This window comes from Bos indicus, chromosome 4 (assembly GCF_029378745.1).
Source record: "Bos indicus isolate NIAB-ARS_2022 breed Sahiwal x Tharparkar chromosome 4, NIAB-ARS_B.indTharparkar_mat_pri_1.0, whole genome shotgun sequence".
Lineage (NCBI taxonomy): Eukaryota > Metazoa > Chordata > Mammalia > Artiodactyla > Bovidae > Bos > Bos indicus.
The window spans coordinates 112,540,399-112,601,346 of NC_091763.1; the positions used below are offsets into that span (position 1 = coordinate 112,540,399).

At 48.7% G+C, this 60,948-nt stretch overlaps 2 protein-coding genes across 6 annotated transcripts; both read right to left on the reverse strand.

Moving 5' to 3' along the window:
* Window positions 1-13,222: 13,222 nt before the first annotated feature.
* On the reverse strand, window positions 13,223-30,830 carry PDIA4 (protein disulfide isomerase family A member 4). Its single transcript, XM_019959251.2, has 10 exons — window positions 30,484-30,830; window positions 25,048-25,225; window positions 23,907-24,112; window positions 21,765-21,903; window positions 21,130-21,335; window positions 20,867-21,025; window positions 18,100-18,251; window positions 15,606-15,759; window positions 15,179-15,412; window positions 13,223-14,469 (listed from the first exon to the last, which is right to left on the reverse strand). Exons 1-10 carry the CDS (start codon window positions 30,569-30,571, stop codon window positions 14,054-14,056), a joined length of 1,932 nt encoding a protein of 643 aa, XP_019814810.2. The 5' UTR covers window positions 30,572-30,830; the 3' UTR covers window positions 13,223-14,053.
* A 14,885-nt stretch (window positions 30,831-45,715) lies between these two features.
* ZNF786 (zinc finger protein 786) lies at window positions 45,716-58,456 on the reverse strand. 5 transcript variants are annotated; one of them, XM_070788327.1, is made up of 5 exons: window positions 58,307-58,456; window positions 54,627-56,905; window positions 53,849-53,975; window positions 50,102-50,254; window positions 45,716-47,977 (listed from the first exon to the last, which is right to left on the reverse strand). In XM_070788327.1, exons 3-5 carry the CDS (start codon window positions 53,880-53,882, stop codon window positions 46,143-46,145), a joined length of 2,022 nt encoding a protein of 673 aa, XP_070644428.1. In that variant the 5' UTR covers window positions 53,883-53,975; window positions 54,627-56,905; window positions 58,307-58,456; the 3' UTR covers window positions 45,716-46,142. The 5 variants fall into 5 exon arrangements, with proteins under 5 accessions (XP_070644428.1, XP_070644429.1, XP_070644427.1 ...); XM_070788328.1 differs by lacking the exon at window positions 58,307-58,456 and adding an exon at window positions 58,060-58,298; XM_070788326.1 differs by lacking the exon at window positions 54,627-56,905.
* Between the last annotated feature and the right edge of the window lie 2,492 nt (window positions 58,457-60,948).

A 60,948-nucleotide genomic window follows, 5' to 3' on the forward strand; every position in this document is an offset into this window, starting at 1 on the left:
AACACCCAAACATATTGGGTGCTTCTGAGGATTTCAGAATTTGAAAAGGTCAAAAGACAGAAGCCGAAGGTCAGAAGTGAGGATGACGAAGCGAAGGCAAGAGGGACAGATTTCTGTAAAAGCCTCAGAGAGGCAAAACTCAGAAGGACCTGAAAGTTCACCCCAATGCAAAGAACAGCACAAGGACTGCGGAAATGCGTCTGGGACAGCCAGGTCAGGAATATTCTGGGGCGGGAGGAAGAAGGCAGGAGCCAGAGGGCAAGCAGCTGCCCCTTTGGGAGTTCAAATCTCCAGACCCAGACCAAACACACCCCTTACCCCCTTGAGAAATCAGTATTGCTGGCTGCCCGCCTGACTCCCCTTGTTGCCTGGTGTATGGCAAATGCTCAATAAATGTGGTGAGGGAGTGAATGAGATATGGAAAATGGACAATCCCAGAAAACCAGATGCAGGCAAATGTCCCAATTTTCAAGAAGGGAAAAAGAGTAAGACTTTCATAAATCACAATCTCTAAATTGATATTGGTCTGGGGCAAAACTCCGGAATAGATTATTTAGGACCTCCTAAATAATTGGGAGCCAATTTGAAAGTAGTAAGAAAAAGTCAAGCATCAAAATAACTGAATTTCTTTTTGTTTATAAAGGCACTGTTTGACTTGACTAAATTGTTCCCATCTCTTCTGCTTTTTTGTGGGCTGGAAGTCCATTCAACAGCCAGAATCAGAGGCTGCTGATGGGGACTGAGGCCATTCTGGGTGTGCCGAGGGGCTGTCCCTTGGCCGGACCTTGTCTAACCTGTTTTCATCATTCACGTGAATGAGATACCTCATTCACATGTATTGAGGACACAGTAGGTAAGATGCTGTGAGAATCAGGAAGGCAGGAGAGATTAACAGCAGGGGCTTATTTCACATTATCTGGGCTTGAGTCCTAGTTTTCATCACCTACTAGCTCCGTGTCTTTGGACGAGTTGCTTACCTTGCTGGTGTCTCAGCCTCTCCACCTTTAAAATGGGCATAATCAGAATATCTATCTTGTAGGAGGTGTGGAGGATGGAGCGAGAAGCCTTGGAGAGAGTTTACTTCTGCACATAAAAATGTTTGGTAAGAATGTTAGGTCTCAAGGTTCAGAAGCATTTCCCCTGGCTGAACAGATACAATCTAATGAGAAACTAAGAGATACAAACTAACAAGATCAGATCAGATCAGATCAAGATAACAGACATAAATTAAATTTCTCTTTTCAGTTATAAAGGAAAGGAAATCTGAGCAGGTACAAGAGAATCTCACAAAAATGCAAAACCAAGTGGAGTTACACAGAGGCTTTCCCCAGAAAGTGTTCTCTGCTCAGGGTGAGCCCAGAGCTCTTTTTTTTTTTTTTTTTTTAATTCAATTTTTATTTTCAAATTGAAGTATATTTGATGTACAAATTACATTACAGGTTATATTATGCAATACTATATACAATATTATATTACAGGTTATGTTACAGGTGTACAGTATAGTGATGCGGAATTTTTAAAGGCTAGACTCTACTGTACAATATATCCTTGTAGCTAATCATTTGTACCTGTTAATCCCAGGGCTCAGTTTTTTAAAAGACACTGGCAAACTGGAGCACCCAGGGGAAAGTGACTGAGGTGGGAACTTACATTTCCTCACACTTTCTTGTCTTTGCAAACATGCTTTCAACCAAGTATTCCATTAGATTTGGCCCTCGTGACAATCCTGAGAATGGAGTAGGATTGACAATATTTTTGCTGGTTTTATGGCCGAGAAAAATGGGCTGGAAGTGGTTCCGGGGTTTGCCCTGTTAGTAAGCTCAGTGGTGGCAGACGGGTTTTGGAAGGGGTAGTACCCGATTCCAGGGACAGCTCAGTCCCCGATGTCCACCCCGATGTCCTCCCTTCTTCCAGTCAGCCAAGGGTCAAGGTGAGCCAGGCTTCCCTGACCCTGCTGGCTCAGAACCCTCCCCCTGGGGCTCAGGCCACCCTGGCGGACAGCCCTGCAGAAGGCGGAGGGGGGCTGTCTGCCAAGGTCCGTGCTCCCTTGACGCTTGGATTTGTGGGCCTGGTCAGCCCCCCAGGTTGTCCGCCCCCCAGGTGGGCGCAGTGCAGCCTGTGGTGCTTTCCCCAGGACGCCGTGTCTGTGGGCTGGACCAAAGAGGACCCACCGGCCGGGGCAGGTCTGCGTGGGTAATGCAGGGTTGCTTTGAATGTTATCATAAGCAGACAGTGAAAGTACTTCATTGAAAACCTTTTGACAATGTCTGCCTTGAAGTTCTAATCAATTAACTTATGGCAAAGAGAAGAGAGATCACCCTGATTTTATTAAAGATTACTCTCCAAATGGTCCCAAAGTGCTGTATGAGGGCAGGATTTTCCCTGTTTCCATCTCTGTGCTCTCCCAGGCCAGGTGGATTCTCTCAACCTTCCCTCCTTCCCTTCATTCTGAATCTATCTGGGAAAGGTCCCCTTTGGTCACATCTCCTCCCCCCCGCCTTTCCAAGATGGGGCCCAATGGCCAGCAAGATTATTTGTCCCCAAGGTCCAAGAGTCAGGAGCCCGTGGTCACCACCACACACTTACCCAGGTTCCTATTTTTTCAAAGCCCCAAATTTAGGCAGCCTGGGGCCGAGCAGGTGGGTGAGCAAGGCCCCTTAGACACTGAGGTCAGGCAGCCACCCTCAATGGGTCTCAGAATTCGGTGGGGGCACACCATCCACCCTCCTGTCTGAGCGTCCTTAGCTCCTCACGTGTTACAGCCCTGGGTCACAGGGAAACAGACAGGGAACCAGAACAAACAATCAAAACCTGGGGAAATGACACTTAAAATTGTATGAATACCAAAGACTGGGGCGGAGAGAAGTCATGTCGTTTTCTTATAACTCACTGATACCCACCTGGGGAATTGGCTGAAAATCAAACATCTGCCTTCTTTAGCCCCTTGTGCCTTTGAATTGTGAAAATAAAGCTAACAATATTTTAAAAATGGATTAGGGACATTCCTATTCATGGTTAAGAATGATTAAGAAATGCCATTCCTTAACCGCTGGTCCAGTGTTTAAGACTCCACACTTCTACTGCAGGGGACTCAGGTTTGATCCCTGGTTAGGGAGCTAAGATCTTGTATGCAGGGTGCAGGGTGCATGGGAGCGGGTCTGACCTTGGCATCCAGCAGATGCGAGCCCTGGGGTCTGAGTGGACCACTGCACGGGGATTGTGTGTGGTCAGACCAATAATACCAGTTGTCATAGTTGACTTGGGAGCTATAATGAAACAACAAACTGGGCTGGAGGTCCAAGTCCCAGCTGATTTGGATCTTGGTGAGGACCCCCTTCCTGGCTTGTAGACAGTCAACTTCTTGCTATGTCCTTACGTGGCCTTTCCTTGTTGAAGTGCCCGTGGAGACAGAGGAGGCGCTGGTCGTCTTTCTCTTCTTATGAGGACATTAATACCACCATGGAGGCCCCACCCTCAGAACCACATCTAAACCTAATGAGCCCCGAAGGCCCCACCCCCAAGTGCCATCACACTGGGGGTTAGGGTTTTAACATACGGATGTTGTAGGGGGGACAGAAACATTGGATCCATAACGCTGGTACCCACTTGGATGCTTTTTCTGTCCAGATGGTTGCAAAGCTGGAGTGGTCCCAGGAGTAAAGACAGACCAACTTGGGTGCTCCCTGCTCAGCGCCCTCCCTTTCACCCCCCCCCCGAGATCACAGCTCTCAGTCCCTTGGGTGCATGTAAATCCCAGGCTTGGGCATCTGGAGCACTGGGTCCCAACCAGAGGGCTTCTTCCCCAAGAATCTGTGTCCATGGCTTGACTTGTTCAGTCACTCAGACGTGTCTGACTCTTTGGGATCCCATGGACTACAGCACGCCAGGCTTCCCTGTCCTTCCCCATCTCCCAGAGCTTACTCAAACTCATGTCCATTGAGTCAGTGATGCCATCCAGTCATCTCATCCTCTGTCGTCCCCTTCTTCTCCTGCCTTCAATCTTTCCCAGCATCAGGGTCTTTTCCAATGAGTCAGCTCTTCACATCAGGTGGCCAAAGTATTGCAGCTTCAACTTCAGCATCAGTCCTTCCAGTGAACATTCAGGACTGATTTCCTTTAGGATTGCCTGGTTTGATCTCCTTTCTGTCCAAGGGACTCTTGAGAGTCTTCTCCAGCACCACAATAGAAAGAATCAATTCTTCGGCGCTCAGCCTTCTTGATGGTCCAACTCTCACATCTGTAAGATGACTACTGGCTGCTTTCTCATAATCTCTCAAAACACGAAGGCCTTGCCTTTCCCCACAGTCCTGTGCCAACCCAGTGACACCGGTGGGCACAGGGACAGGAAGCTGCAGTGGCTCCGGGTGACTCCTTGAGGGTCCCTGAGGTCCTGCACCCCCACCCCACCCCCAGGCAGCACTTCCACACTCACCCAGGAGGATGAAGACCCCAAGTAGCCCTCCTTAGGCATCTCTGGACTTTGGGTGGACGCGGTCTGGGCTTTTCACGACCTCAGCTGCTTGGTGTCCTCTCCCTCCCAGATTTCATCCGTTCCCCAGGGAGGGCCCGGTCCCCACATCCTCCTTATAAACAGATCTCCTAGGGCCGGAGGGAAGGGCCACGGGTGCCAGCCTGGATGAACGGCGGGCCCTGGAGAGGTCTTGGGAGGACACTACCCTCCTTCCAGCCTGGCCCTGCCTCTGCCATCGCGCCTCCCTCAGGAGAGTTTCCTCAAAGGCCTTCTGAAGAGTCAGGCCCACCTTTCTCTGACCGCCTATGGGAGGAGCGGGATTGTCAAAGCCGCTTTTTGAGAGCAACAGCTCCTTTTCCATGCCTTGGTCTCCAGACTCCGAAGAGGGGAACCAGAAGGGAAGGGATGAGAGGGAGGCAGAGACCTTTCAGTCTGATCAGACTCTTCAGTTGGGGGGCGGGGCATGAGAGGCGGAGCCTGGACATGAGGGGCGGGGCCTGGCACCCCCCAGGTCAGAGCATCCGGAACCTGGGCTGGTGGTAGCAGCCTGTTTTCACCTGAGATAATCCTGCAGTGACAGCCCAAGGCATTGAAACAAAACCGTGGATGGGAGCTCCTGACTCCTCGCAGGTCTAAACGGTTGGAAGTGCCCTGGGCCAGGCCCGCCTCTTCTCTGAGCCTCAGTTTCCTAAAAAGGGTCAAGTTAGAAGTGCTAAAGCTCTGGGAGGAACAGCAGATGTTGATGGGGGTGGGGGTGTTGCCTCCAGCGAGTCCCACCCCCAGGGACCTTCCCTGACCCCAGTTAGCCTCGGGGTGATCAAAAAGCAAAGGGGTGTGCTTCCAGGGTGGGGCGATCAGAGAAATAAGAGGAAGGACTCTGACAAGCACAGCTAGCTGCTCCGGACACCTGTCGAAGTGACCCATGAAAGGCAGTGCTTCTGCCCGGCCAAGTGGCCATTCTCATGTTCAAATGTGGTCGAAGCACAGACCATTCTGTGCACCCAGCAATCCATCTGAGCAACCCTGACAACTCAGCCCAGATTCCAACAGCAGACTCAACTCTTCAGCTTTTCTAAAAGAATTCCATTTTTAAGCTTTCGTTACACTCAGGGCATCCTCGGTGCTAGTTTCTTTCTTGTGATTATAAAACAATCAGGGGGGAAAAAAAGTGTTGGTTGCTCAGTTGTGTCCAGTTCTTTGAGACCCCATGGCCTGTGGCCTACCAGGCTCCTCTGTTCATGGGATTCTCCAGGCAAGAATACTGGACTGGATTGCCATTCCCTGCTCCCAACTCAGGGAATCAAACCCTGCTTTCCTTCATTGCAGGCAGATTCTTTACCATCTGAGCCACCAGGGAAGCCCCAAACTCTGGGCCAGTTTCTAACCAAACCCAGCTCTCAGATGCCTTTTTTTTTTTTTTTTGGCCTCCACACAGCATTGATACAATAATGTGAATTAGATCCAACACTTAAAAATTAGGGTATTTCCCCTTATATGTGGACTCTAAAAAGAAATGATACAAATGAACTTACTGACAAAACAGAAACAGACTCAGACTTTGAGAAGGGATAGTTAGGGAGTTTGGGATGGGCATGTACACACTGCTGTATTGAAAATGGATAACCAACAAGGACGTACTGTAGAGCGCGTGGAGCTCTGTCCAATGTCATGCGGCAGCCTGGATGGGAGCGGGTTTAGTGGGGGAGGGGTACATGTATCTGTATGGCTGAGTCCCTTCACTGTTCACCTGAAAGTATCACAACATTGTTAATCGCCTATATCTTAATACCAACTAATACATTTTTTAAAAATTTAGGGGATTTCACATGACAAGGTCGGACTTTTCTGGAAAAATCAGAATAGCAACGGTAGGACCTGAGTCCTACGGGCAGCAAGTGCCCCCTGCAGGTGGGACCCAGAATCGCAAGTGTGCCCTGGTCACCACCACTCCCTATCACACACCCACCCCCAGCCTGAGGTTCTTTGAACACTGGAGTTTTCAACCTCTGAACTTGAAGGCCTTGTAAGTCTCCAAAGGTATCACTTTTCAATCCAGCCTGAGCTAAGCTCACACTTCTTTATATGAGAAAAGCCAGAAAGAATAGACAAGAGCTCCTTCTCTTGCTAAAAGGCCCCCAATCGCAGTCTTTACCAATAAGTGGTCCTTTGTCCTCCTCTCTCTGCCCCGGTATCTCTGTAATCTAAGGTGGGAACACCATTAATTAGAGAACTGTGCTTTTTCTGTCCGGTGGGGCTGAGCCGAGTGAAAGGCAAGGAGAGGCAGCAGCTGAGGGGGACCGTGTTGGGTGAGGGGAGGGCAGCGGGCCCCTTTCTGCCTGACCCTCACGCCTGTGGACCCAAGGATCTGAGGTTCTCCACCGGTTCATTCAAATCGGATTCTGGTCTGTGCTTGGTCCTGGGGGCCTCCTGGATCTCACTTCAGCTTCCCGGAGTCCTGTGCTTTGTGCAGCTGGCCACGTGCCACGTGGGTAACCGGACAGACAGACAGTAGGACGGGTGCTTTGCCTTGGGAAAGACACCAGAGAATGTCCTTTCAACATCTCTGATTCATCCTAACAGGAAGCAAGAAAGCACAGTAACACGCCTTCTCAGGTTTCATACCTTTGCTCCAGCTGATGGGATCTTGAAAAGATGGGGTAAATACACCTGTGACATTGCCGCTGAAGTGCACGGAGATGGGCTCAGGGGTCAGGCTTGTCCTCAGGCTCCTGGAGCCCTTCCTGGCCCACATCTGTGAAGTGGGTGGAGACAGAAGAGAGGGAAGACACCAGTACTTGCTTGTGGCCTGGGGAAGGAGCCAAGGGCTTGTGTGTTGTCACAAAATGCACCTGTGATCACAAGGCTCAGCACCAGGAGCATGGGTCATTGTGGAGCCCCGAGGATCCATGCAGGGGACAAGCCAAGGCAAGTCCCACCTGCCCCAGGGACTCCAGCACACAGGTGCCTTCCAGGCTCTGACAGCTTTAGCAAGAACCGCACAGTTCAGTTCAGTCCCTCAGTCGTGTCTGACTCTTTGCGACCCCATGGACTGCAGCACACCAGGCCTCCCTGTCTATCACCAACTCCTGGAGTTTACTCAAACTCATGTCCACTGAGTCGGTGATGCCATCCATCCATCTCATCCTCTGTCATCCCCCTCTCCTCTTGCCTTCAATCTTTCCCGGCATCAGGGTCTTTTCAAATGAGTCAGTTCTTCACATCAGGTAGCCAAAGTATTGGAGTTTCAGCTTCAGCATCACTCCTTCCAATGAATATTCAGGACTGATTTCCTTTAGGACGGACTGGTTGGATCTCCTTGCAGTCCAAGGGACTCTCAAGAGTTTTCTACAACACCACAGTTCAAAAGCATCAATTCTTCAGCACTCAGCTTTCTTTATGGTCCAACTTTCACATCCATACATGACTACTGGAAAAACCATAGCCTTGACTAGATGGACCTTTGTTGACAAAGTAATGTCTCTGCTTTTCAATATGCTGTCTAGGTTGGTCATAACTTTTCTTCCAAGGAGTAAGCGTCTTTTAATTTCATGGCTGCAGTCACCATCTGTAGTGATTTTCAGTTCAGTTCAATTCAGTCGCTCAGTCGTGTCCGACTCTTTGCGACCCCATGAATCGCAGCACGCCAGGCCTCCCTGTCCATCACCAACTCCTGGAGTTCACTCAGACTCACGTCCATCGAGTCACTGATGCCATCCAGCCATCTCATCCTCTGTCGTCCCCTTCTCCTCCTGCCCCCAATCCCTCCCAGCATCAGTCTTTTCCAATGAGTCAACTCTTCGCATGAGGTGGCCAAAGTATTGGAGTTTCAGCTTCAGCATCATTCCTTCCAAAGAAATCCCAGGGCTGATCTTCAGAATGGACTGGTTGGATCTCCTTGCAATCCAAGGGACTCTCAAGAGTCTTCTCCAACACCACAGTTCAAAAGCATCAATTCTTCAGTGTTCAGCCTTCTTCACAGTCCAACTCTCACATCCATACATGACCACAGGAAAAACCATAGCCTTGACTAGACGAACCTTTGTTGGCAAAATAATGTCTCTGCTTTTGAATATACTATCTAGGTTGGTCATTACTTTCCTTCCAAGGAGCAAGCGTCTTTTAATTTCATGGCTGCAGTCACCATCTTCAGTGATTTTGGAGCCCAAAAAAATAAAGTCTGACACTGTTTCCACTGTTTCCCCATCTATTTCCCATGAAGTGATGGGTCCGGATGCCATGATCTTCGTTTTCTGAATGTTGAGCTTTAAGCCAACTTTTTCACTCTCCACTTTCACTTTCATCAAGAGGCTTTTGAGTTCCTCTTCACTTTCTGCCATAAGGGTGGTGTCATCTGCATATCTAAGGTGATTGATATTTCTCCCGGCAATCTTGATTCCAGCTTGTGCTTAGGAGCCCCCAAAATAAAGTCTATCACTGTTTCCACTGTTTCCCCATCTATTTGCCATGAAGGGATGGGACCAGATGCCATGATCTTAGTTTTCTGAATGTTGAACTTTAAGCCAACTTTTTCACTCTCCTCTTTCACTTTCATCAAGAGGCTCTTTAGTTCTTTTTCACTTTCTGCCATAAGGGTGGTGTCATATGCATATCTGAGGTTAAGAACCCCACAGAAGCATTTATTTTCATTCCAGTATTTCCAAAGCCAAATCACCAACAGGATCTAATGTTAACAGAGTTATCAGTCTCCTTCATGAGCATTCTGCCAACACATCTTGGGAGATGCTGGTGGAAAGAACACTGGGTCCAAGTTCCTGTTCTGGTTTCTCAGTTTACTGTGTGGCTCTGGGCAAATTATTTAGTCCTCTGATCTCTCTTTACTGCCTTTATTTTGTGACAGAGGTCATAAGACCTGTCCTGCCTACATTTCACATGAAATGTGCATATTTGGAAGCTTCTGAAATCAGATAGTACCCAGTAACCCTGCCGATCTGATTCCCCAGGCCAGAATTGAGGTCCAGAAATCTGTGTATTATACAAACACAGACACACGCCCTCCATCTCGGGTTTATCAGTGTCTGAACAATTGCCAGGTCAATGGCTCCATCCTGGCCCATCAGAACAGGTGGGAGAGGGACTTCTCTGGCAATCCAGTGGTTAAGACTCTGCACCTCCAAGGCAGTGGACACAGGTTTGATCCCTGCTCGGGAAACTAAGATCCAGCATGCCATGAGGCATGGCCACACACACAAAAATAGAATAGGCAGGAGAGACAAAAAGATAAGTGGTTCCCAAAAAAGGGGAGAGGAGAGGCCTTGGATTCAGCATTTCAGGGGCTGATGTTCTTTGTGTACCAATTTCCTCTTTCCGACCCAGGGGATCACATAGCAGGTCAGATGACAAACACTTAGGAGAAGGGCTGTGACTTCTTTAACCAGAACACCCACCCTCCCTGGAATTCCCACACTCCAGGAACAAAGCTAAACCCCGGGGAACACGTCATCGCATTGGAACCTTATGAATACTCTGCAAAGGAGGCTGTGTCTTTACCTTACAGATGGGAAAACAAACTCTGAGAAGAGATAAGTAAGTTGCACTATGTCACACAGCCCAAGAGCAGAGTCAGCTTGGATTGCTGCTTTAATAACTCGGAATGGAGGCTAGTCCCAGGCACCTGTCATCAGTCTTATACAATCTGGTACTATTTATTCCTTCTGTCTGGATCTCTTCAATTTCCACATCTCCTAGGTATACCACCGAGACAGTGACCGTTGAACGTTCCTTCCTCAAAACTCGTGCAAAACACAACTCAACTGACCCAAGTCATTGCGCCATTTTCTTCTGAAACTGGAGCAGTTGTGGGAAAAAGAAGAGGTGACAGAGATGCTCTAGCTGAGATGCGACAGCTGATGAACCAAACAGGCTAACTGTAAAAAGACGTTGTTTGAGAAAAGTGGGGAAGTCCGGACAGGTACTGGATGAAGTACTGCTTATTTTCGTGACTGTGATAAGGCACTGAGGTTCTGTAGGAAAATGCTTTCTCAAATGTGTCGGGATGAAATGACATATCCTGGCTGTGTCATTAAAAGAGGGGATATGAAAATGTAGCCCTTGGAGTTGCAAAGAGTTGGACACGACCTAGTGACTGAACAATGAAAATGTAGCAAGATTTTTGTAATTGTTTTAGGTGGATGATGAGTAAAGGGCATTGATTATATAATGCTCTTCCTTTCTGGTGTATGCTTGAGAAGTTTCCTAATTAAATAACAAAAAAGTTGATTCAGACCCTGGATGTGATACCCATCTTCTCAGGTCCACTCACTCACCCGCCCCAGCTCCTGCTGGCCCCCGACTGTTAGAGCCACTCGGTCCCAGAGCAGCCTCGCTCCTTGCAGCGGGCCCTGGCTCCCCTGCTGCGACTGCACTGGCTTTTCTGTAAGGGATATGCCCCATTTTGGGGTGGGGCACAAACCCCAGGTCTACCTTTGCAGACACGCACCCTCTTCCCTCCTTCAGCTGTAAAGTGAGCACAAGGGCGTCTCCCTCACAGATCACTGAAGTGGGATATCCAGCAAACTGCTAGACACAGGGCCTGGCTTTGCTAAATGTCCAATAAATATTACCTATGACTCCCGCGATTACTTGATCTGATCACATCACTTACCTACTTAAAACCATCAGTGCGTGCATGCTCGGTCATGTACGACTCTCTGGAGCCCCAGGGGCTGTAGCCCCACCAGGCTCCTCTGTCCTCCAGGGGCATCTTCCCGACCCAGGGATGGAACCCGAGTTTCTCCTTTGTCTCCTGCACTGGCAGGTGGATTCTTTACCACTGAGTCACTTGGAAAACCCCAAACTATCAGTTCAGTTCAGTCGCTCAGTCGCTCTTTGCGACCCCATGGACTGCAGCACGCCAGGCCTCCCTATCCATCGCCAACTCCCAGAATTTACTCAAACTCATGTCCACTGAGTGGGTGATGCCATCCAGCCATCTTATCCTCTGTCATCCCCATCTCCTCCCGCCTTCAAACTTCCCCAGCATCAGGGTCTTTTCCAATGAGTCAGTTCTTCGCATTAGGTGGCCAAAGTATTGGAGTTTCAGCTTCAGCATCAGTCCTTCCAATGAACACCCAGGACTGATCTCCTTTAGGATGGACTGGTTTGACTTCCTTGCAGTCCAAGGGACTCTCAAGACTTCTCCAGCACCACAGTTCAAAAGCATCAATTCTTCGGCGCTCAGCTTTCTTTATAGTCCAACTCTCACATCCATACATGACCACTGGAAAAACCATAGCTCTGACGATAGGGACCTTTGGTTCCCTACAAATTTCTGACAAGGTCAGAGTCCTGACTTCCTGCAAGAGGACCCCAGCACAGGGCCCCGTGCCTTCCAGCCTCAGCTCCTCTCGCATCCCTGCTTCCCTCGTTTGCCATGCGGCTCGGTGCCTCTTAGCCTCTGCACCTGCTGTCTCAACCTGGAAAGGTCTCACTCTCCCCTGGGCTCTCGGGGCAGCCTCTCTGAAGGGCTAGTGCAGGCTCCCAGCTTGGACTCCCCGGGCCAGCTTGTCTCCACCCTGGCTCTGATCACACTGGACTGTCGTCAGTTGCCTTGCCAGTCCCCTTCACCAGCCTGTCAGCTCCCTCACCAGCCTAGGCTCAGCTCTCCCAGGGGCCTGCTCTCTACAGTCAGTACAAGATGACCTCACCCAATCCTCCATCGGGCCACTTGGCTTCCAGACTGAATATCAGAAGTAGATAGATACTTTGACTTCTGCCTCTGGGTGTTTGCATTCACTGTGTTAAAGGCTGCTGGGCTCCTCTTAAAAGTGCAGATTCCGACTCGGCAGGTCCGGGGCCCAGCCCGAGACCATGTGTTTCTGACACACATCCGGCAAATGTTTCTAGTCCCAGGACACGCTGAACTGACTCCCTCCCACCCTCTGCTGGGCTCCAGCCAACTCATCCTCGGGTCTCAGCTCAAACTCCACTCTAAAGGCCATCTCGCCCCTCCCAGCGCCCGGGCCTCCTCTGCAGTCCCACGTGCGCTGTGTGAAGTCTCCCCGACCAGCACCGAAGTCCAGGTGAGCTGCATGAGTGCCTCTAGGCTGAAGGACAAGGTTCAAGCCCCACATCTACACTGCCTCATGTGAGCTTGTGGCCCAAACTCGGGGATGGGGTGGGGTGGGTGGGAGGAGCCCTACTCATCCACCTGTCACACTGGGGGACTCATCGGATACCCTCACCTGCCCAGTCCACCTTGGCCAGACTCAACTAGCAAGCGGATCATCTGGGAAGGCTCATCAGGACTGCCCCTTCCCGTGCGGGCTGCCCTCCACCCTGCCGCGCCCAGCTCCTGCAGCCAACACATCAGCCTCTGCTCAGAGCAGCCTCCAGCTCACCTGTTCTTCTATCAGCAAAATTAGGAGCAGGTGAGCGCAGACAGCACACCTGGGGAATGAACTCCCGAGTGAAGCTCTCATCACACAAATCGTGCAGAGCTCTGAGGGCCGGTCCAGCTTCCCATCCCGGCGGGTGCCCTCCGCCCGGCTCCAAGGCACACCCAGAGCCTTGTCCTCCACCACTGCCCACCCGCACACAGGAGCAGGGCCCACCGATGGCCTCGCCCAGGTCAGGAGCCCCCACCCCAGACGTTCACAACTGGGGTGAAGCCACACGCACGCTGCAGGGTGGGCGGGCTGGGAGCCTCCCCTCCAGGCCCAGACCAGGTTTCTCCGTGTCCAGGGCACCGAGACCCTGGGACAGGATTGTGTTCTCTAAGACAGCGACGGACGCTTGTCTTCAATCATTTTTTTATTCCACCACGTCAGCCTACCTACCCTGTCCTTCCTGCCACCCCGAAGTCTCCACTTGGGCCCTGGCTCATCTCGCCTCGGCCACGGCGGTTCTGAAGGGGGTGCTGCTAGCCTTGGCAGGGTGACCTCTCGGAGGCTGAGCCTCAGGACCTGGCTTCAGGGGCCTGGGGGCACCTGCAACAGGCTCCTGCCCGCGGTCCTCGGTCTGGGAGGAGAAGGCACGGTGATGTCCACGCCTGCAGAGATGCTGCTTCTCCCGGTCTGGCGGCGGCTCAGAGTCGGGCCGAAATCACGTCCTTGGCAGGGCGCCTGGTGACCATTCTCACTTCGTGCCCCGACGGGAAAAAAAACAAAAACCAGCAGTCCCATCTTCAGCTAACAATTCCTCAGAAGACGATCAAATAAAAGGCAAAAGGCAACACAATTTGGCAAAGGTTTCTTAATTTTAAATTAAAAAAGGAAAAAAAATGCACACAGAATTCAACTTGCCTGCTTTGAAGAAATATATTAAAGATGGTGAAAAGTTAAAAAAAAAAAATCAAACCCCAAATAACAATAAAAATAGATGTCTCCTCTGTAAAATTCTGGACTAATCTACTGAGTCATTCATATCTATTTAGTATTCAGAGCATGAAGGCAAAATACCAGAGTATAAAAAAATTAAAACACAAAACTAACCAAAACACTTTGAGATACTGCCTGTGAGCAAGCCCACCAGGCTCGCAGCTGGCGTGGGCCCCGCCAGTGACCACTGGAAGCTTCGCTGGGTCCGGTCCCTCCCGCACTCGCCCTCTGCAGACCCCCACGGCCTTCAAAGTTCTTCCTTGGTTCTGCTCAGTTTTGTGGCATGTTCTTCTATAAACTTGCTCAAATGCTCCAGGTCTCTGTTTCCGTCCTCAAATTTAATTGGGTTCTTTTTGTCCCCACTGGGGGCGAAGTAGATGGTGGGGAAGCCCTCGACTTTGTAGCGGTCGCTGGTGACGTCGTTGGCCGTGGCGTCCATCTTGGCGATGACCAGGTTCTTGTGGCCCTTGTACTTCTTGCCCAGGGAGGTGTACACCGGCTCCAGCTGCTTGCAGTGCCCGCACCAGGGTGCGTAGAACTCGATGAGGACGTCCTTCTTAGGGTCCATCACGATGGAGTCAAAGGTCTTCCCCACCACGACCTTGACCGGCCCCTTGTTGTTCTTGGGCACCGGCTGGGATTTGATGACTGGCTTCAGTTTTCCTGCCAGGGAAAGCAAGCAAGGGGGGGTGTGAGAGCCGAAAGGCCAGCCCCTGGTGGCCACGACTGGACCAGGCAGGGAGGCTGGCCCGACGTGCAGGAGGCTGGGGCAGACAGACATCGCCACGGCCAGGCTGGGCCTTGTCTCCAGAGCCCAGCCCCTGGTTCTGATTCCCCCAAATCCTGTACTTTCCAGTCCCTGCAAAGGCCAGAGGGGGTGCAGATGACCAGTCGCACCAGAGACCTAGCAGACACGATCCTCTTTCAGAGGGGCAGTCACAAGAGAGGCTGCCAGTACAGAGGGGTCACTAAGAGGGCAGTGTGCAGGCTGGAAGCCTTGGCGGGCAGCAGACTGAGCAGACAGGATGGGCAGGGAGGTCTGCCCACCTAGCGGGGGCAACAGCAACCCTGAGCCACGTGCCCAGTCAGATCAGAAAGACACTGCATTCAAGGCCAAAGCAAGTTTACCACATACAAGAAACTTATCTGTTGCACTTTAATTTTTAAAATAAGGTTTTTTGAGATTTCTAAGACACCTGTTTCTATTACAAAAACAGAGAAAATGGAGCAAAGAACAGGGATTCTCCCATTCCCATGCTGTGCACCCTTGGGTCCAAGAGGAAGCACAGGCCCGGGTCCCAAAGACAAGCTGGCAGGGGCTGCAGAAGCAGGGTGCGGGTGTGGGTGTGGGGGTGGCGGGGTGCGGGCCCACCTTTCTTGAAGGCGGTGACGAAGTCGCGCAGGGCGTCGGCGTCGAAGTCATCGGGCTCCATGGCAAACCTGCGGCCGCCCTCATCCAGGATGGCCGCGTTCACCTCCTCCCCGCTCTCGCTTAGCCCCAGGTCCTTCAACTCCGTGGCGAAGTCCTCCTCATCGGCCACGGCGAAGGTGTACTCGGGGAAGTCCTTGGCCACCTCCAGGACCTTGTTCCGCCAGAACTGAGTGGCTGAGAGGGGACCGAGGGCTTGGGCTCAGGGCTCCGGGGGCTGGTCCCGCCTGATCGTCTCTGCGGCTCGAGGAGGGCCGACGGGACTCCCAGCTGCCCCCCTGATCAAGCCGGGAGGGTAGACGGTGGCAACTCCCCTGGGAGGAGGACCCCCGAGGCCGTCCTAACCCGCACCCCCCAGCCTGGGGCTCACCCGCGCGGTAGTCGAAGCTGAAGTCCACGCTGTAGTAGACGACCACCAGGGGACGCCGCGTGTACCGCTTGGCATCAGCAGCCTTGCGGTGGCCAACCAGGGGCAGCGTGTGCTTCACCACGTGCTCCGTGATGGCTGCGGCCTCCGTGGAGTCCTGCGAGAGAGGGGCAGGTGAGGCGCAGCTGTCTGCCACCGGCCTGGGGAAAAGTCTGCCCCTAGGGACATCACGGGGCTTCCCTGGTGGCTCAGAGGGTACAGCATCTGCCTGCACTGCTGGGACCCGGGTTCAATCCCTGGGCCGGGAAGATCCCCTGGAGGAGGGCATGGCAACCCACTCCAGCACTCTTGCCTGGAAAATCTCATGAATGGAGGAGCCTGGCAGGCTACAGACTATGGGATCACAAGAGGCGGACACAACTGAGCGACTTCACTAGGGACATCACAGGGGCCCTACTCCCCCAGTGAACCCCAAGTGAGCCTCTCGGGTAGCCAGGGCGCCCTTCCCTCTGGGTCAGGGCTGGCTGACCAGGTCAGTTGGGATCTGCTGGGGGGAGGCCTGGCTCCCGGATGACAAAGGTGTGAAGGTGAGCTGAACTGGGCACAAGGTCTCACGTTCCTCTGGCTCAACCCCACAGTAGCCTGTCGGGGACACTACAGGATGAGATGATCAAAGTGGCCGTTGGGGCTCTGGGCTCTGCCTGCAGAAAGCCCACCCCTGACTACTGGTGACAGAAAACCCAGGGGCCTGGGGAAGAGCAAGGGGCCAGACACCTGCACCACAGATGCAGAACCTGAGGCCTAGGAGGGTGAGGCCATCTGCTCAGCAGGAGAAGTGGTGGATGACCCCCTCTTTCCCCTAGAGTCTGAGTCCCATCTGGATGGACGGTCAGGGAGGCAGCAGGGACAAGACACAGCGGGCAGTGGGGGCCTCTCTCATCAGGATGGCCCTGGACCGCCCGTCGCAGAGAAGACAAACTCCGGGGGCACCCAGGATGTATGTGCTCCACCGCGGAGCACTCAGCACCCACGGGCCCAAATGGGAACTCAATGCCTGAGCCCTCCTCACTCACGTCTGCAGCAGACTGTCTCCTCACCTCCAGGCTGTGTGTGCTGACTTTACATCTGGCTTCATCTTATCCGTCCTGCCCTTGTCTTCCCTTTGTCCTAACGCCTAGATCCATTTTTTAAAATTGCATGTTATGTTACGTAAATTTTTACAAAGCAGCCCTTAAATAATTCTGGGGACAAAATTGGTATATAAAAGATACCAATACATTAATAAAAAATGGTGAATGTAAGATCAGGCCGAAGCAAAAAGAGCAAAGTAGCAGTGATGTGTTTAACAGACTGTGGATCTCAACCTTTCAGGGTCAGGGGCCCCGTCGAGAATCTACTGAAAATTACAGACAGACCCCTTCCCTGGGAGCAGGCACACCACACAGAACTGTGTCTGGTTCCCATGGCCCCCAGATCTCAAGTTCATCAGGGCTCCTCTGTGGACCTCCTTCTGTTATCCTCTGGATAACAGAAAAGAAGCCGGAGGGGCAGGGGTGATGAAACCTCTCCCGTATGTCTTGGTTGGGGACAGAGCACACCTGCCCGTCACCTTAGTCTCCTCCTAAACGCCTGTGGGACCCTCTAGGCGTTAGTTCACTTCTCTGCATCCCAGTCTCTGCTTGTCAAGTACAACATCTGAATTCAAGATGTAAAGTCAAAGTTGCTTGGTCGTGTCCGACTCTTGTGCAATCCCATGGACTTTGGGAATTCTCCAGGCCAGAATACTGGAGTGGGTAGCCTTTCCCTTCTCCAGGGGATCTTCCCAACCCAGGGACCAAACCCAGGTCTCCTGCATTGCTGGCAGATTCTTTACCAGCTGAGCCACAAGAGAAGCCCAAGAATACTGGAATGAGTAGCCTATCCGGTCTCCAGCGGGTCTTCCTGACCCTGGAATTGAACTGGGGTCTCCTGCACTGCAGGCGGATTCTTTACCAACTGAGCTATCAGGGTAAGGTTTCCTCCAAATGAGAGTATCTGTTCCATGGAGCTCATGGCCCCTGGGAAGCACTTGGAACATGAAGTGGGACCCAAGCTCACCCACCCCTCTTGAGATGAGTGTGTCACCTCTTTAGGAAGACTGAGAGCGGGGGGGCCCCAAGGAAGAGGGAAAGGCCAGGTCCACAGGCCACACCCACAGCTCTACCCAGTGAACAGAGCAGCATGTCAGTGCTTCGTAGCCCTCAGCACCCAGGCCACCTGCCGGCGAGTGAGGCTTCTCTCCGAAGGAGCAGCACGGCCTGGCCAGGAGCTGGCCCATCACGAGGTATGGAGAGGGGGCCACCCTCCTGCAGAAGCAGGTGGAGCTGCGCCAGGGCCTCAGCCCCACGACCCACTGGGCATGTGAGGACCTCCCCCATCCCCGCCACCCCGTGACCCTGGCCTGACCGAGAGAACTTCAGGATGATCGGACGCCCCGGGGCTGGCACCCCTCACCCACCTTGATGTCCATCACGTAGCTCTTGGGCTCATATTTGGACTGGAATTTCTCAGGCTGCATGACGACCAACTTCCCCAGAGAGACCTTCAAGAACTTTGCTATTTCAGTGCTGAAAGTGTGGTGGAATTTGTAATCCTCTCTCAGGCTGTTAGCTGAGGAATTGAACGATAAATAACACACAATTTATTAAACTGCTTAAATGATTTAGATTCAACTCTACCCACATCAGCCAAACCAAATGCCCAGAAAATGGTGTAATTAACCATGAACGCTGTGTGGATAATATCCAGAGCTTAGACACTTGAAAGGAGTTTGGATTAAAAAACCTGGTATAGATGTAATACTTTAAAATCTATGTATATCTGAATTTATTTTTAAAATAAATCTGAAAAAAAAAATGAATAAAAATAAACAATCAGAACCTTCACAGAAAAACTTCATCTCTCGGATTGACTGTGGTCTCTGACGCTGAGAAGCACATTAACCCAGACCACCAGCCTGACCCTCCTGAGTCTGGCATGAAAACCCTCCGTCTGCTCAGGAGCTCACTTCTCAAGTGGCCCGTTTGGGCTGCAGTTTTTCTGCTCTACGGATATGTTGTGCTGTACTCAGTTGTGTCTGGCTATCTGTGACCCCACGGACTGTAGCCCGTCAGCCTCCTTGGTCCATGGAACTTTTGTGGCAAGAATACTGAAGTGGGTGGCCACGTCCTCCTCCAGGGGATCTTCTCGACTCAAGGATTGAACCTGCGTCTCTTGAGTCTCCTGTATTAGCAGGCACATTCTTTACCATTGTGCCACCTGGGAAGCCCTACGTATTTTAATTTAAATTTCGGGAAACTCTCAATGCAACCCCATGGAGATACTCCAGAATGGAGGCTGGCAAACTTTCTTAAGGACCGGACAGGAACTGTCTCAGCTTCGTGGACCCCATGGTCTTGACAACTCAGCTCTGTGCTGACTAGCGTGCTGTGTCCCCAGGGAACTTACAGAACCAGGTGAGGGCTGGGTTTGGCCCGTGGGCCAGCCTATCAACCCCTGCCCTGGACCCCGCAAGGGCACCACCTCGGGCCTCCTGCTCTGTCCTCACCAAGGCCTCCGATCCACCCTGAGCAGAGTCTGCGGTCCCAGGAAGGTGGGCCTGTGACTGGGTTACCGAACAGGCAGCTGAGGGCACGGCACGTCTCAGGGGAAGCAGGGAGCAGTCTGGACAAGCTCAGACAGACTTGGACTCAAATCACAATTCTGGAGCTACTAGCTATGACTTGAGGCCTGCCAGCTACTCACCACCCTGAGCCCCAGTCCCTCCTGTAGAAACAGGTCAGGGAGCTCTCAGACCACCGTTAAGAACAAAACAGCCACCCAGAGGAGTGTTGCAGGTCAGTCTCCCACCTGTTCTAAGCTACTAGACACGTGGGTATCTGTGATCAAGTGGCCATGGAGGAGACAGCATCACCTCCAGAGCTTCCTGCCCGGCCCCCTCGCTCACAGACCCCATCCTCCTGCCAGGACCCCCTCTGCTCCTGCCCTGTCAGCCCTGTGTCCCTGGGGCGGTCTCTAGTTCCTTCCCCAAAGTCCACGCACCAGGCCCCGTGACTGTCACCCCTACCTGAGCCTAACCTGCCCGGCCACAAGGGGCCACAGGCATCAGACTGGATATGCGGCGGCTAGACGGGCAGCACTCGGGCCCCCCCAGCCCTGAGCACCAGCACCCACGTATTGACACGATCCCTGGGGATCTACAGGCACCCAGATGTGAGGGCTGGGGCTCCGTGGCTGCCTGTGGCCCTGGGTGGACGAGGGGACCCCCTCTGCAAGTTTTTAGAACAGCTGGATGACCCGGTTCCTGAATCAGTGAAGACTGAGGAAGCACGAATGGACTTCAGCCCCACTGTAACTTTTACAACGTCAGTCTGCAACTGACACATGCACAGCTGGGACCGTGCGGCACAAACATTAACACTAAGTGGCAAGCAGGGCATTTAACAGATCACGATTACGACTTCCAAGTAGAAAACCAAGCCGTTGTGGCGTGTATGATGGGGTGAGGGGTCCAGGGGACTCAGGAGCTGCTGGGGAAGACCAGGAGGAGCCTGCCTGTCCCCCAAAGACCGTCTTTGGTTCATCACCCAGGGGCCATCCAGGGCGGCGAGGACCTGGCCCCCATGGGGCACTGCTGAGACAAGGTGGTGGTTAACTTTGCCTCCCAGACCAGCCTCACTGGGCACTTGGCATCACCGGGCACTTGGCTGAGCACTTCCACCACTTTATCTCCACTAATGTAACAACCTTCCATGCAAGACAGGTCTCCCTGTTGGCTGTGAGATCTGCGGGTTGACCGAGTCACTGACTGCCCACTTGGGGCGGCTAATCACCCACAGAACAGGGACTCCAACCCAGGTCTGACGCAGAAACCCTCCTTTCTGGTCAAGACCCTCCCCTGGCAGCAGGGCTGGCTCTGGGAAGGGGCCCCAGCAGAGGAGGGAAGGAGGTAATGACTTTGGATGAACTTGACAGGGCCCCTGCCCTCCTTTCAGACCCAGGAAGGAGAGAGCACAGCCCTCTCGTCTGCTTCCTGAGAGATCGCATCACTCACGTGCAGTTAAGGCAACCGAGAACCAATCCCCAACCCCAGAAAGGAAAGCCCGTTCCCACATATGCAATCTCGATCCTTCCTCAAGCCTAAATCGACGCCCAGGGGTCTTATACAACAGCAGCAGCCCCAGAAGGCCTGGGCGCGGGCACGCTGGCCTGAGACCCCTCCTCACCCGCATCCTGGTACAGCTGGTAGGCAGGGTCACTCTCCGACTTAAAGACTCCGATGATGATGACATCGTCCCCGTCCTTCAGGAACTCCTGGACCTGCTTGAGGGCCAGGATCTGCTTGGAGGGCGGCCCGGACTGCTCCATCATGTAGTCGACAATCCCTAGAAGCAGAGCGCACGCCTGAGCGGGGCTGGGGGCTCGGGGCTCCGGGGCGCCCGGAGGTACTGGGAGATCCCCGCACCGAGCCCAGAGGCGGCAGCCCTACCGTATTTTTCCCGTGGGCCGTTGTAACTGAAAGCCTTCCCCTTGCGGAAGATCTTCAGGGTGGGGTAGCTGGAGACGTCGAACCTCTTGGCGAGGTCTGTCTCCGCTATGGCGTCAACCTTCGCCAGGGGGATCGGGGGAGAGCTCTTACTCAGCTCTTTGGCGGCCTTTTCATACTCGGGGGCCAGTTTCTTGCAGTGTCCACACCTGCGAGAGTGAGCAGCTCTGTCAGGAGCCTGTTCCAGAGTGGACGCAGCCTCCCAGCTACAGGATGCGCAGACACCCAGCCTGAGTTCCCAGGTGACTTGCAGAGATCTGCCAAGCCAGAGAAGCCCCCAGGCAGTGTGGAAGCCTGACATGGGCTAAGAGATGGGAGAGGCCATGACAGTTCTGTTGGTTGGACAGCTGGAGGGGGGAGTTTCAACCTATCCTATCCCCCAGCAAAGACTCTAAAACCACCCCTCCCAGCCGTGCCCACTTCACCTGGTGCACGGTGGACACTTGGCACCTGCCAGCTCCTCGGCTGGCTCTGCCTCACGTGCAGGGGTCTGTCTCCTGCCACCCCTGCCCCGAGCTGCAGCGGGTACAGGATGGGCCTAACCAGTATCTGGTCACGGGAGACCGACACCATCTTACCAGGGAGCATAAAACTCTACCAGGATGATGTCGGCATCATTCACCACTTCATCGAAGTTGTCCTTGGTCAGCACAAGTGTGACTTCTGGTGGAGGCGTCCAGTTCGGCTGGGAGACCTCTTTGACCTTGGCCACAATTTCTGGAAGAAACCCCACAAGACCAAGCACGTGAAGGCCCCTGGCTCCAGGGGAAGGTGGAGAGGGTAGGGAAGAGAGAACATAGGGCCACAGGACAGGACACGCCTGATTTCCTGAAACCCAAGCCCATCTACTGCAAGGAGACCAAACCAGTCAATCCTAAAGGAAATCAACCCTGAAAAGTCACTGGAAGGATTGATACTGAGCTCCAATACTTTGGCCACCTGATGTGAAGAGCTGACTCACTGGGAAAGACCCTGATGCTTGGAAAGATCGAAGGCAGGAGGAGAAGGGGGCCATAGAGGATGAGATGGTTGGATGGCATCACCGACTGAATGGACCTAAGTTTGAGTAAGCTCCGGGAGATGGTGAAGGACAGGGAAGCCTGGCGTGCTGCAGTCCATGGGGATGCAAAGAGTCGGACATGACTGAGCTACTGAACAACAAAGCCCATCTATAGCCAGGGCCCCTCTGCAGTTTGGGGACCATGGTGAAGAGCCCGAAGGTCCAAGGTTTCCAACCACCACCCATCACATGTCCACACACACTGCTCAAGGCAGTCTAGCCCAGCCTGATGAATGAGACTGTTAAGCGCACCCCGAAAGGTCACCTCGCAGTGTTCAACCGCATATGCCTAGTAATAGTTTGGGGAGCATTCCTCTCAAGGCGTACAAATACATCTGTGTTTAGACACGCACACGGAGCACTGGCACGTTACACACAGCATAAAATTTAACTGAAGTTGAAAAAAATGGGAGCAGCAGTAGCTCCAAGGCCACCTAGGCTGCACCAGCATCGCCTGCGAAGCAGTTGCAAAAAGGCCCACTTGTGGCCTAGGTGCCCGGAGACTAAATATATGCTTACAAAGCACTTCCCAAGTGGTTCTCAGGAGCAGCGGCTGCCCACTGTTTCTCTCCCTTTGTGGCCCTGAAATCTGCCCAGGAGCCAGGTCTGAGAAGCACTGCGGCGAAGCGCCAGCTTTCAGACTGGAGCGCGAACAGCAGTGCCTCCTGGTGCAGGCAGATTGAGGCCCGGGGGCGGGGGGGGCCCTCAACTTGGGGGAGCCCCTTCTGAAGACACATGGGAGGTCTGGTGCCCAGGGAGCCCGCTGCGCCAAACACTGCCCTCAAGATGCCAAACCGGACCACGTTCCTAGCTGTGAGGTGTCAAGGGCAGACCAACCCCCCCACACACACATGCCTGCCTGCAAAGGTCAGACTCTTGAATGGCTCGAAGCGAACCTTGAGATCAAGTCCACGTGACTCACGCTCGGATGAGGAGCCCAAGGCCCAGCCAGGGGGGCCCTTGTGGGGGACACAGGGCTGTGCGATGGCAAGAAAGACCCCAAACCTACTCGGTGTCATGCCCACTGTGCCACACTGGGAGTGAAAAATGCAGCAGAAAGCAATCTATTTTTTTTAAGCCTTCAAAATGCTGAAGGCTACCATGGTGTTATCTGTCCATTCATTTAATGAAACTGATGTAGTGCCTGATGCAAGCCAGGTAGAGCTCCAACAGGCCTGGTTTTAGAAATGCCACCTGGCCCCATGCACCTGATTTTAGAAACACCAGTGGTTCTGTGAGCTCTGGACCCAGGGGCTTGGCCAGCCCTGGGTGCTCATAAGAAAGAGACTATTGAGATGGACCTGACGCTCACTGAATCAGAAGCTCTGGGCGAGGGCTTGGCAGTCTGTCTCAGAGAGTCCCCCACCCTGGGTGTCAGGCCCAGCTAGACGCTGGTCCACAACACTAGCGAGGCCCGTGGCCTTTAACACAGCGGCTCCAGATCTTGAATTTCACGGCTGTCAAGTGTACCCCCTTCTTGTCCAGGACAAGCTTATTCTGATCAGAGTCACTGCGGACGTTCCAGCAGGTATTGCTGCCAGTCCACTGGGCTGGGCTTCCTCTCTGTTATCCAAGTTGCCCTCCCCTCAACCCCTCCCCTCTCCCTTCATGGGGAAGGGAGCCCCGGCCCCCACTTCCTCTGGCGGCTCCGGGCCCTCACCTTCCTGGGTCCTGGAGCCCTCGTAGTCAACCTCCTGGCCCTTCTTCAGGATCTTGATGGTGGGGTAGCCACTCACGTCAAACCTGCTAGCCAGCGCCGACTCTGAGGTCGCGTCGATCTTGGCGACAGGGATGGGAGGGTCGTTCTCCTTCAAGGTGGCGGCGATTTTTTCGTATTCTGGAGCAAACTGTTTGCAGTGCCCGCACCTGAGAATGAGATTTCAGGGCGGAGAAGCAGGTTAACTGTACCCAAGGAGGCTTAAATCCAGCTGTATGCACAAAAACTGGGGCACTGGAACCAGAAACGTTTGCGGTTAGCGAGAAACGCGAAACGGGGGAGGCTGAGACGGCTCGAAGTCGAACAATCCCAGGGTGAATCCCAGCTCCACCGAGGGCAGGTACTTTCAAGATCTCCACACCCCCACGTGAAGAGAAAACTCTGCCTGAAAGACGCTGTCTTTTCCGCTCGTCTCAGACGTGGATGGCGCTACAGGACCAAGAGCGATGTCAGCGTTCTGATGCTGACGAGTAAGGGTGTTACTGCCACTTAGAAATGAGTTTTTCCCATTTTCAGTTTTAAGTTCCAATGTGGTAACTACTGATAAACGTGACCCACAGAACAAGCTAGCTGAGGTCCTCAGTATTTAAGGGGTTAAGGTGTCCTGAGACCAAAATGCTTGAGAACACATGATCTATAAACCAGGAATGAGGTAACTTCACAGGTTTGCCCTGAGGACTGTTTAGAGACTTTATACGAAGCATCTCATACTATGCTGGTCAGACAACATTATGTATATCTTGACTATTTTGTTCTCCCCAGTGGACTGAGGAGGGCAGGAGAAAGCAAAGACAGGATTATGAGATGGAAAAACAGCAGAAGAAAGGTGAGAGAAGGAGCCCAAGAGTCACCACGAGCTGCCCGATGAGGGTGAAAGATGGGAAAGTGGGGCCGGTCCCCACAGGGTCCAGTCTGCGTGCAGCTGGGCGGAGGAGGGGCTGAACCTGCACCAGGGGACGCATCTGTCACCCCTGCAGGGCTGTGTCATCACAGCTCATGAGCCACCCGCAGCTGCAACTAGCAGAGGACGTGTTCACGTTTTTAACCAACTAGACCTAAAACGAGGCAGGGCGCGTGTCCTCACCACGGAGCGTAGAACTCCAGCAGCACCGTGTCTTTGTCGGCCACAAAGTTATCGAAGTTCGCGTCGTTTAGGATCAAGACGCCATTTTCCTCCTTAACTTCCAAGTCATCGTCGTCGTCATCGTCATCCTCGTCCTCCTCCTCGTCCTCCTCGATGGCATCCTCTTTGTCAGAAGAATCTGTGCAGAAAACACCCAGGCAGGTTAGGAAACTGATGACCTTCCTCCTTAAGTCTTCCCAGGACCCCACACCTTCAAAATGGTCATGAGTCCTGAGTGGTCCCTGAGGGTCACCACGAGAAGAGGCAGTGACCGCGGGCCTCCCGGAGCCCATACATCTGCATGTGGGGTGGGCGCCTCAGATTTCACTTAAAGGGAGGTGATGGCTAAAAGATGGTGAAAACTAACTACAGGTCTAGAATTTAGTCTAAACACTGCAGCAGGACTTGGGGGTGAGGTGGGACTGGCCCCCACTCAGATGGAGCCCCCCGGCCCAGCACAGAGAACCCTCCTTCCCGGCACACAGGTCTGATCCGCCCTGTAGCAAAGCCCCTCACCCACATCCAAGCTGTGTGTTCGGGCTCCTCCCTTTGTAGGTCCCCCCACGTCCGTGCTCAAGGTCCAGGCTAACTTCTACAGACATGTTCCCCTTCCTCACCCTCTCTGCTTTCCACAGGAAAGAAGGACTTGCCTCCAAGATCCCATCCTCGCCCCTGCGGATGACTGCCTGGCCCCCCAAATCAGTACAAACAGGAAACAAATCTTGGTTCTCAACTCTTTCTCCCTGGAGGTTACTCGGGCTGACTTTGTAAGTAAAACATGATTCCCCACCTCCCTCCTCCACACACCAACCTTTCCCTGAAGGATCAGAACACCCATGGGGTATTTTTTATGCATATCTCCTAATCCGAGATGGATTAGCAGTCCATCATTCATAACGAAAAGCTGAGAACCGCACTTATTTCCTGTTAATACTTTTGTGGGACACCTGGTGGCAAAGTTCTCTTCCCCAGAACACAAGAATATAAGCACATCTTATCACCAACAAGGCTCGACTGGATTTGCTGCTGAACTACAGGTATGGAAACCCTGAACGGCAGCTCTCGTTACCCAGGTTCCCAGCTGCTTCCACATCAGCAAACAGAAATGCAGGTAGCACGATTTCGTCAACTCCAAAGGCAGAACGTTTCAAGGGGCCCATTACTTCTCTTTGGAGATGCTTCCCGGGAGAGAAGCCAACACTGACAGCGGGGCTGACGTTAGGGCTTGAGAACCCGCCTGGGGACCCGGGAGCCCCCTGGGACTTGCCCTATCTCAGCACCCACGTCCCCAAACCAGACCCACTGCTGCCTCTGCAGCTGCTCAGACACGCCAGGGGCTGCTCTGGGCAGGGCGGCAGCTTTGCTTGTTATCATCAAGATCTACCGACCTGTACACTTATTACCAAAAACAAGCTGAAAACCCACCCCGCCCCCCTGAGCCCCACTTCCCTCCACACTTGTCCCTTCGAACACCCACAGCTTTTTCCTTTCACAAGCCCCTGTCCTCCACTGTGGGGGCTGGAGTAAACAGCTCTAAAATCCAAACAGAAACGCCACCAACTTGAGAAGGTGCCTGTGTACCCTGGGCCAGGCTGCTTCCCCGGCCCCCCATTTTCTTCCTACCCTCCCCGAGCCTGTCAGCACGCCCACTTCTCCAGCCACCTCGCCACCTCCCTCCTCCACAGCGGGGGCCCTGCGGGCTGGACAGGCCTGCAGAAGCCCCAGACCCCCAGCGCTGTCAGCGGGAGGCTTGGGGAGAGCGATGAGAACCAGGTTCCCTGGATGCGGAAGGGGCAGGACCCAGAGGAAGACAACCGGGCTCAACCCCATCTCCACCTCCCAGGCTGGTGGCCTAAGCTCATTTCTTTTTTCCTTTAAATTTATTTATATATATTTTTTGGCCACGCGGTGAGCATTTGGGATCTTAGTTCCCCCGCCAGGGATAGAACCTGCAGCCTCTGCATCAGAGGCTCAGAGTCTTAACGACTGGCCCGCCAGTGAAGTCCCAGGGAGATCTAAGGACCTGATGCTCTTGAGAACCTCTGGGTTTATACCCGCTGCCTCCGGGCTCCTGGTACTTCTAGGAACACTACCCACAGCAACTGGGCAGGGCAAGTACCAGCTGGCCTCTGTTGGCCTGTGGAACCCTAATACCGGCTTTCCAAAAGGCTGGGCCGACGGCCCCTCACCTGAAAGTCCCACCTGAAACGGCCTGCATGGGGACCGCAAACCCAGAGGCTCAATGCGGGGGGCTGTGCAAGGTTCTCTGCTCCGGCCGGGGTCCAGGAGGCAATGTACGCCTTGCCCCAGATCTGGGAGCTGCTGCGGGCAATGAGGAAGGCCCCAGGGCAGCGCAGCTGCCAGGGTGCTCAGCTCAGCCTGAGAATCAAGCTTATCTGCAGGCAGATGGAAAGACTGGAGGAAGGCTGGAAAGAAAGCTCAGAACTTAATCCTCTCTTCAAGCGAGGAAACAGCTTGGGGAGGAAGAGGGACTCGGCTGCCAGTTCAGTGCACAGAGATAAGGCGAATTTTATAAAAAGGAAAAGCAAAGAGGTTTCCGACCTAGCCCCAGCCCACAGTGGTCTGCAGCACTACAGCGATGGGGTGCTCACGATTAAATGGGGACCATGAGTTATGCTGTGACAGAGCTCCTAATAGGGAACTCCTTTATCGAAACTTTTTTAAGAATGGATTTTCATTCTGCATTTTTAAGGACAAATAAAATGACAGAACGTTCCCTACATAATGAAGGATCCTCAAGCACATTAAGGCACAGCCCCCACCTTCCGCCGCTCCCCAAATTGCCAACAACTCCCAGGGTTGACTCCTCTGCATCTGGAGAGGGTGCTGGCTCCGTATTCCCCCGGACTAAACGCCCCCACCCCCTGCATCCCAACAAGGAAGATATCTCACAGTTTAATGGGGAAACCACCTCTTACAGGGCTCCACTTTTAAAGCTGGACACTCTAGGACAGAAGTATATGCCCAAAGCCTCCCAGCCCCTTCTGGAAGGGTGCCATCCTCCTCCGAGCACCCCTCCTCAACAGGCCTCCAGCATCATCTCTGCACGCTGCTGGGCCCATCCGCCAAGGCCACTCCTGAAATGCGGGCCCCTCCTAACCAGGTCACTGCAACCCCAGTCCACTCCCAGCAGGACACCTGACAACGCCGGATCCCACCCAGCCTGGACGCACGCCACTTCTTCCAGCATCTCCTCACCTGCATCCTCAGCTGGCGTAACAACAGACTCAGGAATAACATCATCTAACTGATCATGTTTCATGGGCCACGCACTGTGCTGAGCTCTTACACAATGCTCTGAGCCCCTCTGGGGAAACATACTACATGCCCTTCACCAAAGAAGAAACAGAACTTCAGTCACCTGCTCAGGAGCACAAGGCTACTGAGGGGAGGGTCTTGACCACTCAACTGCTATGCCTTGCTGGCCCATCAGACTTTCTTCCCAGGATGCCCTAAGTTTTTTTAACCTTGTTTGATAATTACTTCCCAGAAGTGAAAAGCAGGCAACGACCCACATCAAAATATCTCCTTTATACTTTTCTGGTTGGCAAGATGTGAGAACAAGTGAGAGGCCTGACAACCCGAGGCTCACCCATCAGGGCTTAAGTTCTATTTAGTAACCGTTCTTGGGGGCACTGATGGGCCCAGACACCACTATGCTGTTTGAGTCTGACATGCACAAGAGGCGGGAAATTCCCAGGTGGTCCAGTGGGTAGGACTCCACTCATTGCAGGGGGCACTGGCTGCATCCCTGGCTGGAGAACTAAGATCCCGCAAGGGGTGCAGTGCAGCAAAAATAAATAAAATGCACAGGAAGCAAAAAAGAAGGGGGGAACCCCTTAAGACTGGGACCATCTGGGGTAAAGGGAAGTGTGGTCCCAAAATAAAATCCACAGGAGGAGTTACCTGTGACAGAAGCTAAATGTGAAGGGAGAGGGATGGGAAAGAGTCAAGGTAACCACTAGAAGCCCCACTCCAACCAATTGACCACAACGATCCCTAGGCTCACCCTAGAGGCAACTGCCTCCCAGGGTCTCCAGTGCATCAGTGGCCTGTGACAAATGACAGACTCAGTCATCCTAATACCCGTGATGTCCATCCACGTCTGCCACTCTTCCAGGCCCCTTGAGGCTCCCCGCAAGACAGAATCATCTGATCGGAACCAAGACAAAGCTACTCTGCTATGTTCCAAAACTACCATCCACCTCCACTGGTCCTCAAACATTAACGAGTCAATGAAATGTGTTTAAAATGCTGACTTGAGGGCCCACCCTTGCGTTCTTCCGGTTGGATATATTCTGGGACTCCGTATTTAAATAAGCACCGGGCAATTTGGATAAAGGTCCCAAGACACACTTATAGGTGACACTGCTCTCTGGTTCTTGTGGGCAGGTGTTCTTTTCACCAAGCGCTGGTTTTCAACTTCCTTTTCTGTGTGGGTAAAGACTCTTGAATAAAACTTGTATAAGAGTTACTCAATCTGAAAGAGTATAAAGTTCGCACTTCCCTTACACACTATCTGAAAAGGGGGGTTATTTATATTGGAACAAACTCAAGAGGAAAAAACACTCTAGTTATGCAGAGAAACGCCAGAGGAAGGAGTTAAGGCCAGTAATGTGCCGTCCTGTTCTCTAGCAATAGCAGTCTTTTCTTAGGTTTTCTAATTCTCAAAGTTCTCACACACCACTTATTTTTAGCTAGCCGATTCCAAAGAAAAATGCAGGACCGATGGCTGGTAGGAGCGAACGTTCCTCCCAGAGCCGGCGCTTTATGGGCAGAGGCCACACTGAGCCCTAACTCCCGGACCTGGCGCAGTGACTAGCACATACAGTCGGTGCCGAATACATGCTTGCCGAAGTGCTACCTACCTCCAGTTTCCAAAAGCCATCCCTTTCCCCCTCAAACCAGAACCCTCGAGTTAACTTCTATCCAAACCTACAGACCACATTTTTCAGGCGTAAAACGCTTGCTGCCCGCGGCTGTCCCCAGGGCTCCCATTCGGGACGTCACGCCCTCGCCCTGTTTTGAAACCAGCGGCCCCCTCTCCCTTCCCACTCCTTGGGCATGTGAACCTCAAATGCTTAACCAGTTCCCAAGCTCCCCTTCCCAGGAGTGGGCAGTCAGCCTGGACCCGAGGAAAATCGGAGCAGAATCAGGGCGAAGGAGCCAGCGTGCAAAGAAGGCACTTTACACCCTCTCCGCGGTCCAAGCCTCGGTGGCAGCCCCGGCCTCCTCGCCGCCCTCCTCTCCCGGAACTCCCAAGCGATCCTGTCGCCCCGCTACAACCTTCCAACTCCAGCAAGTTGCTGGTCCGCGCGGCGCCCCCACCCCGTAACGCGCGGCCCGCAGGCCGGGCCAGACGCCGCCGCCGCTCACCTTCGTCCGGGGCCCCGGCGCTCGCCACGGCCAGCAGCTGCGCCAGGGCCAGGAGCAGGACGAGCATCCAGGCTTTCCGGGGCCTCATCGCGGTGGTGCTGAGCGTGGCCTCCTTGCACGAGCGGCCACTGGGCGCTCCCGAACCTCGGGCTCCGGTCTCGCGGAGCCAAGCGAGAGAGAAAAACCGCCCCGCCCCCGCCGAAGACCTCCCTGGCAATTAACTGGAGGGCGGGGAAAGACGCGGGCCGGCCAATCCCAGTCCGATCTGGGGCGCGGGCCCCGAGCGCCGCGGTGCGCGTCCAAGCTCGGCGGCACCACCCTCCGCGTGGAACCTCCTCCCCGGCCTCCTCCGCGCGCCCCGCGGCTCGCGCGTTTAAAGCTCAGAGCGCTATCGTGAGGTGCCCCCTTCTGATTGGCTGCTCCGCGGCCTCCAATCAGCGGCTGCCACTCGGTTTACCCGGAGCGCACAGGCTGAGAGAGGGAGCTGGGGAGAACAAAGGCGGCGGGCCGGGACCCGAGGGGCGGGGCCGGGCTACGCCTCGGGCAGCGATTGGCAGGCAACGCGGCGGGCGGGGCCTGGGAAGCGCGAGGTGGGCGGGGCTCCAGGCGGCTGAACAGGGCTGGAAGAACACGTGTCCTTAGCGGAGCTAGGGGCAGAGGGGACGTCTGAGCTTACCTAGGGGACCCCGCGAGGCTCAAGGGCTAAGCGGAGGAGGGGCCTGAACTAGTCGGTTGGTGGGAGAGAGAACGGGACTCCCCAGTCGGCTCCCTGTTCGTGATCTTTTTGATTTCTGCTTGAGCGACTGAAAGTTTGCGTTTCTTTCCTGGATTAAAACACAGATTGGCTTTGAGGGCGGGGTAGCTTGCAGTAAAAGTGAATCCAGAACTAGGGTTTGGGAGAAACCTTCTTTCTAGGGTTTTATCTAGGAAAAAGCTATCAGGTGCGTGTCTAAACTTGGCTTCATGTCATCAATTTCTCTCCTGATTTTCTGCAAAACTGACATATCGGATAGGCAGTATAGTGGTTTATAGAATTCTAACTATAGACTTCAGGTTTTCCCTCCTGACAATTTAAGAGGAAAAAAGCTAGGTTAAGATAATGACTTTTGTATATAGAGCCGTGATGTGTCTCGGGGTTTGAGGTTTCTTTAACACCTGGAAATTCATATACCTAGAGTTACAGAAGACAGGTCAAAAAACAAAACTGGAGAGTCTAGAAGTATTTTTCTGTGTATATAGATTGTCAGGAAGAAAGAAAGCTAACTACTCAACAGGCTTTAACAGTTAGAAAGTTTTATTAAATTTAACGAATTTCTGTCCAACTACTGAATCTGATAGTACCCCTCTCATTTTTTGTAAGGCAGGAAGACATTACTTAATTAACTTCAAGGACAGGGTGAGTATGCACTAAGTGATTTGTCAGAATGCTATGCATGTAGAATATCAAACAGTTCAGTATCATTTTAAGAAACTCTTCAAAAAGATAGTGTCCCAAGCCAGAATTTTTATCTTTCTTGGTAGTTTCCTCTGAATCCTTATGAAACTGAGGATTTTGAAACCCATTTGTCCAGATGTGGCACAAATACTACCAATTTCATTAAGACCCTTTGTTGATGCAAGGTATGAGACGAAACCTCTTAAAATGCCATATATATATATATATTTATTTATTTATTTATGTATACACACATACATGAAATCAGTATCATATTACTTGTGAGATTAAAGTAATATTTACTTTTAAAAAAAACATTTAGTGTATGACAGAAGCTTACTCAACAGCAAAACATTAGTTTATCAAGTTGAAAAGCTCCTAGGTTTTTTCTTTATCCCCAAATCTCATCCAATTTGGTTATGGGAACAAGTAAGCTGGGAGAATCTGTGTTCAGGGAGAGAGATTTTCCTGATTATCTCCAAGATCCTCATAGCTAGTTGTGAATAAAGGAAGGCTTCCACAAAGAGCTGGCTCCTGGCTTGTCCCCAGGGCTGCCATTTAACAGTTAGCTTATGTTTACAGTTAAATTTGAACATGTGCTTCAAATGCACTCTCTAGAGAAGTGGCCTCTGGGAAAATAATCTTCGCCATCTAGATAGTCTCCAGGTGGATCTGTGACAGTGTCATCACCAGCTTGGCACTTTTGTCAGTTTTCACAGGCCAAGAATATATAGTCAGAAACCTGTAAATTGAACCTAGGCAGCTGCACATCTGCATGCCCTGAAAGCACAAGGCCAATGATCCATCTCTTGGGGACTTAACCCCTGTAGGATGAATCTGTTTCTTCTCTGTGCTGGAGAAATCAGGAATGGTCCTGACTACCCTCCCGTGGTTCTGATACAGTTCTCTTTCAGGAGAGAGGGGAAAAGCTGAAGTTTTTGAAAATAAAGGGATTCATTTGCAGGAAACTCTGCCTCTTCAGGCAAACACCACTGTAGCCAGAGATACAATTAGCATGGACTTTTCTACATTTTTAACTTAATATCACATCATACTCATTTCCCTCACGTTATCTTTTTTTTTTTTTTTTTAAGGAACTGAGCTCTTTCTAGAAGGGTCCACCCTGACTCATGAAGATGAGACACTGAAATGAGGTCATGCCCACACTCAGACTTCCTTTAGCTGCTCAGGCAGTTACCTGAGTATGCCTACCATATTCCTTAACTCCATTTCTTGCATAGCTGAGACCTGGTACCAGACTCTGTCATTCTCTTTTAGGGTATAATGTTATTCAGCTGCTGCCAACTTTTATTGCATCTTCCAATGATTTGTGTATTTATTGCCCTTAATGTGATTCAAAATAGCAAAATGTTCACACATACAGGAGTGGCCAACCATTGAGAATAAGACTAAGCTGACATTTTTGCAGGAGATTGTGACAAGACATTCTTTCCAAGTTTGCAGATACGGTAACTTCCACGGCCATTTTTTTGTTAAGCCAGTAGTCTTGGCCACCATTTCTCACTGCTCTGCACTGTAAGAATTCTTAAGATGATGTTTTAAGACCCAAACTCAGAATATTTTGAGGATTTTTTGATATGGACCAATTTTAAAGTATTTATTGAATTTGTTACAGTATTGCTTCTGTTTTAATGTTTTGGCTTTTTGGCCTCAAGGCATGTGGAATTTTAATTCCCCAATCAGAGTTCGAACCCTCACCCCCTGCATTTGAGGCTGAAGTCTTAACAACTGGACCACCAGGGAAGGCCCAAACTGAGATTATTTTAGTATTCAAGTTTTATTGTCACTAAATGTTAGAAGTTCCAGACATTTGGGAGCTATAACTAAAAAGACCTATGCCCTTGTGGAAATTAAATAGTAAAACTTAAACACAGAATACTTTTATATTAGAAGCAAAAAATATTCACTGTGTTTGCTGTGAAAGGTTAGAAGTAGAGGTTCTGGGGTCAGACTAGATGGTCTTGAGTTTAGACCCTACCAACTTTATTTACTCATTCCATATGTATTGAGTGACAAGTGATTTTCAGTGTGCAGACTTACACATATATTGTCATCAGTTTAGTTCAGTCGCTCAGTTGTGTCTGACTCTTTGTGACCCCATTGAGCGCAGCACACGAGGCTTCCCTGTCCATCACTCCCGGAGTTCACTCAAACTCATGTCTGTCATGTTGGTGATGCCAGCCAACCGTCTCATCTTCTGTCATCCCCTTCTCCCCCCGCCTTCAATCTTTCCCAGCATCAGGGTCTTTTCCAGTGAATTAGTTCTTCACATCCAGGTGGCCAAAGTATTGGAGCTTCAGCTTCAGCATCAGTCCTTCCAATAAATATTCAGGACTGATTTCCTTTAGGATGACTGGCTGGATCTCCCTGCAGTCCAAGGGACTATCAAGAGTCTTCTCCTATACCACAGTTCAAAAGCATCAATTCTTCGGCGCTCAGCTTTCTTCACAGTCCAACTCTCACATTCATACATGACCACTGGAAAAAACACAGCTCTGACTAGACAGACCTTTGTTGGTAAAGTATTGTCTCTGCTTTTTAATATGCTGTCTAGGTTGGCCATAGCTTTTCTTCCAAGGAGCAAGCATCTTTTAATTTCATGGCTGCAGTCACCACTGCAGTGATTTTGGAGCCCCCAAAATAAAGTCTCTTACTGTTTCCATTGTTTCCCCATCTATTTGCCATGAAGTGATGGGACTGGATGCCATGATCTTAGTTTTATGAATGTTGAGCTTTAAGCCAACTTTTTCACTCTCCTCTTTCACTTTCATCAAGAGGCTCTTTAGTTCTTCGCTTTCTGCCATAAGGGTGGTATCATCTGCATGTCTGAGGTTATTGATATTTCTCCCAGCAATCTTGATTCCCGCTTGTGCTTCATCCAGCCCTGCATTTCGCATGATGTACTCTGCATAGATGTTAAATAAGCAGGGTGACAATATACAGACTTGACATACTCCTTTCCCAATTTGGAACCAGTCCGTTGTTCCATGTCCGGTACTGTTACTTCTTAACCTGCATACAGATTTCTCAGGAGGCAGTTAAGGTGGTCTGGTATTCCCATCTCTTGAAGAATTTTCCACAGTTTGTTGTGATCCACACAGTCAAAGGCTTTGGTGTAGTCAATGAAACAGAAGTAGATGTTTTTCTGGAATTCTCTTGCTTTTTCGATGATCCAACGGATGTTGGCAATTTGATCTCTTGTTCCTCTGCCTTTTCTAAATCCAGCTTGAACATGCGGAAGTTCTCGATTCATGTACTGTTGAAGCCTAGCAATTGGAGAATTTTGAGTACTGCTTTACTAGTGTGTGAGATGAGTGCGATTGTGCAGCAGTTTGAACATTCTTTGGCATACCATTGAGATCCCACATGCCAGGGAGCAACTAAGCCCATGTGCCCACCATTACTAAGCCTGTGGTATAGAGTCCAGTAACTGCAACTACTCGGAGAAGACAATGGCACCCCACTCCAGTACTCTTGCCTGGAAAATCCCATGGACGGAGGAGCCTGGTAGGCTGCAGTCCATGGGGTCGCTAAGAGTCGGTCACAAGTGAGCGACTTCACTATCACTTTTCACTTTCATGCATTGGAGAAGGAAATGGCAACCCACTCCAGTGTTCTTGTCTGGAGAATCCCAGGGACGGGGGAGCCTGGTGGGCTGCCGTCTATGGGGTCGCACAGAGTCGGACACGACTAAAGCGACTTAGCAGTAGCAGCAGCAACTGCAACTACTAAGCCCTCACACCACAACTGCTGAAGCCTGTGCACCCTAGAGCCTGTGAAATTACAAAAATACAAAACAGACAAAAAGGATTCAATGAAGAATTTGGGACTTTCCTGGTGGTCCAGTGGCCAAGACTCCCCACTCCCAATGCAGGGGGCCCAGGTTTGCCACAACTAAGAGCTGATATGCTGCCACCAAAGAAGATCTCACAGTGCCGCAAGGAAGACCCTGTGCAGCCAAATAAGTTGGTATTTCTAACTTAAAAAAGAATTCAGTGAAGAATTTTAAGAGGGAGAATGCCATGGAGTTGTATTCATTTTATAAAGATCACTCTGGTGGGCACGTGGCAGTGGAAACCGACTGGAGTCAGGAACACCAGGTAGGAGGCGGTCTCCTGCTAACCCAGGTGAGAGATGGTGGTGGTAGCTGGGATGAAGAAAAATAGTAATATTAAAGTGATAACAAAGATGTGTAAAAATTGGTGATTGACCAAGATGTAAAGGGGAGGGGAATGAAGAGACACTAGCGCAGCTGGTGGTGCCTTTCAATGACATGAGGAACAAACAGGAGGAACGTGTGACTGGCAGGCAGGGACAAGCGGAGGGGTGAAACCAGCAATGACTTCAGTCTGGGGTGTGTTGAGTTTATGATGCTTGAGGCATCCAAGAAGAGATATACAGTGAGTGTATATGTGGGTTTGGAGCTTAGGAGAAATAGGAGTATATGATGGGCAAGTGAAGTGTGAATGGACGAAATCAGCCATGGAGAGGGTGTTGAGGGAGAAGAAAGTGGAACATGCAAGTCTGGGAAGCAACATTCCAGGGATTGTCCGAGGACACAAGGAGGTAAGAGTGATCATTTTGCTATGAAGGAAAAATTTCATGAGAGAACAAAAAGACAAGGAACAACAACAATGTATATTAGTTTTTCAACAGAGAAAAATACCTTTTTCAACAGAGAAAAGTACCTCACTTTTCATGAAGTATTTAAAAATAGTAATACATGTTATTTGTGGAATATTTGGAAAGTACAGGAAGGAATAAAGAAATATCAGAAGGAAAAAAATTCCAAAGATTACTTCTGTGAATTTTGTGGTTTATCACCAATCTTTTTCTGTCAGTGTGCATATATAATAAACACACCCACATTTTCTTTTACAAACTGAGATACTATGAATCCAGTCTTGGATGCTGTTTGTTTTCTTTTTCCATTAACATTATATTTGAAGCATTTCCCCACTTTCATTGGTGCTTTAAATAACTGGATAGAAAGAAAAATAGGTATGATTTTTTTTTTGAAAAGGAAAACCATTTTAGAGAAAAATAGGAGAAAAAAATCTTCCTTTTAAAGGTAAAGCCTACTCTGACTTAAGGTATACCACCTTGTCCTTGATACTATGCTGAATATCCATCTGAGCTAACGTGTCAGTAACAGAACAGAAAACCCAGATGAGTAGTTTTTTCTTACTTTTTAAAAAATTTGGCTGCACTGGGTCTTAGTTGCAGCAGGCGGGACCTTTTAGCTGTGGCACTTGGGATCTTCAGTCAAGGCAAGTGAACTTGTTGAGGCATGTGGGATATAGTTTCCTGAGCTGGGCTCCCTGTGTTGGAAGCACAGAGTCTTAGCCACTGGACTACCAGAGAAGTCCCAGAAAACCCAAATGAGATGATCATTTTTAGTGAGGGGAAGGCTTTGGACTGTGGCAAAGCTAGATTTGCACCCTGTAACTGGATGCATAAGTGTAATACCTATTGGGGACTTTCCAGGTGGCTCTAGTGGTACCTAGGCTTCCCTGGTAGCTTGGACTGTAAAGCGTCTGCCTACAATGCAGGAGACCCAGGTTCGATCCCTGGGTCAGGAAGATCCCCTGGAGAAGGAAATGGCAACCCACTCCAGTATTCATGCCTGGAAAATCCCATGGACCAAGGAGCCTGGTGGGCTACGGTCCATGGGGTCGAAAAGAGTCGGACATGACTGAGCGACTTTTCTTCTTCTTCTTCTAGTGGTAAAGAACCTGCCTGCCAACACAGAAGACATGAGCGTTGCAGGTTCAGTCCCTGGGTAGGGAAGATCTCCTAGAGAAGGGGATGGCAACCCACTCCGGTACTCTTGCCTGGAGAATCCCATAGACAGAGGAGCCTGGTGGGCTACAGTCAATAGGATCGCAAAGAGTTGGACACGACTGAAGCAATTTAGCACACATGTGCACACACCACCAGATAAGATGCAATGAGATAAACACAGCATCACATCTTGGCTAACTCTCAGAAGGCAAATAAACTGAACATAATCATGAAGATACATCAGGTACACCCAGATTGAGGGACAGTCTACAAAATAACTGCCCTGTAACCTTGAGAAGTATCAAGGCCTTTATAGCCTAAGTTTGTCTTTTTTTCTAGAAACTTACTGAGGGCTGAAAACAAGCAAGTTACAACATCTGAATTTTTTTTCTTCCTGACAACTCCCTAATGCTCCATATTAGTATGCACATGGTCTAAGTCCCAAGGCACTAGAGATGACAGCTACTACCTAACAAAGACTGTCACCTTCTCAGACCAGGACAGTCATTACTCCTTTTACTCTACTTTTTCTATGCAGCCAAATCCAAATTTTAGGATCAGTTACACACAAACCCCCATCCTGTTAACAATTTCTATGTCTTTTAGGACTCTCCATTTTGTAAGAGAAAATGCAATTCCAAGACGTTTTAAATGATAAGGAGATGTTACTGGTTCAAACCTGTGAAGAATCAGGGACAGAATAAGCTTAGGAACTGCCTAATACAGAGCTCAAACAATGTTACCAGGATGAAGTTTCCTGATCTCTCAGTTCTGCTTCCATGTGTTGGTTCAGCATTTCTTAGGGCTGCCTCCTTCCTCATTCATATCCATCAGGAAGGAGAGTGTTTTTTCCCCATGTAAATCATTCTCAAAGGATGAGGTAGTTATAACACAATTCTCAAACAGCAAAAGTATGGGTAGTTTTCTCCTCTCAAAGATGGCATATTCTACCTTTAACATCAGCACCATCAGCATGAAAACTCTAAGTGGATGATTTTCAGTCCAGTTACACTCTTTCACCACTATGTGGATGACTCAATCACTGCTGAATCTTCAACTGCAAAAGTGACTTGACTAAAAATATATGTGACTTTAAAAGACACTGGATGGGTAGGTCAAGTTTGTTGTCTTTTTAAAGGCTGACCAAGTAGCAAACAGAAAGTACGGATGACTTGCTGAGACTTGCTTATCCTTTGATTTCATGAATTACTCTCAAATTTTCAACAAAACACCTTATGTCTACAGAGATCAGTCTCCTTCATACCTCTCATCACACACATGTGAAATTCATTTTGCTGCTTATCCAGATTCTCTTACTCCTGTGCTCAGAAATAGATTAACATGTCATCAAAGGGCACTGCCACCTGGACCCCCAAACACATTTCTTTCTGTCTCAGTAATGTTTAAAAGCCTTCTACCTTTGTTTTTATCAGGCAGGAAGTTATGACATACATCTTGAGAAGCCAGACATGCAAAATGGGCAAGGCTTGCATGACCAGAAAGAGCTTGTGATGGTTTTTCTGGTCGTCTTTCCAAAATTTAATGTTTGTTGCAAACAAAGCAGATTTATACCCTGACAGAGGTGGAACATTCAACATATAGGCCCTTGTTTTACAGGAACAGTTATGGGGGGCAGGGGATTCATAAAGAAGTCAGTCACTGGAACTGCCAGAGACACTCATTTCTGACTGGAGAAATACAACTGAAACAACGAGTTTGATTCAATAAAAAGGACATTTGAGTGCGTCGCCTAAGACACGTCACGTAAGTACCTATAGTATGGCAGAGTTGTGTAAATGTGTTTAAAAAAAAAAAGTGTGATAAAGGACACATAGAACTGTCTTCAACATCTCCTGTGAGAAATCTGAAACACATTTATGTTTCTAAGAAAGTTACATTTACAGAAACTTCTACAATTGGTAGTCTGACTCCACTAAAATGAAATTTAAACTGAAAACTGACCATTTGCCCCGAGAGCACGTTAGGAATGTCAGAAAGAAATGATAAATCATCCACAATCTTTTCAAGACCATTTGCATAATAAAATCAAAACCCCAATTTCCCCAGAAGATGACAAAGGGGAATAAGGAAAATGCCCTCTAGCTTCCTGACAACTTGAAATATGTGAAACAGAAGCTTAATTAAGCAGCCCCAGCCCAAGAGAAACAATACTGTCGGTATTAATATTTACTAAAGGAAAGAAGCCCCAATAAATATTAAATATGTATTGAAGGGAAGGGAGGAGAGCACAGAACTGGAACTCTACAAACAGGCTATATTCTCAATCATGAGCTATGTGACCTGGGGCAAGTTACTTCAACCTCTCTGTAACTCCCTTTACTCATCTCTAAAATGAGGGAGTTGGGTTATGATCTCTAAAGGTTCTATTCTAAATATCATTTTTTTGTGTGTGTTAGTGTAAAAGACAGTAAGAAATTGTCCTGTTCCTTGAGAAATATTAGTTTCGATTTAAACTAAGTGTCTGGAACCTGAGTTACTGTCACCCCTGGGGATCTTTGAAAGATTTGAAACTAAAATAAGAGTTGCAACCATCATTATCGTTTTCTAAAGAACTGCACTCCCTACAATTGCAATTTATTAATAGTATTATACTACATGCCCCCCATGGGATCTCTTTCCCTTTCTCAGCCGTAATTCCTTCAGCTCTCTCTCCCACGCTGTATCTTTACCAACAGTACTCCAGCACACAAACTGAGCTTCAGAGAAACAGGAACATTCAGAAAGCCCTGGACTGACTGTAAAGTCAGTGACTATGAATAGGCCTCTTCCATTCATTGATTCAACAAGTATTTCCAGCTGGGGTCACACATCACATGGGTAACAAAGATTTTTAAAAATTACTTCTCTGCTGCAAGGAACTTAAGTGTACACGGCTGAGAGCATGGATTTCCCTGCACAGCCCCCTCTGGGCAACACACAATCTCGGCTAAAGCTGCAGATTTCAGTCAGTTCGAGCATCCAGGACCGCGCCTCCTCCTGGCCGGCTCCCGCCGGAGCAGACTTTTACTCCAGCGACTGCGCACTGACCCCTCTGCCAGGCCGAGCGGTTACTGCTCCCAACTGACACCTGCAGTCTGGGTAGCCCGAGATCCGAAATATGGCCGCTGAGCCAACCACCGGCGTGGTGCCGGGCGGTATTCCAGATCTCTGCGGGACGCAGGGTTCCCTTTCCCAAGGCACCGCCGCTACTGCCGCTGAGAACCAGGCTCTAGCGGCCGCTGGGCGGAGGAGAGGGCGGGGCCTGCGCCCCTCCGCCTTTCTGGTCTGGCTTAGGGCCTGGGATCCCACAGCGCCGCCTACAGGCAGGAGGAGCCAAGAATCTCCAGAGACATCCTGGTAGCAAGGCGCCTTCAGCTAGCTGTTCAGTCGCTAAATGCTGTCCAGCTCTTTGCGACCCCAGAGACTGCAGCACGCCAAGCTTCCCTGTCCTTCATTATCTTCCGAGTTTGCTCAAATTCATGTCCATTGAGTCGGTGATGCTATCTAACCATCCCATCCTCTGCTGCCCCTTCCCCTTTGGCCTTCAGTCTTTCCCAGTATCTGAGTCTTTTCCATTGAGTGGCTCATTGAATCAGGTGGCCAAAGTACTGGAGTTTCAGCTTTAGCATCAGTCCTTCCAGTGAATATCCAGGGTTGATTTCCTTTAGGATTAACTGGCTTGATCTCCTTGTAGTCCAAGGGACTCTCAAGAGTCTTCTCCAGCACCACGATTCCAAAGCATCAATTCTTTGGCAGGGTTCAGCCTTCTTTATGGTCCAACTCTCACGTATCTACGTGACTACTGGAAAAACCATAGCTTTGGACCTTTGTTGGTTAAGTGATGTCTGCTTTTTAATAACACCATCTAGGTTTGTCATAGTTTTCTAAGGAGCAAGCATCTTCTAATTTCATGGCCTGCAGTCACCATCTGCAGTGATTCTGGAGCCCAAGAAAATAAGATTTATCCCTGCTTCCGCTTTTCCCCCTTCTGTTTGCCGCAAAGTGATGTTAACAGATGTCATGATCTTAGTTTTTTTCATCCTGATGTTCATCCAGTAGGTGTCCATGACTCCCAGGATGTCTTGACTGGGAGTGCTAAAATTTAATTAAACTCTGGCCTCTTTCTCCTTTGATAATTACACAAGGTTGGACCTAAAATGGACAGGCATATAAATCAGGGAGGTGCATCATGTGTAAGGTTGTCCTTTTTCTGCCTCAACTTTTGGTACTCCAAACTACTCCTTCTTGTCTGTGAAAAAAACTAATCAGTAGTTGACCTCATAGAAGACACAGACATTTTTATTTGAACCAACCTGAGGATTATGACAATGGAGACAGTCCTTCAGAGAGCTCTGAAGACTGTTTCACCTGTCAGAAGTCAAAACACAGTTATACAGGTTTTTGAAACAAAGGGTTATACGTCAAAGTACTGTAATGAGAGTTTATATATAGTCCAACAAGGCAACTAGTGGGTTACTGTGACCCCTTTGAGGACAGAGAAAAGAATATTAACTCCTGGGGCGTTACACTGCTGGTGCCAGGAGGAAACTGGCCAGTAGGCACTCCTGTGTCCTCTAAGGGGATCTAGTTAGTGTGTAACGCAGGTGCACAATGCACACTAGAGGGGGGAGAAATCGCAGAGGGAGACTTTTCTCTTTCGGCTACGCTGCATGGCATGTGGGACCTTAGTTCCCTCACCAGATCATCCTGAGCAGTGGAAGCTCAGAGATCTAACCAATGGATGGCTAGGAAGTCCCCAGGGCAGAGAGACAATTTTATGTTTAAAAACTTTCTTGCCCTGTCTTAAAAATAACTATTTCATCACCCTCTTTAGGGCTTTCCAGGTGGGTCAGTGATAAAGAGTTTGCCTGTCAATACAGGAGATGCAGGATCAATCCCCCTGGAGTAGGAAATGGCAACCATCCCCAGTACTCTTGCCTGGAAAATTCCATGGATGGAGGAGCCTGCTGGGCTACAGTCCATGGGGCCTTAAAGAGTCAGACACGACTTAGTGACTAACCACCACCACCACCACCAACTGGTTATCTAGCTGATTCTCTCAGATGTTTCAGGTATATAATCATACAATGCATTCCATAATGTTAATAGCTCAGCAGTGATCTTGATTTTAATGGGAAAAAATGTTTAAACCACTCTGTCACTTTAATATGATCATTGTTGGGCAGTCATATTTATTATTCCTTTGTGTGCTGTGTGTGCTTAGTTGCTGTCATGTCCGACTCTTTGGGACCCTATGTTCTGTAGCCCGCCAGGCTCCTCTGTCCATGGGGATTCTCCAGGCAAGAGTACTAGAGTGGGTTGTCATGCCCTCCTCCAGGTGATCTTACCAACCCAGGGATCAAACCCAGGTCTCCCACATTGCAGGTGGATTCTTAACTGTCTGAGTTACCAGAGAAGCTCAAGAATACTAGAGTGGGCAGCCTATCCCTTCTCCAAGGGAACTTCCCACCCAGGGATTGAACCAGGGTCTCCTGCATTGCAGGCAGAGTCTTTATCAGCTGAGCTACCCAGGAAGCCCATTCCTTTGTAGAAGACAGAACTTTTCTTTTTTGGAAGTCACAGATTCCACCAGATTGTGGTAGCATTGATTTTTTAAGAAATTTTGGGTAAGAAAGGAAGAGAAGTTTTAGAAACTTGTGCTTAAAATACCACCTTCGTTCCCAGAAATCCCTCAATTCTTTAGACACCACTCTGGTATCTTTTTCATTTGTAATGTGGGCAACCTGGAGTACTTGGGTTTAGCTGGGTGGTGCCCTTTTTTCTCAACTTCCTCCACAACACTTCCAGTTTCTAATAAGATTCAAACACTGGATCTTTTACTGCCTCTGAGACCCTCCAATTCTGTACATATTTAAGATCTACTTAGTCGTGCCAGGTCTTAGTTGTGGCACACAGATCTTTGATGCTCACTGTGGCATGCAGGAGCTTTGGCTGTGGCATGCAACTTCTTAGCTGCAGCATGTGGGATCTAGTTCCCTGACCAGGGGTCGAACTGAGGCCCCCTGCATTGGGATTGTGGAGTCTCAGCCACTGGACCACCAGGGAAGTCCCAGGTCAAACCAGTTGTAACAGGCAGTATGTGAGAACACCAAATCGGAGGCCCTGGCCTTCAGTCTCCCTCAAAGCCTCTACCTTATCACATCCTCCTCCTTCCCTTTCCCCACTGGGACCCTCCTCCTCCTGTTCCTCCTGCTCCCTCATCATGGGCCCTCATCTGTATCAGGGCCCCTGACCCTTCTTTCCTCATGCTTGTGAGGCTGGCTGCCCCGTGATCACCACTGAGATAACCATGTATCTCTAGTGATTATGTGTGTGCTCAGTTGAGACTAAGTCTAACTCTTTTCCAATCCCATGGACAGGCTCCTGTCCATGGGATTTTCCAGGCAGGAAGACTGGAGTGGGTTGCCATTTACTCCTCCAGGGGATCTTCCTGACCCAGGTACCGAACTGGCGTCTTCTGCACTGGCAGGCAGATTCTTTACCACTGATCCATCTGAGAATCCCATAAATCTGGGTAAATCATATCACTTCTTAATATTATCTAATATTATGTAATATCTAACAAATTTGTTAGTGTCTGTCACATAGGAGAGTGAGCTAAAATCAAAGATTTATTCTGATTTGAAGTTCTATTTTGTCACTTAAAACTGAAGGCCTTCATCCTCTGATACTCTCATTATTAACAGACTAAGGGCTACTTGGCTGGAGCCAGGGCTATCCTTCAGTAACGTTTTCCAAAGTTGAGTCCTGCAGAACTCTTATGTCTACAGATCACAGTGTTGGGGTAGGGGGGAGATGGGGGAGAAAGGAATCCCATGATCAAACAAATTCAGAATATTATAATACATAATGTCTTCCTCTTGAGAGTCATAGATTGTGTGTGTGTAGGAGGCAACTGTTTAACTTATTTAAAGTAATCAGCCATGTAATTCTTTTTTCCCAGAATATCTTTGGATGCAGTGTTTCAGAGAAAAAAATCAACTACGAACCATTGCTTTTTTTTTTTTTTTTTCCTTCTTTTTCTTGGCAGCGCCTCAAAGCTTGTGGGATTTGAGGCTAGTTCCCCCACCAGGGATTGATTTGGGGCCACGGCAGCGAGAGCGCATGGAATCCTACTGAACCACCAAGAGATTCTCAACCTCTCAATCATTGCTTTATAGTAATGTCTATTACAGTCTAAAGATGTTTCATTTTCTGTCATCCTGCAGAATTGCAGGTCAGCCATTCTCTTACGTGAAACATGAACCCTCTAAAGTCAGGAATTCTTTGGATGGAGTACAACTCTCTCCCTGAGGTATAAACATTCTGTTCTCATGCAACCTGCACTGAATGTGACAAATGGGGTGTTTTCCTGTATTTCTATTTGTATTATGTTACTTTGAACGTTTGCTTGAAAACTCTCTACACAGAACTGTTGTTGCCTGTCATGCTTCCTGCTTAGCTTTACTACTTTGTCTTAACTCAAGACTTTAGTCATCTGCCTAGAAAGTCACTCCTGGAAATCTTGTTCACTCTCAGTTGCAAACAACATCTGTGTTCTGGAACTCCCAAACCTACCCCCTGTCTCTATCTCTTATACAAGTTCTAATCTGGGGGAGGGGGAGGTAAATGAGGAGTTTGAGATTAATATATACAGCAAAAAGAACCTAACAGCACAGGAACTATACTCAATATTTTGTAGTAACTAATAAGGGAAAAGAATCTAAAAAAAAATAGACACACACACACATATATGTCTATGTCTAACTGAACCACTTTGCTGTACACCTGAAACTAACACATTGTAAATCAACTACACTCCATCTGAAAACAAAAAACAAACTCTAGTCCCATATAACTTATCACCTTCAGTTTTTTCTTCAACCCAGCTTAACCAAAATTTTCTTAAATCATCTTTTCCTTAAGGGTAACTATGCATAATCACTGTGGAACCTGCTATGACACTTCAGCATTCACATCGACACACCCCAATTCAGAGAACTCATTTTATTGCTATTAGCTTCAAATAAATGAATCAAACCAAACTCAGTATCATTTCAGACCTGCAACAGAATTCACTGGATTGAAGCCCCTGCTTATGTTCATACTATGAAGAGAAGAGCTGACATTTAACAGTCACCCCATGCTTTTGAGAACAGTACTGGAGGGCTTTCCCGCTGCCTAATTCAAGTCAGGATTTCAGAGTTAGCTTATTAGCATGTGGTGGGAAAATGACCCCATAAGATGGTGGGAAGAATAGATAAAAAAAAATATTAATAGCTGGTGATGTTTTAAATGAGAGAATCTTCGTGGTTTCTCCTATTCCTAACTCGCATTCCATTCTTGCTCTCTTACCAGATGTGGGGTTCAGCTGTGGCTTCCCAGGCAACACCGATTCTGCTGACTGCTTTGGGTGCCCTCAACTCCAGTCGGCCTCGATCATCTCAAACAGCTGGCTGAGCCTTTTCTTAACGTCAGGCTCTCTGCGGACACGGCAGGATTTCGTGTGCACTCGCACGTGTTCGGCCAGTTTCGACTTGTAAATGAAGCCCTTGCCGCAGTCCGCACAGGCGAACGGACGGTCGGGCCGGTGGATGCGCTGGTGCCGGAGCATGTGGCCCCTTTCCCGGAAGTTTTTGTCGCACTCAGGGCAGCGGAAAGGCCTCTCCCCGGTGTGCAGGCCTTGGTGGCTGAGCAGCTGCGCCTTCAAGCGGAAGCGCTTGTCACACTGTGGACACTGGAAGGGCTTCTCGCCTGTGTGCGTCCGGACGTGCTCCACGAGCTTGGACTGCTTGGCGAAGCCCTTGCCGCATTCACAGGAGAAGGGCATCGGGCCTCCGTGCAGCAGCTGGTGCGCCTTCAGGTCGGCCTTCACGCGGTAGCTTTTACCGCAGTCGGGGCACGGGAAGGGCCTCTCACCCGTGTGCAGGCGCCGGTGGCTCCGCAGCTGCCCCTGGAGGCGGAAGCGGCGGCCGCAGTCCACACAGCTGAAGGGCCGCTCGCCGCTGTGCACGCGGAAGTGCTCAGCCAGCTTGGACGGCCGCGTGAAGCCCCGGCCGCACTCCGCGCACTGGAAGGGCCGCTCGCGGCTGTGCGTGCGCTCGTGTGCCTTCAGGATGCCCTTGAGGCGGAAGCTCTTGCCGCATTCGGCACAGCAGAAGGGCCGCTCGCCGCTGTGCACCCGCAGGTGCTCGCGCAGCTTGCACGGATGGGCGAAGCCGCGGCCGCACTCGTCACACGCCAGCGGCCTCTCACCTCCGTGCCGCAGGCCGTGGGCCTGCAGCGCGCTCCTCAGGCGAAAGCCTAGGCCGCACTCCGGGCCTGTGCAGGGCGGCTCATGCGAGGGCGGCTGCCGGTGGAGCCGCAGCCGCCCACGTTGGCGGAAGGCCCGACCACACTCAGCGCACCGGCAGGGCCGCTCCGCGCGGTGCACGTGAGTGTGGTCGGAGAGCCTGCACCGCTGGGAGGGTCGCCGGCTGCACGCACCATAGGAGGACGGTCTCTCCCCTCCGGGGCCAGGCTTGAGGGCCTCCGGCCCCCCAGCCCAGCGGCCACACTTCTGACCAGCTAGGTTCGAGCTCGGAGGGAGCTCGTCCTGCTCAGAGGCCGCCCCGGCGCCCTCTCTCGGGGAGACTGGCCTCTCCATGCCCGGGGGGCCCCGGGAGGCACCCTCGTCGCAACCGGGGTATAGAGACGGCCTTGGCGGTGTCACACGGTGGCCACACGTTTCTTCACTTTCGAGGCCCAGCGGGCGGCTCTCCTCAGCCCGGACCGCCAGGGGGCTAAGCAAGTGCGGTTTCTGGCGGAAGCCCCGCCCACATCCCGGGCAGCGGAAGTGAGTCTGGCTCCGAAGCTGCTGTGCCTCGGGTTGTTTGCTGAGTTGCTTCCAGGCCTTCGAGTGGCTCCCCTGGTGCCACTCTAAGAGGTCCTCATTCCAAAAGCTTTCCCCACAGAAGGCACAGGACTGCTGGAGGCCCTCCCCTGAGGCGGTTTTCTGGAAGCCTGGGATACCCAGGGCCCTGGGGCTGGCGATTTTATCTCTTTGGGTGGGTTCCCTGGAGCTGTGGACCGCTGGGAGTAGAGCCCAAGTGTTAGGTCTCTGTGGGTTCACGAGGGCGACGGCTTGGTCAGGCCTGAAAGAAACATCTTCACTTTTTTCTGATAAGGGTTTACAGGAACGGTGGCTCTGAAGAGGATCTACTTGGAAATAGTAATGAGCTTCTTCTGAACTCACAGCTTGTTGGTTTTCTAAAACTGAAAACAAGATTCAGTCAGTGTCCCAGCCTATGTCATGGCTAAGGCTTTTGTGGCCAGAAGGGGTAATCTGAGGTGGCCCAGGAGCCCAACTTTCACTGAACTAAACCAGCAGCTCCTTTCAGTGGCAGTCAGTTTCATGACCAGGAGAATCATGAGCCCTAGTTTAGGACTAAACTGAACAGACCTATCTTAGAATACTAAAAAAAGGACACTTAGGTCACAAGCGTAGGGCCTAGTCTCTGGCATCAGACTGGGTTCAAATCCAGTCTTTTCACTGTGCTGCCTTTGTCAAGCTAACCTCCAGCTTCAGTTCCTTTTCCTGTTAGAAATGGAAACAGCAATACATAACTGTTATGAGGACTGTATGAGTTAATGTGTGTAAAGTGCTTAATGTGGGCTTGGGATGCTGCAGGTACTCTGTAAATGTTCACCATTATTATGACCTGGGGACCACCAGTCTTGTCCCATTTGGATGTGCAGACATTCCTGGTTCAAAAAATAATGACGGTACTGTTCCTGGCAGCATTAAGCCCTGACTAACACTATGGTTGGGATTCCCGAGTGGCTCAGTGGTGAAGAACCCGCTTACCAACACGGGAGATGTAGGTTTGATCCCTGGGTAGGGATCTCCTTCCTGGAGAAGGAAATGACAACCCATTCCATGGTTCTTGCTTGGAAAATCTCATGGACAGAGGTGCACTACAGTCCTCAGGGTCACAAAAAAGTCAGACACAGCGTAGAGACTACACACCACCACTATGGTCACGTGTAACCCGTGAGCTGCCCTAAGACCAGCTGCTTCTCCCTCCTCACCTCTATTCCTATCAATCTTGTAAAAAGGTTTCTTAGAAGAACTGATAACAGATGGTAAAAAGTGAAATAATTTGTGAGTAAAACTCTTTACTCTCCTGAAAAAGGCAGCTAAAAAGTAAACTATTGACAAGATTTCTTGGAATGATATTCTCATTTGACTTTCCCTTTCCTTACTCTGTTAAAGAATCTGCCTGCAATGCAGAAGACCCCAGTTTAATTCCTTGGTCAGGAAGACCCACTGGCAAAGGGATAGGCTACCCACTCCAGTATTCTTGGGCTTCCTGCATGGCTCAGCTGGTAAAGAATCTGCTTGCAATGCAAGAGACCTGGGTTCAGTCCCTGGGTTGGAAAGATCCCTTGCAGAAGGGAAAGGCTACCCATTCCAGTATTCTGGCCTGGAGAATTCCATGGACTATATAGTCCATGGGGTTGCAAAGAGTCGGACATGACTAAGTGACTCACTTTTTCCTTGCTCTAATACTGACTGTTAAGAATCCAAAAATCTTAGACTTTCTTATCATGACAAGAAACAAAGGAGTTGCTGATTCCCCCTGCCTGAAGAATAGCGCGTATTTGCTGAACTCTTTACTGTGTTGCCAGATATCATTTTAACAATCTACATATATGCTGCTACTGCTAAGTCACTTCAGTCGTGTCCGACTCTGTGCGACCCCATAGACGGTACCCCACCAGGTTCCCCCGTCCCTGGGATTCTCCAGGCCAAAACACTGGAGTGGGTTGCCATTTCCTTTTCCAATGCATGAAAGTGAAAAGTGAAAGTGAAGTCGCTCAGTTGGGCCCGACCCTCAGTGACCCCATGGACTGCAGCCTACCAGGCTCCTCCATCCATGGGATTTTCCAGGCAAGAGTACTGGAGTGGGGTGCCATTGCCTTCTCCATCTACATATATAAACTTATTTAATCCGACTCTTTGTGACCCCATGTACTATACAGTCCGTGGAATTCTCCAGGCCAGAATACTGGAGTGGGTAGCCATTCCCTTCTCCAGGGTATCTTCCCAACCCAGGGATCAAACCCTGGTCTCCCACATTGCAGGTGATTCTTTACCATCTGAGCCACCAGAAGAGGATGAATAACTGGCCCAGGTTACCTGGAAAAGGCAGGACCCAGACTCAGGATGCAGAACCCATAATCCTAGCTACTGTGCTTTACTGCCTTTCTCTGGAATATACCAGATGTTAAGCCTCAGTTCAGTCAAACAGGAAGGCACCACCAAAGAAATGGAACTAAGAAACATGAATGTGATGTCTTAAGGACAGAGCCTTAAGAAATCATCTTAAAACTCACCTGAAAATGGCTGTCCCTCAATAAGTGGATCAAAATGCAAATCAGCAGCAGAGCAAATTATGTTTCTTGATTCCTGTGATTCTCCCCATTTCTTAAAGAGTTCTCTCCCCTGCTCAATCCAGGATATTAGTTCTGGTTTGGGAAGTCCATTATCTGTACAGAAAAGTCAGAAAAAGTAGTTTGGTTTCCTTAAGCACTAAATTTAGAAGCACAGTAAGTTGTTTTTAAATTTCCTAAATCTACTCCTGGTAAAATATATGAGAAGAGATGTTTGAAAAATAGAGTATAGGTTTACACAAAGAGAAGCAAAACTGCCCACATTTTGTAACACTGCTTCCTGACTGACTGGGACCTTCAGATGAGTTGTATGTTTAATTTTGTTTTGGTCCTTGTAGAGCTAGCAATGCTGCATTCTGTCATGGGTTTATTAAAACTTACCAGTAGTGTGCTTTGAGAATGCTGGAACAACACCTGAGACAACTGGCAATATCTTGGGAATACAGCGTAAACAAAAATAAGAGCAAGAAGGACTATTCTAGGAAATTTCAATGTACCTAGCTTCAGCCAAAACATTCTCTGAGGAGTACTTTCGGTAACATTACAATCACAACCTAAAACACAGTAGACTTCTGCTAGAATAGAAGGGGTTGCAATGAATGAACAGATGAAAATAGTTACAAAATTCTCTAATATATGACCCTAGTCCCCTGGAAGAAAAGTTTACTCTATTTTCAAGTAAAACTTTCTTTCAATTATATTTAAAAGAACCAAAAGTATGCTTCATGGGTTGCTAAAGAGAGATTAACAGAAGGTCCAGATCAGAGAAAGAGGATAAGCTGGGTAATGCCTTAGGGATAAAATGTCAGAGAGTAATCATGTACATGTGGAAACTGAGCACACTGTGCCAGAGTCCTCACTAGCCCTCTGAAATCTGACTTCAACCCCAAATTAATTCCAAGGCTCCTTTCATGATAAAAGGAATCACTATCTTTTATTCAAATCCAAATACCTATTCTCAGTCTTCATCTGGGTTGAACTCTCTGCATCTTTTAAAATAAAACCATCTTCCTAAAAAAAAATAAGAAAACAAGTCCATGTATAACCATGTCAAAAAGAATAAAATACTACGAATAAATTTAATAAAAAAATAAGATACAATAAAAATCATAAAATGTTGAAAGTAATTCTAAAAAGTCCTAAATAAATGAAACGGTATGAATTGGAAGACTTAGTATTGTTAAGATGACAATATTCTCCAAACCCCATCTGCTTTTTCTTTTTTGGTAGAAACTGACAAACTGATGGTAAAGCAATGGTTAATTCAAACAGTGTGGTATTGGCATAAGGCTAGACATAAAGATCGAAGAAGCAGAATTCAGAATCCAGAAATAAACTGCCATTTTTATGGTGAACTAGTTTTCCAAAAGGCTGTCAAGATAATTCAATGGGGGGAAAGAAGGCTTTCCAAAAAACGGTGTTGGGACAACTGGATATTTATATGCAGAAGAAGTTGGATTCCTACCTCACACTGTGTAAAAAAAATTAACTCAAAATGGATCAAAGAAGGGGAATAAAAAGGATCAAAGACCTAAATATAAGCACTAAAACTATAAAATTCTTAGAAGAAAACATAGGAGTGAATCTTTATGACTTTGGATTTGGCAATGGTTTCTTAGATATGACACCAAAAGCTCAAGAAACAAAAGAAAAAAATAAACTGGACTTCATCAAAACTTAAAACTTCTGTGCTTCAAGGACACAATCAAAAACAGACAACCCAAGAACCAGAGGAAATAGGCGCAAATCACATATATGATGTGGGTCTAGTATTCAGAAGAAATAGAGAGCTCTCATATCTCAACAGTAAAAAAAAAAAAAAAATTTAAAAATGGGCCAACTATTAATATTTTAATAAACATTTCTCCAAAGAAGATATACAATGAAAAGATGCTCAACATGATTAACCATTTAGGAAATGCAAACCAAACACACAATGATACACCACTTCACATCATTTGATCTTGATGCTTGAACATTTCTTTTTGGGTGGCACAGTAATCATGACTGGATTATTTTTCTTTCTCTATAGATTCAATTAACTGGTAACAATGAAAATAATGTAATATCTTGGATTAATGTTTTAGAAATACTCCATAGAAACTAGAAAGCTTGATTATGGTAATAAGACAGAATGTAAGTATCAGAAATGCTGCAATATAAAAGAAGTGGTCTGGCTGGCAGGTGTTGGCAGGAGAAGCAGAGGGAATATAGGAGAACTAATTACCTTATCTTTATAGACTGAAGGGATCAAGAGATATCAAGTTGATGAAACATGATCTAGAAGTTTATCATTTAAATTATAAAGGTAGCAAATAGAGGCACTAAAAAACTATCAAAATTTGAGAAGATGATAGAAGGATAGTACACAGTAAGGAGTTAAGGCTGTCTAGATGACACCACCCTTATGGCAGAAAGTGAAGAGGAACTAAAAAGCCTCTTGATGAAAGTGAAAGAGGAGAGTGAAAAAGTTGGCTTAAAGCTCAACATTCAGAAAACAAAGATCATAGCATCTGGTCCCATCACTTCATGGGAAATAGATGGAGAAACAGTGGAAACAGTGTCAGATTTTATTTTTTGGGGCTCCAAAATCACTGCAGATGGTGACTGCAGCCATGAAATTAAAAGACGCTTACTCCTTGGAAGAAAAGTTATGACCAACCTAGATAGCATATTCAAAAGCAGAGACATTACTTTGCCAACAAAGGTCCGTCTAGTCAAGGCTATGGTTTTTCCTGTGGTCATGTATGGATGTGAGAGTTGGACTGTGAAGAAAGCTGAGCGCCAAAGAATTGATGCTTTTGAACTGTGGTATTGGAGAAGACTCTTGAGAGTCCCATGGACTGCAAGGAGATCCAACCAGTCCATTCTGAAGGAGATCAGTCCTGGGTGTCCTCTGGAAGGAGTGATGCTAAAGCTGAAACTCCAGTACTTTGGCCACCTCATGCGAAGAGTTGACTCATTGGAAAAGACTCTGATGCTGGGAGGGATTGGGGGCAGGAGGAGAAGGGGACGACAGAGGATGACATGGCTGGATGGCATCACCGATTTGATGGACGTAAGTTTGAGTGAACTCCGGGAGTTGGTGATGGACAGGGAGGCCTGGCGTGCTGCAATTCATGGGGTCGCAAAGAGTCGGACACGACTGAGCGACTGAACTGAACTGAGGCATATGGACACCACTGTAAAAGCTGACAGGAACATCATCCTGGAGGAGGAACTGGCAACCCACTCCAGTATTCTTGCCTGGAAAATCCCATGAACAGAGGAGTCTAGCTACAGTCCATGGGGTCGCAGAGCTGGACACAACTGACCACAGCACACACACACACAGAGGAACATCATAGGTTAAAGATACACAGGGTAGTTTATGGATATGCATAAGGCATGTGTCCATGTGGAAAATCATGGCAACCTCTGAGCACACAGTGATTAAAAGTCCTGACGTGTATTTAGTCATCTCTGACCATGTTATATTACACACTGTCGTAAGTATTCTCATGCAGCAACATCTACCCTTGAGTAAGGGTTAGCAATACTTACAGATATTAATGAAAGTCTCTGGGTAAAAGTGCCTTTTTGAGTTAATTTCTGAGAAACCTGGTGAACTGAGAAACAGGAGTTATCGAGTGATTGAGACCCCTAACAGGAGCCAGTTCCATGCATTAGCCAGAGTTAAAGACTTCTTACCTAGAGAAAGGAGAATCTCATAATTGGCTCTCATTACTTGCTTGTAAAGCTCCTTCTGCCATGCCTCTAGATTCTGCCATTCTTGCTCTGAGAAATAAATGGCCACATCCTCAAAAGTCAGAGGTAACTGAAATTATAGACATGATACATATACAGTCATCAGTTCAGTCGCTCAGTCGTGTCCGACTCTTTGCGACCCCATGGACTACAGCACACCAGGCTTATACAGTCATTATTGCTTCAAAACCCCACTGCCTTGTCATCAATTTAAGAATTTCATAGTGTAGTGTTTTTGTCTGTTAGGCAGCTTCTCCCTTGGGAACAGCTCCTCCCCTACTCCCGTCGTGTGGTTCTGTTTGGTGACCACAACCACCCCTTCCACTTTTTTCTCTATGCTTCGCCCAGCTATGAATGCATATGTATAGAATGGAATTCTTTCATTTTTCCTTTAAACAAAAATGGGAACAAATCACTGTGTAACTTCTTTCAATGTCATCTTCCTGAAAAGTGAAAGTGAAGTCGCCCAGCCGTGTCCGACTCTTTGTGACCCCATGGGCTGTAGCCTACCAAGCTCCTCTGTCCATGGGATTTTCCAGGCAATAGTACTGGAGTGGATTGTCATTTCCTTTTCAGGGGATCTTCCCGACCCAGGGATCGAACCCGGTCTCCCGAATTGTAGACAGACGCTTTACCGTCTGAGCCACCAGGGAAGTACTAGGTCAATTTATATAGGCAAAATCGGGTTTTTCTAAATTGCATTATTCATGGGTATACATACCCCACTGATGATACGTATTTTCCATTTCCTTTATAAATTACCAACAATGCTGATATGCTTCTTTATATATGAGTGGTTTTACTTCTGCAGGAAAAGGCTAAAAATGAGAACTACTAAATCAAAGGATAGAAACACCTTCTATTTACGAGATATCACTAGATTGCCTTCCCAAAAGAATGCAGCACTTAACCCTTGCCAATAAAGAGAGATATTTTTTTTAAAGAGCCCCTTTAGAATGCCTTGTAGGGCCCACTTTAAAAATAAAATTTAGTTATCTGTTTGTGGCTGTGCTGGGTCTTGGTTGCCGAGTGGGCTTTTTCTCTCGCTGCGGTGAACGGGAGCTATTCTCTAGTTGTGGTGCTTGGCCCTCTCATCGTGGTTGCTTCTTCACTGTGGCGCACAGGCTCTAGGGTGCAGACTTCAGTAGTTGTGGTTCCTGAGATCTACAGTGAAGGCTCAACAGCTGTGGCGCACTGGCTTAGTTGCTCCGTGGCATGTGGGATCTTCCTGGACCAGGGATTGAACCTGTGTCTCCTGCATTGTCAGGTGGATTCTCTACCACTGAGTCACCAGGCAAGTCCAAAGGTGTAAAGGTTCTTCACACCTTTGCCAGCACAGATGTTCTTAAACTTTGCTTGTTTATTTATTGGCGTATGTGACAGGTAAAAAATTTTATTTCATTGTTTTAATTTGCATTCGTGAGACTTTGCAACCTCATTTCATATTTGGGGGGGTTCCCCACATATCTTTGCACATGCTTGCTCTCATCCTTGGCTCAACATTTTAGTGGGCTTTTATAATCTGAATTAACTTTCTTACATTAGGGTTAACGGATGACTTAAAAGACTTTCCCTATTCTAAAATTATAAAAGATATTCTGAAATCTTCATAATGTTTTTTATGACTTTATTACAATGAAATCTTTTTCCATCTGGGACTTATTTTTATATGTATCGTAACAAGAAGGGACAGAATTCTTTTTCCAAAGAGATATTCAGCTGTCACAAAACATACTGACTAGTCTGTTTACCACGGATTTGGGATCATTTTTTCATAAACTAGTTTTCCATTTATACTTGGTTATATTTTTGTTCCACTGGTGATTCTGTGTATTCTTGCTGCGATACTGCACTGTTTAGTTCTTACATTTTTATCAAATTATTTGCCATTTAAAGGGATATGGCCATCTACCACCACCTAGATCCTGATCTTTTAATTGGAGGATACTTGCTTTACAATGTTGTGTTGATTTCTGCTGTACAACATTACAAGTCAGTCATATATATATATGTGTGTGTGTGTGTATACATATATGTGTGTATGTATGTACACACTCCCATTCCATTGAGCCTCACTCTCATTACCTCCTTTTTTTAAAAGGAAATTGTCATGACTTTTCTTGTCTGTTTTCTCTTTTAAATAAACAGAGAAAATATTTTGTCAAAGTTATACAAATACTATTGGGATTCTGATGGGAATATACTAAATACGTGAATTTTTATTGAACTGGATCTCTAAATTATGAGATCTTCCCATCCAGAAACATATCTTTCATTTACCTAGATTTTTTATGTTAGTAAAATTTAATGTTTTCTTTGTACAGATCTTATATAAGTCTTGCCAGATTCATTCCTAGGAATTTGAGAGTTCTGGTTGCTACTGTGAGAACTGAACCGAGTAGGAATATACAAAGTGCACACATGCATCCCCTTAACACCGTCTAGCTGCCTTAGATTACCCTGTGGTGAGCCCTACCTATTCCCACTTGGTGTGACAACCTTCCCTCTGAGTCCAGATAATGCTCCTTCACTACTTTACACTAATTCTAAAGCTACACCCCTTCTAATACCCACTTTTACAAGCAAACTTCAGATCAAGGAGTAATTTCGACTTGCAAGTCTTATTATTTAAGGAATACATTTCATCAGGCTAAAGTACTTCCTCTGATGTGTCTGGGCAAAGTAAATAGAAAATCTAGAAAAAATTTATCCTTCGAGGTGCCACAAAGAACATTCATGATTCATGAAAAGAAGTCAAAATATCGACATTAACAGGAGTTTGGAAGAAGTTGACTCCAACCATCATGGATAACATTGAGGGGTTTGAGATTTCAGCAGAGGCAGTAACTGCAGATGTGATGGACGTAGCAAGAGAACTAGGATTCAGAGTGGAGGCGAAGGTGTGACTGAACTGCTGCAAACTCGTGATAAAAGTTTAACAAATGAGGAGAGGCTTCTTATGGATGAGCAGACAGTGGTTTCTCCAGATGGAATCTACTCCTGCAGAAGATGCCATTTAGATTGTTAAAATGACAAGAAAGGATTTAGAATATCATAAACTTAGCTGATAAAGCAGTGGCAAGGTTCAAGAGGACTGACTCTAATTTTGAAAGTGCTACTTCAGGTGAAATGCTATTAAACAGCATTACATGCTACAGAGAACTCATACCTGGGAGGAAGAGTCAATCCATCCCCCAAACTGCACTGCTATCTTATTTTAAGAAATTGCCAGTCATGCCAACCTTCAGTAACTACCACCCTGATCAGTCAGCATCCATCAACATGGAGCAAGACCCTCCAACAGCAGTAAGATTACAACTTCCTAGAGGCTCAGATGATGGTGGGGACTTTTAGCCATAGAGTATTTTTAATTAAGGGTTGTACGTTGCTTTTTAAGACATAATGCTGCTGGAAACTCAACAGACTATAGTGTAAACATAATTTTTATACATCGTGGGAAACAAAAAAAAGAAAAAGACTTCTTTTATTGTGATATTTGCTTTATTGCAGTAGTTCTAAAACCAAACCCAAAATATCCCTGAGGTATGCCTGCATCTGTAATTTTCACTATAAATGTGTTGCATATCTTTTGCATATTTAGGAATTACAGTTTTTGCTGAGATTATTTATTATATTTTTCGGTCTTTTTTGTTGTTGCTATGTTTTGTTTTGCTAAGGTCTTTAACAATACCTTAAAAGTAATCATCTTATGAGTTCATTTAGTAATCAGCTATAGCCTTATGAAATGTATTTCTTAAGCAGTAAGACTTGAAAGACGAAATTACTCCTCCATCTGAAACTTGCTTGTGGAACTCGGTGTAAAAACGCTCAATACGTAAGCTTATAAAACACAGGAAGACATAAAACCTCAATTTCAACGAAACACTAAATAAAATAATGTATATCCTACTTAGGTCTTTATATTCGACTTCTATTCTTTCCAACGTGTCCTCCTTCCTTCTTAACACACTTCAACACATTAGGGTTTAATTTTGACCTTGCCAGCTATCATTTCAACCATTCATAATCTAAACTTTAAAAAATATTTATTCTAAATTCGGTAACTTATAATGTAAAAACCGACTTAACTTTAACACCCAGCGCTCGCCCCACACGAATTTTTATCCCTTCCCTCATCTGGCCCCATCACTCACGGGCTCCCATGGCCCAGACTCTGCAGTTTCTCGGTCGGCTTTGTTCAGGGTTGGCCACGGGGGAGCGGAGGTCACCGGCTCGGTCCAGGGTCCAGTCCCCACACCATGCGCCTAGCGCGAGCCTCACCCCGCCCACCAGTCCGCGTCCGCCGCGCGAGGACCCCAGGACGCTGACCCACTGAGCCGGAACCCGCGGACCCTCCCCGAGCCTGGGTCTGGGCGTCCGCGCGGGGGGAGCCCGTCTTACCGGAGCCGGCTCGGCCATGGGCTCTGGCGGTCCCACCAGGTGCCCGGTTGCACCGGGCTACCGCCAAGCCAAGCTCCAGGCGACCCCGCGGCACCTCCCCCGCGGCGGCCTCGCGCCCCGCTCCGACCCGCAGGCCCGGCCCGGGCGCGGTGCACGCTGGAACTCGCGGGCACCTCCGCCCCACAGCGCCCCCTGCGGCCGGGAGGAACGGGCGCCGCCCATTCTGTGCGGACCTGGCATCTGGTGCAAGCTGGATGACCAGTCCTGGCAGTGTGTTGGGAGAGTCAGGGGAGGGACACCGAGACGAAAAGGGTGTGCGGTGGGGGAAATGCAACGTCAACTGCAAATGGAAGGAGAGGAGACTTGCTCTTTAATGAGACGGAGACAATGAGAATTAGTGCAGGGGTTTGATTCCTCGCCAAAGCCTTCCTTAGTCAAGGATTAGTTTCAGGGGGTCATCTGTGAAGTGGTCCCAGGAATCAAGTGAAGGAGGTGAGAAATCAAGGGGTATTAACAAGCAGGTCTCCCCTGCGGGCAACTGGGAGTCCATCTTGCTGGGGACTCAGGGTGCAGGCCACTCCTGAGAACAGTTCTCCCAAGGGAAAGGAGGCTCAGTATTCATCCTCAGGATGTCAGGCCGGGGCAAGGCATCACTGACCCCATGAACTTAAAGTAGGAACACGACTCATAGTCTGTAAAATCCAGGAAAAGGTCTATAACCTAAATATGAAATGGATCTTAAATTTACTCTGCCTTTCACTTTTAAATGGAGTATAATCTATAAAAATATTGAATCACAGTGCTGTGCACCTGAAGCTAATATAATATTGTAAATCAACCGTGCACGCGTCTGTGTGTGTGTGTGCTCAGTCACTAAGATGTGCCCGACTCTTTGCGACCCCATGGACTCTAGTCTGCCAGGCTCCTCTGTCCATTGAACTTTCCAGACAAGAATACTGGAGTGGGTTGCTATTTCCTTCTCCAGGGGATCTTCCTAACCCAGGGATTGGACCCGCATCTCCTGCATCCTGCGTTGGCAGGTGGGTTCTTTACTACTGAACCACCTGGAAAGCCCAAAGCAACTGTTCCTATCAGTTCAGTTCAGTCCTTCAGGTGTGCCTGACTCTGCGACCCCATGGACTGCAGCAAGCCAGGCTTCCCTGTCTATCACCAATTCCCAGAGCTTGCTGAAACTCATGTCCATCAAATCAGTAATGCCATCAACCATCCCGTCTTCAATAAGATGAAATGAGACTGTCCTTCCCTTCTCCTCCTGCCTTCAATCTTTCCCAGCATCAGGGTCTTTTAATGTCAGCCCTTCCCATCAGGTGGCCAAAGTATTGGAGCTTCAGCTTCAGCATCAGTCCTTCCAATGAATATTCAGGATTGATTTCCTTTAGGATTGACTGGTTTGATCTCCTTGCAGCCCAAGGGACTCTCAAGAGTCTTCTCCAACACCACAGTTCAAAAGCATCAGTTCTTCTTTATGGTCCAACTCTCACCATAAGTCAATTGTAGTTAATTGAAAAAAAAAGATTTAAAACTTTTTCCATCGAAAAACATCATAGAGAAAACTATGTCACAGATTGAGAAAAAAATACTTGCAACACGGAATAGCATATAAATACATATAAATAACTGCTAAAAATCATAAACTACCCTAGAGGAAAATGTGCAAAATTCACGGAAAAGAAAAAAAATGAGTAGGCAATAAATGCACCACAATGTTCCATCTCATCATTAGTCAGGCAAATGAAATATGTTTATGAAGATGTGCATATCCTGTCATCTGGCAATTCTTATCTCAGGGCTATTTTTGCACATATACACAAGAGCCATATCCTAGGATCTCTAAAGGACCATTATTTTAAAAGTAAAAACAGGAAAATAATTTAGATGTCCAATCACCCAGAGGATAGATATCTTATGGGTTGTTTTTTTTTTTTCCCTATACTCTGAAAACTAGCAGTAGAAATTAATGAATTATAGCTAAAGGCAGCACAAATGAATAGTATTAACATAATGCTGGGTGAAAAAACATGTTAGAGATTACACGCACTATGGTCCCATTTAAAAAGACTTTAGGACATATAGAACACTATATATTATTTATCAGTATTATATATATAGGAAAATGATGAAGATCTGTTCAGGAATAAGCACCCAATTTGGGATAGTGGTGACTGATAGGGACTGGGGCGGAGGAGGAGTGCTGAAGAGGTGGTAGCAGAAACCAGAGCTGGTCACACAGGTGCTCCGTCAGTTTGACTAATGCCTTACATCTTAAGTTGGGCCAAGGGCACAGAGGCAAACATCCTTTACACCCTTTAAATAGCTTGAATGTTTAAGGTGCATTTACATAAACTGATCAAGTTATTGGGGTTTCCCAGGTGGTGCAGTGGTAAAGAATCCACCTGCTAATGCAGGAGATTCGGTTTTGACTCCTGGTTTGGGAAAGGTCTCCTGGAGAAGGAAATGGCAACCCACTCCAGTATTCTTGCCTGGGAAATCCCATGGACAGAGCAGCCTGGCGGGCTGCAGTCCATGGGGTTGCAGTCAGACACGACTGAGCAACTGAGCATACATCTATTTACATATGGTAATGTATATGTTTCAGTGTTACTTTCTCACTTCGTCCCACC

Bases quoted from the DNA above. Each gene is read 5' to 3' on its own strand.
- ZNF786 (XM_070788325.1), bottom strand. From the start codon at position 58,042: ATGAGGGAAGGGATAAAAATTCGTGTGGGGCGAGCGCTGGGTGTTAAA. The intron at 53,976-57,994 runs GTTAAGTCGGTT...CTATAATTTCAG, and splicing joins GGCGAGCGCTGGGTGTTAAA to TTACCTCTGACTTTTGAGGA. The intron at 47,978-50,101 runs GTGAGTTTTAAG...TCTTGTTTTCAG, and splicing joins TGAGGGACAGCCATTTTCAG to TTTTAGAAAACCAACAAGCT.
- PDIA4 (XM_019959251.2), bottom strand. From the start codon at position 30,571: ATGAGGCCCCGGAAAGCCTGGATGCTCGTCCTGCTCCTGGCCCTGGCG. The intron at 25,226-30,483 runs GTGAGCGGCGGC...TTTTCTGCACAG, and splicing joins CGCCGGGGCCCCGGACGAAG to ATTCTTCTGACAAAGAGGAT. The intron at 24,113-25,047 runs GTGAGGACACGC...TCTCATTCTCAG, and splicing joins CTGGAGTTCTACGCTCCGTG to GTGCGGGCACTGCAAACAGT.